This window comes from Tamandua tetradactyla, chromosome 12, assembly GCF_023851605.1.
Source record: "Tamandua tetradactyla isolate mTamTet1 chromosome 12, mTamTet1.pri, whole genome shotgun sequence".
Lineage (NCBI taxonomy): Eukaryota > Metazoa > Chordata > Mammalia > Pilosa > Myrmecophagidae > Tamandua > Tamandua tetradactyla.
The window spans coordinates 15,876,198-15,948,286 of record NC_135338.1 but is presented as its reverse complement, the minus strand read 5'-3'; the positions used below and the strand labels follow the sequence as shown (position 1 = coordinate 15,948,286).

The 72,089-nt window shown below is 42.4% G+C and overlaps 1 protein-coding gene and 1 long non-coding RNA gene across 10 annotated transcripts in view; both read left to right on the top strand.

Moving 5' to 3' along the window:
• The window catches only part of LOC143651234 (ral guanine nucleotide dissociation stimulator-like), a 3,185-nt gene extending 3,155 nt beyond the window's left edge, over positions 1 to 30 (top strand). Inside the window, exon 5 of the mRNA XM_077122250.1 lies at positions 1 to 30. This exon is cut by the window's left edge and continues 975 nt beyond it. The gene's annotated coding sequence lies outside the window, so the exon portion shown is untranslated.
• A 12,262-nt stretch (positions 31 to 12,292) lies between these two features.
• On the top strand, positions 12,293 to 52,653 carry LOC143651828 (uncharacterized). 9 transcript variants are annotated; one of them, XR_013160247.1, is made up of 16 exons: positions 12,293 to 12,446; positions 12,868 to 12,936; positions 13,353 to 13,450; positions 14,036 to 14,245; positions 14,810 to 14,863; positions 15,010 to 15,115; positions 20,768 to 20,891; positions 22,116 to 22,232; positions 28,852 to 29,157; positions 29,927 to 29,985; positions 38,082 to 38,214; positions 43,273 to 43,460; positions 44,595 to 44,714; positions 48,006 to 48,386; positions 50,200 to 51,552; positions 52,299 to 52,653. It is a non-coding gene; the product is annotated as an uncharacterized LOC143651828 (long non-coding RNA). The 9 variants fall into 9 exon arrangements; XR_013160253.1 differs by lacking the exon at positions 12,868 to 12,936 and having other exon boundaries at positions 20,772 to 20,891; XR_013160251.1 differs by lacking the exon at positions 12,868 to 12,936 and having other exon boundaries at positions 52,304 to 52,653.
• Positions 52,654 to 72,089: the final 19,436 nt, after the last annotated feature.

Sequence of the window (72,089 nt, the reverse complement as noted above, 5' to 3'; positions counted from 1 at the left end):
CATCTTTGAGTGGCCTGTTCAAGAGGACAAATCTCAGGGAGAAAAGAGATGCCCACGGAGGGGTGGGAGGAGCTGGCCCCGAGTGGCCACATCTGTCCCCAACACCCTGTTATAGGGTGATGTCTGGAAGCCAGTAGGAGCTGAGCAGGCCAAGGATCAGAGGCAAGGGGCTCAGCTCTAGGGCAGTGACCTGTAAGGGAGACATGCCTTTCTTGCAGGAAATGGGATGGAATGATTGGAAAGGGCCCTCCTTCCATGGAGGCCTATGAGGGGAGCAGCAGAGGGCAGTGGGGCTACTCTACACCCAGACCCAACGGGGGTGGGTCTTTGAGCCCTGGGCTCCCTGCTGAGACAGCTCCAGCAGGGCCCCTGCCACTGCCCTTGTGGGAGCCAGCTCCAGAACCCATGTCCTGATGGCCTGTCCCCCGATATGGCCAGATCACCTGCCATGACAGGGCTCTGGCTGTGATCCTCAAAGCCCTGAATGGATACCACTTGGATCTGGAGACAGCAAAGGAATACAAGTTGGTGCAAATCATCTCACCAGATTGAAGTAAGTCAGGGAGCTGGTCCAGGAGTTTCTCTGTGAGGAGCTGCGTCAGCACTCTCCTAGCCCCCGCCACCTGGGGTGTCTGCCCAAGACAACCTCCAAAAGGGAGATGTTCAGCATTTCGGGGTCCTCAGGGTCTGAAGACATTTCAGACCTGTGTTCTAGTTTGCTAGCTGCCAGAATGCAACACACCAGAGATGGATTGGATTTTAATAAAAGGGGATTTATTTTGTTGGTTCTTCAGAGGAAAGGCAGCTAACTTTCCACTGAGGTTCTTTCTTACGTGGAAGGCACAAGATGGTCTCTGCTGGTCTTCTCTCCAGGGCCCTGGGTTCCAACAACTTTCCCCGGGGTGACTTCTTTCTGCATCTCCAAAGGCCTGGACTGAGCTGCTAGTGCTGAGATGAGGAATGCTGAGCTGCTTAGGCTGTGCTACATTGTGTCCTCTCATTTAAGCACCAGCCAACTAAGTCAAACGTCACTCATTGCAGCAGACACACCTCCTAGCCAACTGCAGATGTAATTGGCAACAGATGAGGTTCACGTACCATTAGCTAATGTCTGCAGCAACAAGATTAGGTATGCTCACCTGGCCAAGTTGACAACTGAATCTAACTAACACACCCTGTGACTTGCATCTCCTCTCCGTGTGTCATCCCTGGGTGTGGCCCAAGCACTGGAGCCCTAGTGCAGACTGTAGGATTGAGATCCAAGACAAAGGCCTCTCTTCTTGCCCCAGGAGCTCTGTGGGCAGGGCACCCTCTAGCCAGGATGGGCTGAGTTGTGCATCGCAAGCAATCATGGGTCTGTGGACACCAAGAGCAAATATTGAAGTCCATATTTTATGCTGCCAAGGCAAACAAAAGCCTCTTGATCCTCTTTGGAGGCTCCAGGGACCCAATTCAATATTCCCAGCAGTGACACGGGGCCAGGGAGCCTGGGGTCTGAGCCCATAGAGCAGTTACTCACGTGCTCTCTGCCTGTTTCTTGTCCCCAATGGGAGAGGGAAATACTTCATGTGAGAGTACAGAGCCTCTCCATACACTGTAAGGGTAACTTTATTATTATTATTATTATTTTTATTTTTATTTTTATTTTTGGTGAGCTACTCATGGCTTCTCACCGATTAGCCCAGGGAATCAGTTCTGACTCCCAGATCATTGTTTCCTATATCCTACTTTATCTTCCATCAGCATTTTGTTGAGATGAGCAGAGTAAGTGGGACTATGTCTTTCAGAAAAGGAAATCTGAGTTCCCACAGAAGTAGGCAGACAACAGAGGCAGGAGCAGGAAGTCTGACAAGCATTATGGTGCAGCACTCTCTAGGCCGGAGCAGTCAGATGGCAAAGAGGATCAGAGAAGAAGTCAATGCTTGCTTGAGGGACCTCAGGCCCCATCAAAGGCCTGTACTTGGCTTGCCATGCCTTAGGCCTCAGTTACCCTTTCCCCAAGAGTGCAGTATTCAGGGACATCTGCACTCGAGAATGCTTCTTATAACACCTACCTCCCCATCAGTGAAGGCATCAAGCACTTGACCATAAGATGTGCTTGTGGGAGGACCCTCTGTTAGCTCTAGGCTGAGGTTCCCAGGGGTGCAGTCAGAGTCACGTGTTAACAAGATTTGTTGGGTTCAGTGCTTCTTGAGTTTTGCCCTTGGGCAGGCATCAGTCCAAGGACTCTTTGGTGGTCCTGCAGCTAATTGGGGGACTCGTGTCTCTGGGAGAGTCTGACTTTGTGTGCTGCCCAAGGGGTGGAGTGGTTTGGGAAACCCCATAAGCACAGCTGACTGTGCCTCTGTCTGTCCCCACCAGGGCTCATCATTCCTGATGACAGTAATGTATTCTACACCATGGACCCTTCAGGAAATTACCACTTAGTTCTAACAAAATGGACCTTCTGCGTGGTGAAGAAAAGAACCCACTCCACCCTTTTTCGCATGAAGAAGATGGGGCTCAAGTGGTCAAGGGGCTGCTTCTAAGTGGCCCTGATGCCTGTCAGCCTTAGGGTCACCCTGCCTGTCTCCAGCTGGTCGGGTGGCTTAGCTGTCCCCAGTAGGAATAGGCCAGTCCAGGCAGCCTCTTCCCTCCCACCAGTGACCCGGGGCCTCCCAGCCCCAGGCAAGTTCCAGCCCTGAGCCTTTCCTCCTGCCTGGCACGACCCTGCCCCTTGACAGGCTCACCTGGGCTCCAGATATTTTATTGCCTCCCCAAAAATAAAAGATGTAATTTTATATGAATTTTGAAGTCCATGATGGTATTTTGCTTTCATACTTTTGTCAAAACCTTCCAGGGTCTGTTAGCCTGCAGTATAGGGGCATCTTCCTACTAGTATAGGGACTGAATTAGTGTAAAGCAGGGACTAGCTCACAATTTTGCATCATAGTCATCAAAGTAGAGTAGTTGACAGGGATTCCTCATGCCTTTGCCCTCCTTTATGCTCATTCTTCTAATGTAATCACAAGGCAATTTCCTCAGCAGGTGTGGAAATTTTGGGCACATACAGGCCAAAATGTCTTATTCTTGGCTATTAGAGGAAGTTGTTCCTGATTTAATGAATTCCCCAGCAGAATATTCCTTTAGAATGGTAGTTTCACTTGCTGGCTAAGTAGGGCTTTTAGAGAGCACGGGCTTGACTGTTTGCCTTCTTGCTAATACTTTAATTGCATTGGTTATTTCTCAATGTTCTCCAGGAATTTCAGGATTTTGGATCCTCATCTTTTATTTATTCATTCATTTTTTAGCTAACATAGCTGTCACATTTGGTTTGGTCTCTCTCTTTCGCATTTTACTTTAGTTCATCATTTTGAAAACTGTCAGCCTACCATCTCTATATTATTATCTTATTTAGTTTTCGTACAAGCTTGTTATTATACTAGAGGTGGAAATCTGCGTACTTCTATTTTCCTGCAACTTAAAGTCTTTTGTTTTTGTGCCATGTGCTCCATTTCCACCTCCATTTCAGGTAGTTCCTTTACATACACACTTAAAGGACAGTTTGCACAGTTAAGCAATCCAGGGTCCTCTCCTTACAGCAAAGAAGCAGGCCACCCCGGATTACTCCTGCTGGATTCTACCCTCTCTAATGCTGTGGACCCAAGAAACAAAGGAGTAGTGAGCATCTGTGATTCTCTGCTGTTCTTAGTTTCAGTTCCCTTAGATTTGAGTTTAGGTCAGGGAGAATATTGGGGCTGGGTCTGATGGGCTAATATTTAAAGCATTAGGGGATCTGGGCAGGAGGTCGAGCTTGAGGAGGGGAGGTGAGAAGGCAGAAAGGGTTTTTAGCAGCACTGCCAGAAACAGAGCAAAGCAGCCAGCACCGTAGAGGGGAGAAAACTAAAGCAGCCAGTGGAAGCACAGGCTTTTCTTTCATTTTACTGTACTACTAGCTATTTATCAAAATATCTCATTGAGCAAATAATATTTTTTATGCATAAAAGAATTTATTAGAGGATATCAGATAGCTCACAGAATCCCTGGGAGGTCTATAGAAGGCCATTCTGAAGTGCTGCATCAGAAAAAATGTCCAACCCTATGGTGGGGACAGTTTCTGAGCCACTGCCATGGCTATCAGCCCCCATAGACATGCAGAGCCAGTGCCAGGGCTCCTTCTCTGCAGCCCCTGCCAGGCAGAATACCTTGACCACCATGCTTACCAGAAGAGCAGACTGTCTTCATGTAGTCACTTCCTCATGGTGCCCACTTCTTAATACAAGGCTCCCACGGATGCACCTGAGTTGCAGAACCCAGGTCATGTTTCAGAACACAAGGGAGCCTAACACTGTGAGTCTTCTTCCTTCTATCTTGATAGGACAGGACTCAAATGTAAGAAACTATACAAAATGTAGGGGCAGGGTTCCAGGGTGATGGGCAGCTTCCAATGGCCAATACCTGCTCTGAGCTACACTGTCTCTTAGGATTTGGGTACATTTAGCTTAATTCCCTGTGTCCCATCCTGTGTGATTCCAGGCCCCTACCCCCAAATTTGGTGCATTGCCCACCTTCTCCTCCTGTGTCTGCTGTGCCAGTTCAGTTGGCCCACACGTGGACCCTCTCTGTCCCTATCCCTTGCCTCACAAGAAATCCTGTTACATGTGGAGATTTCATCCTCTGGAAGTCTTGAGGAGTCACTAAGAAGGGTGGCCCTGTACACCGCCAGCCTTCCATTCTCTCACTTCTATTACCTTCCAAAATCCCAGGCTTCCAACCCATGCACTTCCTGCCTCAAGCAATCCCGTTGAAAGTAATAGCCCAGACTCCCTCAATATTTCATGGAGAGCAGTCCACCTGGCTGGCTGTCCACCCCCATCCCCACACCCAATAATTCTGGCCGATTCCATTTTCTCCATCTTATAAGTTACTGCCATTATTTTCATTCATGCCATCATCTTCCCCTAAGACATTGAATCATTTTTTGAGAGGCTTCATAGTCTTCAAAGTTTCCCATTTGGTCTAAGACTACCTAGACATCAGACTTTCCATTTGTGATCACATAAAGGAAACAGCAGGAAGAGAGAATGGTTGCCATCTGACTATCGTTCTATTTTAATTTAGGGACTCTTAACATTTCTGCTTGAGATAATTCAATTTAACTTGACCAAAACATCCCCACAGGGGCTAAGTAAATTTGGGGTTATTAGAGCACACCCCTTTCTCTTAGAACAGAATGAGAGCTAGGACCAAAATCAGAAAATGTCAAGTGAGAAGCCATTCTTCACAGATATGCTTCCTCAGAGTTGACCGCCTGATTATTTTTCAGAATAGCACCAGAAGAACCGGAGAGAAATAGTAGAGAATTCTGTTACCTGATGGCCAGAAAACTCCAGCAGGCCCAACAAGATTTTAGTTCGACAAACAGATATGACATTAACCACAACTCAGCGGGAGTTCAAAGATCCTAGAGTGGCTAGACAAAGCAGTCAGACATTAAACAGGAGAAGATGGAACACAAAGAATCCCTGCTGGCACCAAGCCCTTCCCCGAGCTGCCATCCTGGTGTCATCCCGGTGTTCCCCTTTGAGACCCACGCTTCGCATGCCCACTGAGTCCTTAGTTTTGGAGTTAGTTTTTGATTGCTGTGTAAGAAATTACCACCACATTTCAAACAACACAAACTGATTACCTCAGCATTTCTGCAGGTCAGAAGTCTGAGCAGAGTGGTCACGTACTCTGCTCAGAGTGTAATGAAACAGGTCAGAGTGTTGGCTGGCTGAGAGCTAACTGGGGTCTGTAGGAGGGAAGCTCCCATACCTTCTCAGGCTGTTGGTAGACATAATTCTTGGTGGTTAGACAACTGACATCTTCCTTGTGTTGCTACTTGTTGACCAAATACTGCTTTCGGCCCCTAGAGGCCACTCTCAGAGATTTGCCATTTGGTCCTCTCTATATGACCTCTCCTATCTCCAAGCTGTGACTTCATGAAGGATCCAGTCCCCTTTCCAGGCTCACCTGATCAGGTCAAGCCTACCCCAGACATTCTCCATACTGATGAACTCCATGTCAACCAAGTAGACACTTACTCATGGTAGTGACATCCTATCCAGTCATAAGTTTCTAATGCAGTAAAGGCTAGGAGACCATACAAGGATCAATCACCAAAGGATGCAAATAATGATGCCATATTAGATTTCTGTTTCCAGCAGTATTTATAAGGAATACATTCTGGTGTGCCAAAAGTGGATGTCAGGAGACTGGGGCAAAGCATTGCTGGGATTATTTAAGGAAAATGGGACAAATGTATTTTGCTGAACAGAAAAGTTGTTAGAAGAACAACAAAAAAGCAGTAATAAGATCATTAGACTAAACTTAATCTGATGAGAGGCACTCTGAGGAGTGTTTCTTAGGAGCTCACTGAAGAAGCCTTCAGGATTGGATTCAGACACAAACTGAAAGGGCAGGTGAAACCTCCATTTACCAACCCCCCTTAGCACTGAGGTGACCCCTCTCTTACCAGTTTGGAAAAGTTTTCATTTCTTTTGCATGAACTCTCACCTCCTCATGTTTATTCAGAAAAAGCTTGCTTCACTGCCAGAAAAATGGGTTTCCTATGACTCTGCAGTTCCTACCTTGGCCGGTCCTGGTGGGTTCTACCCATACCGAGCATTCTAAGCCTCTATTTAAGACCAAGCATTTTTGGACGACAGATACTCTGCTTAACCCTCCCCCTTAGGCCTGCCTTCCCCCAGACTGATTAGGCCACAGCCTCTCCCTCAATCTGTCACCACCGCTTTTGCCAGCCTTCTCCAGGCAGTAGAAAAGCCCAGACTCTATTTTGTTCATGGAGCTGATCTAAGGTTTCCTCCAGTCTCCTTATTAGTCAATGAAGCAATAAACCCTTTCTCTTCTCAAAATACATTGTGGCTAAAAGTGGCTTTGGTGCACATCAGGCTGATGAGCTCACTTTTGGCAACAGTACGGGTCCAGAAAGTGCAACCATGTCTGGCTGAGAGCATTAGGGAGTATTTACCTATGTGAAATGTGCAAAGGGTCAAGAGGTTCCATATATTTGGGATAACTTCACCACCCCTTCTGCCTCAAGGTAAATTCCTTGAGGCAAATCAGTGTCCCCACTCACTCCCTAGGATCCACCACAGCACAGTTCTTACTCTGCACAAAGTAAAATCTCAACAAATAACTGTTTAATGAATAATAATATGTGTACCTGAACTAGCACCTTGAGACATTATTTTGGCTTCAATTGCTTTATGATTTGGACAAAGCATCAAACCTAGGTACTTTCTGAGGAGTGGTGCGTTCATGAACCTGCTCCTTCCATTTTCTCATTGCTGTTATACTGCCAAAGAAAGGATTTGTCATGTATTTCAAAGGTTAAAGGCCTCCCCTTTGAAAGGATGGTTTGTACCTCATCGTGCTTTCCTCCTTTCTCTCTCTGATTTCTCTTATTGTCCTAGCCTCTAAGACTGTCTATGCATGAGAATTCCCGAGTGCAGAGCACCTGGAGGCCTGAATTAGAGATTCTGGGTCAGCAGTGTTCATGGTCCAACTACCAGGACCAGGGACAGGGTGGCAGGCGCGGGGCCTTCCTGCAGTGACTGACTGAGCCCGCATCTGTTAACTGCCATGTCACCAGCCCAGGACCCTCTCAGCCCCCCACCACAGCCCGCTCCCCCTCCCACCCGCCCCCAACCCAGCACCCCCAGAGTCCCCCGCGTGCCCCCTAAACTGGGCGTCATTGTCAAGATGACCACAGCCCGGAGGCTCCACAGAGGTGCCACCATCTCAGCCGTGGGACCCGCTGAGGCCGAGCTCCTGGCGGCTGCCCAGGGGGCCTCCCACTGGGGCCTGATGAAGCAGAGACCAGGCACCAGAGCAGGAGGCGGGCAGCACCAGAGAGGCCGGGGTCCCCGCGCCATGGCAGGAGCTTGGGGGCAGCACTGTGATGAGGCCAGAGTGGGCCAGGGGCAGTTTGGGGGTCAGAGCTGGCCCCCCAGGGCTCAGGGGATGGGAGTGGCTGTGGTCGGCTGGGGGCAATGCTTCGGGAGTTGGTGGGGTCCCTGCTGTGGGCTTTTTGGGTTTAGAAGGTGTTTTCTAATTGGGGTGTTTTTGTGGGCCCCATTGTTTTAAAAAGCAAAGATTACACATTCCTAATTTCTAACAGTCTGTTACAAATTTATCAGAAAAGGATGAACATATCAATGAAAAAAAGAAACTTGGCAGAAGGAAACCTATCAGTCAAGAAGATTTTGCACTAATCAGTAAATCCCAAAGAATGCATGAATGATCCAAGGACAAGTGAAAGCCAAAATGAGGTAACATTATTTTACTTACTGATTGAAGTAAAGAAAAATCAATGATCATTCGACATGTTGTGAATACAGTAAAAAAGATGCTCCCAGGTACATAGGTCTGTGATAGATGCTTTTGGTAGCCCCTTGAGGGAAAGCAGCTGAGGGCATGAATCAAATAGGTTTACTACCTCTTCTAATGAAAAATGTCCTCACAGATACATCCCTAAATGTTCCATGTCACTGTTCATTTCAGTATTGCTTTAGATTAACACAAAAGGATTGGAAATCTGAATACAAACTGTTAGATTTTAAACTGTAGCTGACTGAAATATCAGAGAAACTGAATCCGAGTTTAAAAAGTTTATTGTCCCGGGATGAGGTTCCCGGGTCCGGGTGCTTAGGATGTGGGCCAGGGAAGTCGCACCCTCCTAGGAGTGGTGGGGCTAGATATAGGCTGGCTAGTGGGGGTGCTGATGATGCCTACAGGGCCTCCTGCGGTAGGTTAGGAGTTTCAAGCACTTTAGGGCCAGGGGCATAGCTAGGGACTGTGTGCAGTGGGGTCCTTTGTTTGTCAGGGCAGGTCCTGATTGGCTGAGTTTGCACAGCTGTATGCCCAGATGTTCACGGGTTTTAGTTCGGGTGGAGGCCTTCCAGCCAGAGGCGACTGGGCCAGGCCTTACACAAACTAGGGAGGAAATTTGTATATAAGTTTTCTTAAGATGGAATGTTATGAAAGTATATTTTAAAGAGATGGCTTTCTCAAACTATTTTAATGTGAAAGAACATACACATACTAATAATGTTCAGGTGAATTTTGTGCCATAAACAGCCGGATTCAAATTGTAAATCTTAGATGTTTTAAATGACATATATAGTAAATACTATGTCCACATGTAAATTTATCTTATTTATTAATCAAAATATATTGAAAAATAAGAAACTAAATATTAATAGTAGATGTATTCAATGATGGGATTGTGGGTTACTTTTAGTTTCTGCTTTTTGTTTCATAGATAAAGTATCTGTAGTGCTCATAGAATGCATTTATGAAGTGAAAAAGATCTATCTTTAGAAACATAATTCAACAAAATTGAGGTTAATTTTAACCCCAAAATACCATGCTACCCGGGCTTGAATTTATTTTTCTTTTCATAACAAATATCTGGAACCCATTGTACTTTTTTTATTATTATTGTTTTTGTTTCAAATAAACATTTTTTGCTTTAGTCTCACACATTAGGTAAAATTCTAAAATATTAATTACCATCTATTTTCACCACCCTTAAGTAATGACTTTCCTTTGTTCTTCCTCATGCAAAAACATTTTTTATATTTGTACATTTAGTCACTATCATTCTACACTCTAGGCATTCCTAGATTATGATATCTCAGTCTTTATCATCTATCTTTCTTTCTGATTTCATTTGTGCTCCCAGCCCTCCTCCCTCTATCATTCTCACATTCAGCTTCATTCAGTGTTTTAACATAATTGTATTATAGTTAGGTAGTACTGTGCTGTCCATTTCTGAGTTTTTACATTCTGTCCTGCTGCACAATCTGTATCCCTTCAGCTCTGATTACCAATATCTTACCCCATTTCTGCCTCCTGATGACTTGCGTTACCAATGAAATTCTCCAAGTTTATTCACTAATGTCAGTTCATATCAGTGAGACCATACAGTATTTGTCCTTTTGTCTGGCTAATCCCACTCAGCATAATGTCCTCAATTTATTCTGTCTTACGGCTGCATAATATTCCATTGTATGTATATACCACGGTTTGTTTAGTCACTCGTCTGTTGATGGACATTTTGGCTGTTTCCATCTCATTGCAATTGTAAGTAATGCTGCTATAATCATTGGTGTGCAAATGCCTGTTTGTGTCCTTACCTGCATGTCATCTGAGTAGATACCTGGCACTGGTATTTCTGGGTCATATGGGAATTCTATATTTAGCTTTTTGAGGAACTGCCAAACTGCCTTCCACAGCAGTTATACTATTTGACATTCCCACCAACATTGGATAAATGTGACTCTTTTTCCACATCCTCTCCAGCATTTGTCATTTTCTGTTTTATTGATAATGGCCATTCTGGTGGGTGTGAGATGATATCTCATTGTGATTTTGATTTGCATTTTCCTAATAGCCAGGGAAGTTGAGCGTCTCTTCATGTGCCTTTTGGCCATTTGTATTTCCTCTTCTGAGAAGTGTCTGTTCAAGTCTTTTGCCCATTTTATGATTGGGTTGTCTGTCTTTTTGTTGCTGAGTTGAGCAATCTCTTTATAAATGCTGGATACTAGACCTTTATCTGACATATCATTTCCAAATATTGTTTCCCATTGTGTAGGCTGTCTTTTTAATTTCTTGATGAAATTCTTTAATGTGCAAAAGTGTTTAATTTTGAGGAGTTCCAAATTCTTTCTTTCTTTCTTCAATGTTCTTGCTTTGGGTGTAAGGTTTAGAAAACTGCCTCCTAGTATATGATTTATAAGATATTTCCCTACATTTTCTTCTAACAGCTTTGTGGTCTTAGATCTAATGCTTAGGTGTTTCATGCATTTTGAGTTAATTTTTGTATAGGGTGTGAGATATGGTTCCTCTTTCTTTTGCATATGGATATCCAGTTCTCTAGGCAACATTATTTTCTTTAAATGTTTTTGTTTTAAAATGTAACATATATACAAAGGAAAGAAAAAAAAAGCAATGATTTTTGAAGCACACTTCAACAAGCAGTTACAGAACAGATCCCAAAGGTCAGATAATTATAAATATGAGGTACTAATAAGCAGAAATAATATTTTAGGATAGCTAAACCAACTGTAATGTGACAGGAAAATATCTGGGATTCCTATTGGTGATAAAGTCACAGATACTGTTAATACTATTGAGGTTTATTGTCTATGTTTTATATTTCAATTAGAGGTTAGTGAAAATAAAGGCGCAGTTTCTATTCCATTCAAATTCATGGATACCCTGAATCCTTGGATCTCTTAGGGATGGAAAGAAAAGGTTTGTGGACCCTAGGTTAAAAATACATGGATTAAAATTTGAAAGCAGGCTTCCTTAATATCAGTAAGAACAATTGGCAATCTTGATATTCATTTCCATTATTGCTTAGAGACACAAGGGTAGAGAATACAGTGATCACTTGGTTTAAATTTTGTATTTATAAAGAATGGAATTCCAATTAATGTTTTACTGCATTTAACTCCTACACTGATTTGGTGGGTGTACCGTGTTCACTGTTAAATTCTTCCAGCTTTTCGTTATGTTCGAAAATTTTTATTAAATAATGTTGGAAAAATGAACCGAACTCTGCACTTTAGGGCTGTACATTACATTATGTGTAATTGACATCTCAAAAAAAGGAGTAGTACCAGAGCTGAGTAGGGGTGGGGTTAATAATGGAATGAAAAGAAAACAATAATCCTATTGGTTGACAGATGTGATTGTTTATTTCTTCTAAACATTTTTTAAAAGAAAAATTCCTTTTAATTTCCTGGGCAACTCCGGTTCTCCTGAGTAGATAGGTAAGAACTATCCTAGGTCAAGACGACTTTGGAGTACAGGGCTGCTTTCTCCTTAAAATTCGCTTTTCTCATCTGAGACCTCTCGCTCCTCCCACCCTGAATCCCGAGGAAGAAAATCCCCGCGTGGTCTCCCGAAGCACTGAGGACCGCGGCACCCGCACCTCAACGCGGCCCGGGTGCGCCCCGCCCGGCCCCCAGTGCCCAGTCCGCCTGGACCTCGTTCCGCCCCCGCCTCTCTGCGCCCCGCGAGCATCCCGGCAAGACCCCGGCGCGCCCCGCACCCCGCCCGGCTCCAGCTCTGCTCACACACCTGCGCCCTTCACCCCAGGGTCCCGTTCCCGGCTTTGCGCGGACTCCGCGAGCAACCTGGAGCCGCCCCTCCCGCGCGCCCGCCCCCCGGCCCCATCCCGCCCCTTAAGCCCCGCCAGGACCCCGCGCCCCGCCCCGCTACGCAGGTCACAGGGCAGGTCAGCGGTCACGCAACCCCGGCGCCGAGCAGCCCTGAGCGCGGGCCGCCCCTGGGTCCGCAGTGGGCGAACTGCCGGCGCTGGACGCCTCCGGGAAGCAGGTTCTGTTGGGTGAGCTGTTCCGGGAGCGCCGGGCCATCGTGGTCTTCGTGCGGTGAGTGCCGGCGGCGGGGAGAGCGCTGCGGGGTGGCAGGCGCAGGGTGCCTCCCCCGCCCGGGGTGCGCGTCGGGGCCCTCGGAGGGTTCAGAGCCTGTGAGGGAGGGTCCGCCGGGCCTTTCCCGCCCACTAGGGGTTTGAGGGGTGGAAACTGCTCCTCCCGTTTCCTTTAACAGGAATGGGAACCAGCCCCCAGAGCCCAGGCCCTTTTGTCAGGCAGAGGAGTGGCTCAGCCTGGATTGGGTGCAACTGGATTTTAATGCAAATCGGGCGCCTCGGGCACTCACCTCCCCTGCCCCCCCCCCATTCCCCACCCTGTCTTGACTATTAGCATCAAGCCTGAAGAAATACTTGGTCCCTTCTGATCCTGGAGGATGTTATGTTGCTAACTTACCCTCTTTGCCCTGTTGTAATTTCAGCATTTTCAGTTTAATATCTGCAAGGAATATGTAGAAAATCTGGCCAAAATCGCCAGGATTTTTTTACAAGTAAGTTTTCTGAGAGCGTAGGGTCTTGTGCCCACTTCAAGGGGACCTTCTGAAAGTACCTGTGGTTTATAAGAAGGGCAGTAGGTGTGTGTGGAGTATGCAGACACCCAGAGAGCCAGAGTTTTAGCTCCTCACCCCCTTTCACCTCGCCAGCACCTCCATAAAACAGGAGAGACACCTTAGCAATGGACTTCTGTCCTAGTTTATTCAAGGCTGCCTACTTATAAACTACTAACCGTGGTAGTTATTTTCATCTTACTTAACAGTATGTTTTCAAATGTCGAAAAATAATGATCAAAAACATTAATTCTGGAAATTGCTGATGTACTCTTCCTTTTGCTTCTTTTTTAAATTTTGCTTCTTTTCTTATGCTCCAAATATTTGTTCACAGTAGGAAATTTTATTTTATCTTACAGGTGAAAATGTGCAGTTGTAAATAAATGTGCATACCTCGTCCTCATGATGGCCAGGTATCTGTAGTTTCCTTCAGGCACATGTATAAGTTTATCTCCAGGTGAGATTTTTTGTTTTTGTTTTAGTATTTTTATTGAGATATCTTCATGCACATGCAGTCCATTCAAAAGTAAACAGTCAGTGGCACAAAATACCATCCCATAGTTGTGTAGTCATCACCACGATCATTTTTAGAACATTTCTATCACCCTAGAAAAATACAAAGAAAAAACTTATACATCCCAGACCCCTTAACCCTCCCTGTCATTGACCACTAGTATTTCCATCTACCTAATTAATTTTACCCTTTGTCCCCCAATTATTTAGTGTTTTATCCATATTTTTTTACTCATCTGTCCATACCCTGGGTAAGAGGAGCAACAAACACAAGTTTTTCACAATCACACAGTCACATTGTAAATGTTATATATTTATACAGTCATGTTGAAGAATCAAGGCTATTGAAACACAGCTGGACAGTTTCAGGTACTTCCCTGCAGCCACTCTGATACATGATAAACCAGAAAGGGATATATGTAATGCATAAGAATAACCTTCAGAATAACCTCTCTACTCTGTTTGAAATCTCTCAACCACCAAAACTTTATTTTGTCTCATTTCTCTCTTCCCCCTTTTGGTCAAAAAGCTTTCTCAGTCCAATGGTGCCATTTCCTGGCTCTTCCCTGGGAGTCCTGTTCCACATTGCCAGGGAGATTTACACCCCAGGGAGTCATGTCCCACACAGGGGTAAGGGCAGTGAGTTCATCCAATTGAGCTTTGTGTGAAGGGACTGGGCAGCGTTTCTGAATCTAAGATCTGTGTCCAACAGAAGATATCAACTGGAATGTAAAAGAAGGTAAAATTGTCTGATTAAATAACCTAAGTTTAATAGCTTTTATCCTTTTTTATGTATACCTTTGGGGAAAGTGAAGAGAATTATTATCTATATCATTTTGAAATTCTTGGCAAAAGAATCATCTAAATTAATTGAACATTTTAGCATATAATTCTTTGCTCTGGCTTATGCAACTTTTTTAAAGCTTCTTTTCATTCCTCAACTACATTTTTGATGCATTTTGGCCAGTGGTTATGTTTCTTTTGAAAATTAATCATACTGAATGCAGATGCACACACCACTAACACTTTTTTATTATTTTTTTTTATTTACATGGGCAGGCACTGGGAATTGAACCCAGGTCCTCTGGCATGGCAGGTGAGCATTCTTGCCTGCTGAGCCACCGTGGCCTGCCCTGGCTCATGCAGTTTTACTGGTTTAAAAGCCTATAGGTAGCATTAGAAGGGAATAACAAACTTGGGTTGAGGGAAGTTGTATAAAACATATAATTTCTTTTCTATTTTTTAGTTTTTAAATGTATATAATTTCTAATCATCTGTGTCTGTTCTTTTTTTTTCTTTGAAGGAAGGAAATGTCACCCTTATAGTGATTGGACAGTCACCCTGCCATTATATTAAGGTAAATATTAACATTAAATCTGTTCCAGAGATAAAAATTTTATTTGAGACACTAAGTGTAGGTAAAATTTGCACAAATTGCATTAGATGTTGTTACTTTTCTCTTATTTGTTCCTGTTAAAAATCCCAGCTGTTTTCGTTCTTTAGCCTGTCTGCAAACTGACTGGATATTCTCAAGAAATCTATGTTGATCTTGAGAGAGGAATTTATAAAAGATTGTGAATGAAAAGAGGTGAAGAAATTGACTCCTCAGGTAAGACATGACGTGTTACATAGAAAAGCTGATGGTATGTTTTCATGTTTGCATGTTATACTCATAGGGAAGCAAATTCATAAATCAGACTTCTTTTTGTGATTCCAATAAGTGGTGTAGACAGATGCACCAGACTCTTAAAAGATTCCATTTCCTGGGTGTAATGACACAGAAGGCTGTCGTGAAGTTTAGTACCCCATTGTGGTCAGTGAGAGGGAGGGGTCAGGGGTTTAGGATGTATGGGTTTTTTCTTTTTATTTCTTTTTCTGGAGTGATGCAAAAGTTCTAAAAATGATCATGGGGATGAATACACAACTATATATAAATATATACATTTATATTATACATACATATAAAATACCAACTGTGCCAGAAAGGTGAGAGGAAGGTCTGGGAAGGCTTTACAGAGGAGGTAAAGTCTAAGCTGTCCCCAAAAGGATTTAGCTGAGTGAAGACAAGGGTGGGGAAGCGTGACAGAAAGTAGCATACGAGGCATGAAAAGACGGGACTCGTGGCAGGTGGTGTCTCTGGCTGGAGTCTGGGAGCCAGTTGGGAGGTTGGTGTGAACTGACAGAGAGGTTTTGTCCAACTGATGTCAGGTCTGGTGTGACAGGCCAAGAGCTTTGGGTTTATTTTGAAGGCTGTGAGGGAGTCAGACAGTGTTTGAAGTGGAAAAGTGGTAGAGTTGCATACACTCTGTGGAGGAGGAATTGGAGCAGGTGAAACGCAAGCCAGTGAGTTGGGTTGTGGTTATAGGCTAGAAAGAAATCAGAGGGCCTGCAGTGGAGACGGAGGGAGGAGGTATGTCTGGGGCCTGTTCATGAGATGAAGCTGGCATGGTCTCTTGGCAGATGTTGTTAAAGAAGGCAGTCTAAACTTATGATGAGCCAGCGTAAACAGTGTTTGCATTCTCTCTCTATTTCTCTCTCTCTCTCCTTTTCTTTTCTCATTTCTTTCTGTCTATCTGTCTGTCTGTCTGTCTATCTATCTACCCATAACAGGACAGATTGCCAGCCTTACTTCATTTTTGGTATACTATTTTCATGTGTTATTATGGAGGCTCAATATTTGTAAGTTCTGCATATCGTTTAGCACTTTAGATATAAATTGTGAGTTTTCACACTAATTAAATCTCACTGCCAAAATAAAGTTATAGACTTGTAAAGAAAACAGATGAATTCTAAGCAAAATACATGCTTATAATTATTAGAGAGGGTATGTTAAAATCTTTTAAACTCTGTTGACTTCTATTAAAGTACTGTATTTCCAAACCAAAAATATTAGGTTTTCATAGAATAATTTTTAGCAATACCTCAATGAAAAGTATAAAGGCTTAAATCTCAGGATTAGTAGTATCAGAATAGTCCTACTTGAAATTTAAGACAGTGAAAAGATATTACATAATTATAATTTAAAATACCAAGTTTTATAGCACTTTTTAAAAATGTTCAGTGAAGGTGAAGATTTCAAAATAGGGAATAATCATCAAGACCTTTTTTTTTTTTACATCAACAGAATAATGTTGTATATATTTTTTGGACTTTTTATTTGGCAGTAAATAATTTTGCAATAAATAAATTATTTGGCAATAAATAAGATTTTCAAACTTACAGGACAGCAGCACAATTAATACAAACCTCATATACAGAGAACACCAACAAACCCCCTCCACCAGATACCCAGATCTGCCAGTTTTTTTTGCTTTTTTTTTTATACATGGGCAGATCTGCCAGTTTTAATGTTTTGCCTCCTTTGCCCTGTCCATCTGTCTGTCCATCAATCTATCTATTTTCTGAACATCTGAGAGCAAGTTGTCCACATTCTACTCCTTGTCACATAATACTTCCACGTACATTTCCTATAAACAAGCATATTCATTTATGTAATCACCTTAAGTGTACTTTATCAAGCTCCAAAAACTTAAATCTATAAAGTTAAGATACGTAGGTTACAATCTATATTCCACTATTTTCTTACATCTCACTAATGTACTTTTGAGCCATTTTACCTCCATTCTTAGCTCCCATCTGGTATCATGTATTACATTCAATTGTCATTATCTCTTCAGTTTTTCTTTTCTTCTTTTTTGTAGACTCATGTATTCAATATAAACCTTCCCATCCCAGCCCCTCCCAGTACACAATGCAGTAAGATTAATCACATTCAGTGTTGCAGGATCTTCACCAGTATCCATTACTGTAACTTTCCCTTCACCCCAGATGAAACCCTGCACTCACTTTGCATTAACTCCTTATCACCCTAACTCCCACCCCTGCTAACCTGTGCTCTACTTTCTGTCACTATGAGTTTGCATATTCTCTAATAATTAAGTTTCTTCGTGGTTACCATGATCTTAAATTTAACACACCAAGTTTCTAACAATCTCATTTGCTTAGCTACCAATTTAAGAACTTCAATAACATCATAAACCATGTTCCCAAACCCCTTCATCCACCCAATTTTATGTACCTCTTATCACAGATTACATAGTTACACATTATGAGTCCCGGACATTGATTTATCATATCTTATGCATGTGCCTTTTAGATCCTATAGGAAGTGAAAAGTGGAGTTACTAATACAAAATACAATAGTACTGGTATTTATATTTGCCCATGATATTAATTTACTAGAGATCTTTATTTCTTCATGTGACTTTGATTTCATGTCGTTTCCTTTCAACCTACAGAACTCCCTTTGGCATGACTTGTAGGGCGAGTCTGATGGTGAAGAAGTCCCTCAGCTTTTGTTTTTCTGGGAATGTCTTAATTCCTCCCTCATTTTTGAATGACCCTTTTGCCAGATATAGACTCATGGTCAGCTTTGGTTCTTTTTCATAATTTCCATCTCAATATCGATACTCTCGTTGTGCTCATCTGTCAATTCCTTGATTTCTTGTAGTTCTTTGTCCATGTTTTCCTTTAGCTCTTTGGGCATATTTAGGACCACTTTTTAAAATGTCTTTGTCTGGAATGTCCCAGGTCTGAGCAGCCTCATTGGTGGTTTCTGGTGCTTTAATCTTCTCCTTCGCCTGGGCCATCACTTCCTGTTTCTTTTTGATTTGTGCTATTATGATTAAACTTGAAATTTTTGATATTTTAATGCATCATTGCTGGAATTTCCACTCTGAGGCATGCATTCCTTAAACTTGTATCCCACTATTGTTATGACAGAGCTTTACTTGAATGCCAGGAAATAACAAAAGAAAGGAAGACAGAAAGAAAGGAAAAAGAAAACACCTTTCCCAGTCTTTGCAGATGGCCTGGGCAAGTTCTGTCCTTCAGCGCTTTTCCATACAATGAGTCTGGAGAATAGCTCCAGGCCAAGCCCTCCCTGGTCCTTTCTACAGGGATGTCTTGTTCTGGGCATGCAAGTTTGGTCGTAAGAAATCCCATCTACATGGGTGTGAACGTCTCCTTTTCCCTAGGAAATAGTTTCCTCATGGTACTGGCCACTGTACTGCTCATCCTACAGTCAGCAGCCCCTCGCCCCAGGCAGCCACTTGCCTGCTCTCTGTAGGGGGATCAGTGAACTACCTTCCATGTGCAGAACCAACTCTGGAAGGGCGAGCCCCTCGGGCCATGGCCAGACAGATTGGGCCAGGCACACATGTTCTGAGTGTGTGCACAAGGGCTACTATGCCCCCTCTGGATCTGGGGCCAGGGATCTGCACTGGGGACTTGAGTGGCTCCACGCTAAGGTAGTTGGGGAATAAGGAAGAGGCCAGCCAGGGTGCTGTTAGATCCCACCACTTTTAAGGCTTTTTTCTTGATTCAGGACTGAGTTATCATGATACTGCAATTCTTTTTTTTTTTTTAACTTTTTTTTTATTGTATCATGTAACAGATATACAAGCAAAGAAATGAAAAAGAATAGTTTTCAAAGCACTCTTCAAAAAGTGGTTACAGGGCTTATCCCAGAGTTTGTCATGGGCTACCGTATGATCCTCTCGTATTTTTCCTTCTAGTTGCTCCAGAATATAGGAGGCTAGAGGGTTATATTCCAATCTCTAGCTTCTATGTATCTCTAAGCCTCTTGTATTCTGTATTATAAGCCTCAGATTATACCTTTATGCTGGTCATAAAAGTGGACTGTTGTAGTATCTATCCTTTTGTTTCTGGCTAACTTCACTCAGCATTTTTTCCTCAAGGCTTATGCATCTTATTATGTGCTTCAGGACGTCATTTTGTCTTACTGCTGCATAATATTCCACTGTTTGTATATACCACATTTTGTTGACCCACTCATCTGTTGATGGGCATTTAGTTTGTTTCCATCTTTTGGTGATTGTGCATAATGCTGCTACAAACATTGGTGTGCAAATATCTGTTTGAGTCATTGCTTTCAGCTCTTCTGGGTATATACCAAATAGTGCTATTGCTGGGTCATAGGGCAACTCGATATTTAGTTTCCTAAGGAATTGCAAAACAGTCTTCCAGTATACATTCCCACCAGCAGTGCACATGTTTGCCAGTTTCTCCACATCCTCTCCAACATTTATAGTTTCCTGTTTGTTTAATAGCAGCCATTCTTATAGGTGTGAGGTGGTATCTCATTGTTGTCTTCGTGTGCATTTCCCTTATAGCCGATGAAAATGAGCATCTCTTCATGTGCTTTTGAGCCATCTGTATTTGCTCTTCAGAAAAATGCCTATGCATATCTTTAGCCCGTTTTATAATTGGGTTGTTTGTTCTTTTGTTGTTGAGCTGTATAATTTCTTTGTATATACAGGAAATCAAACCTTTGTCCAATATGTGATTTCCAACTATTTTCTCCCACTGAGTTGGCTGCCTCTTCACCTTTTTGTCAAAGTCTTTTGAGGTGCAGAAGCATTTGATATTGAGGAGTTTCCATTTATCTGTTTTTTGTTGTTGTAGGTTGTGCTTTGGGTGTTAAGTTTAGGAAGCTACCTTCTGTTACTAGGTCTTGAAGATGTTTCTGTATATTTTCTTCTAGAATGTTTATGATGCTAGTTCTTATATTTAGTTGTTTGATTAACTTTGAGTTAATTTTTGTGTAGGGTGTAAGATAGGGATCCTCTTTCATTCTCTTGGCTATTGATATCCAATTTTTCCATGCCCAATTATTCAAAAGACTATTTTGTCCGAGTTCAGACGATTTGGGGGCATTGTCAAAAATCAGTTGACCATAGATTTGGTGGTCTGCTTATGTACTCTCAATTCCACTGGTCAGTGCTTCTATCTTTGTGCCAGTACCATGCTGTTTGACCACTGTGGCTATATAATAGGTTTTAAAGTCAGGGAGTATTAATCTTCCCACTTCATTCTTCTTTTTTAGGATGCTTTTAACTATTCAGAGTCTCTTTCCCTTCCACGTGATTTTGGTAATTAGCTTTTTCCAAATCTTCAAAGTAGTTTGCTGGAATTTTGATTGGTACTGTGTTGAATCTGTAGATCAGTTTATTCCAGAAATGGAACAAAATGAAATAAGAATGACTGAAAGGTAGAACCACTGATGCAACTGTCTGGCCCTAAGGACATCCCAAAATGATGAGGTCAACACCAACCTTGTGATTGAAGAGTAGGTGTCAAGTTATAACCCAGAGCTTATAGAAAGTGTGGCTACCGCCTGGTATTTCAAGAGAATGAAGCCTGATGTTTGAATGGACCTTTACTATGGCTGTTGTTTTAGGAAGAGTGAACTTGGACACAGTAAGAGTGAAATAGAGAGACAGCCATGTGATGGAGTCAGAGATTGATTCAGACTGCCACAAGCAGAGGAATTTCATTGTCACCCATTAGAAGCCAAGAGAGAGGTATGTAATGCATTCTCTCCTTTAAGAGGACACAAGGCCCTGAGAACACATTTATTTTAGATGTCTAGCCTCCAAAAGTGTAAGACACTAAATGTGCTGTTTTAAGCCAGTCCATCTGTTGTACTTTGTGCAGCAGCCCCAGCAAACTAAAACAGATACTAAAGGTTTGATCTTTGAAACAGCAACAATATTGACAAACTTTTACTACAGTAACCATAAAAAAGAGAGCAGACTCAAATTTTAGTAATTTTAGAAATGAAAGAAAGAATATTACCATCAGCTATAGCATCTACAAATTAGATAACCCAGATGAAATGGACAAATTTCTAGGAAGACACAAACCACCTAAACTGACCCTGAAGGAATAGAAATACTGAACAGACCCACATCAGGTAAAGAGATTGAATCAGTAATGTAAAACCTTCCAAAAAAGAAAAGTCCACAAATGCTTGACTTCATTGGTGCTTTACCTAACATTTAAAGAATTAGCATCTGGCCTTCTCAATCACTTCCAAAATGTAGAATATATGAGAGAATGCTTCCTGACTCGTTCTGGGAGATCAGCCATTCCAAGATATCAATACTAGCCCAAAATATTAAGATAAAATACATACCCATATTTCTTAGAAATATTGATCCAAAATGCTCCATAAGTAGCAAATTCAAACAAGCTGCATTTTAAAGATATAATACTCTGTTATAAGCAGAATTTATTCCAGGAATAAAGGGTAACTCAACTTGCAAAAATAAGTCAATATAATGTGCCTTGTAAATAGAATGCAGGGAAAAAACCCATGATAATCATAATTGAGACAGAAAAAACATTTGATAGCATAACACCCATCCATGATAAAATCACTCAAAAAACTGGAGCTATAAAAGAAATCTCTCAACATCATGAAGGACCTTAGTAAAAAACACACAGCTATCATTTAAAACAAATATTTTTATTGACAAATCTTCACATAGATATAGCCCATGCATTGTGTACAAGCAGTGGCTCATGATATCATCACATAGTTGTGAATTCATCACCATGATAATTTTTACAACATTTTCATAACTCCAGAGAAAGAAATAAAAATAAAGGAAGAACTCATAATTCCATACCCCTAACCCCTCCCTCTCCTTGACCACTAGTTTTTCCATCTACCCGATTTATTTTATCCCTATTATTAGTTTCTTTTTATCCATTTTTTCTATACTTATCTGTCCATACCCTAGATAAAAGGAGCATCAGAAACAAGATTTTCACAATCACACAGTGATATTGTAGAAGTTATATCTTCACACAATTATCTTCAGGAATCAAGCCTTCTGGAACACAGCTCAACTTTTCAGGTACTTCCCTCTGGCCACTCTAATACATCATAGACTAAAAAGGGATAGCTATAGAAAGCATAAGAATAACCTCCAGGATAACCTCTTAACTCTGCCATGGAAAGTATATTTTGTTTCATTCCTCTTTTACTGCTTTTGGTCAAGAGGTCGTTCTCAAACCCTCGATGCTGGGGCCCAGCTTTTCCTGGGATTTCTGTTCCACATTGCTGGGGAGATTTACACCCCTGGGAGTCACATCCCATGTAGTGGGGAGGGCAGTGAGTTCACCTGCTAGTTGGCTCAGAGAGAGAGGCCACATCTGAGCAACAATAGAGGTTCTCTGGGTGTGAAACTTAGGCTCAATTTTAAGTAGACTTAGCCTAACCTTTGCAGGAATAAGTTTCTTAGGGGCTGTGCTAGTTTGCTAGCTGCCAGAAAGCAATATGCCAGAGATGGAATGACTTTTTAAAAGGAGAATATAACAAGTTGCTGATTAACAGTTTTTAGGGTATGGAAATATGCCAATTAAAGCAAGTCTATAGAAGTGCCCAATCTAAGGCATCCAAGGACAATACCTTGATTCAGGAAGGATGATGAAGTTCAGGGTTTCTTTCTCAAGTGGAAGGGCACATAGTGAACATGGCATCATCTGCTAGCTTCCTTTCCAGCTCCCTGGGAGGTGTTTTCCTTCTTCATCTGCAAAATTTGCTGGCCAATGGACTCACTGCTTTGTGGTTCTATGACATTCTGTCATCCTTCTCTGCTCACTCTGAATCTCTCTTTTATAGGATTCCAGTAAAGTAATCAAGACCCACCTAGAATGGGTGGAGACACATCTCTACCTAATCCAGTTTAACAGCCTCTCTTGATGGAGTCACATCTCCAGGGAGATGATCTAATTAAGGTTTCAAACATGCAGTACTGAATAGGGATTAGAAGAAATGGCTGCCTTTACAAAATGGGATTAGGATTAAAACATGGCTTTTCTAGTTTACATGCATCCTTTCAAACCAGCACAGGAGCAGACCCGAAGGTCGAGGGCTTAGTCTGTTGATTTGGTTGTCCTTATTGCTTATAAGAGAAAAACGCACAGTGGTCATCTTAACGGTGAAAATCTAAACTCTTTCTTACTAGCAGGAAGATGGCAGAATAAGATAGGGTGAGTTCACCCCTGCTACAAGGAACAGCTAGAGAAGTGACAGAAAAATGACTGGAACATTGATTCCAGGATGTAAGTGACCTGGGACTGTCTTCTGTACCACTTAGGGTGGCCCTGTTTGCAAAAACTGAAGAATTTAGACACAGAGAACCAGAGTCCAACCAGCTAGTAGACAGAGTCTAATGTGCCCCTTTCCACACAGATGCCCAGATCCCTCAGGAGTGCAGAGACAGGGAGACAGGACTAGGAAGTAAGCCAAGCCATGTTTCTTGAACATGCTACACCCACACACGCTGTTCATGCCCTGGGCAGACCCCACACCCAGGCATCTGAACCCTGTCACCCACCCTTTCATCACCCTCCAAGCATGCCTGCCTCAAAGCCCCCACACATCCTCGCCCCACACAAACCCACTCGCCTGCCCCAGAATGACACACCTCTCCCATGCAAGTGCACAGTCTCACCTCACCCCTCCTGGGAACTGTGAAACTGCTCCCAGCCCCTAGCCCCCCTCCCCCTACCTAACCCCTGTGGGTAATCACCTGCACATCAAGGCTGAGAGCTCTCACCTTCATAGCTGGGCAACATCTGCCCCCAAACCTTAGAGTCATGCGACCCCCTCCCAAACCCTGTACATACATACATTAGTGTCTGGCCTCCCCTGACCCCTGCACGTGCATGCGTGCATTTCTGCCAACCCTCCCAACTCTTGGCAACTGTGGTCCTGTGCCTCCAGCCACACCCGGCCTAACTCCATGTGAGTGTAACCCCACCCCACTGGTTGTGAACTCTGAACACATACACATAAGGACTCCATCCCCAGATGCGCACACACTACCACCCTGTCCCTCAGACACATATATATCCATAGCCACATCCCACTGTGCACCCATGCATCTGTGCACCAACCTCTTGACACCTGTACCCCATAAACCCTGTCCTGCACAAGTGCAGATCTTTGCCCCACCCCCTGGCATATGTGCCCTGCTCCCACACCTTGCAGATGCTCATGTGCATATCTGTGCCACACAGCCACTGCCATGCACATGCACTACTCTATTCCCCACCGTCCTGCAGCTGCAACCCCTATGACCTGTGCCCAAACCCTGCACACATGTTCATCCACATCCCAGCCCCCCATGGACCCCTACTCCTGTACAAGGACACACCTTTGCCATGCACTACCTGGGCCCCATGCCAAACCCTCTGTTACCCAGAACCCCCACACTCCATGTACCCACCCACCTTTTATCCACACACCATACCCTGTGTGTCCACAGAGTCCCCATCTGCCACCCTCCACACCCTTTCTCTGTGTCCCCATTGCCGTACCCTGCTGGTGTGTGCCAAGGCCTGCCTGAGCTGGACTTCACCCCGACGGCCCGCATACTCACCTCCGCAGCCCAGTGCCCTGCACTCCAGGCTCACGGGCACCAGCAGAGCATCCCAAACCTGTACCTATGCATGTGCTGCAACCCGTTGCCACACTAATGTGCCCCACATCCTGCCCCACATCCATCCCACAAATACAAAGCTTTAGACTATTGAATGAAATCAAGTTAAAAAGGAATGCTATCAAGATATTTACATGTCTCAAAGGCCACAGAAGATCTCTAACCATATGAAGATGCAGAAAGATAGAGCCCAGCCTAATGACCAAATTAAGACAGCAGAGGAGACACAGACTTTGGAACAACTAATCAAAGATGTTCATATAAATCCTCTATATAAAGTGAACGGGATGGTTAATGACAGAAAGGAGATCAAGAAGACACTAGAAGAGCATAAAGAGGAATTTGAAAGAATAAATAGAAAAATAGCAGATATCATAGAGGTGAAAGATGCTGTAAACCACGTCAGAAATATCGTAGAGACACAACACAGCAGATTTCAAGAGGTAGAAGAAAGAACAAGGAAACTAGAGGATAGGACAAATGACTTTGAATGCACAAATGAGCCCATAGGAAAATAATGGAAAGATGTAAATTGGAGTTCAGGGAAATGATGGACAAAACAAAGTGCATGAATAGAAGTATCATCAGTGTCTCAGAAGGAGAAGAGAAGAGTATACAGCTAGAAAGATTAGTTCAGCATATAATGGGGGAAAACATCTCAACTCTTATAAAAAACATAAATATGCAAATCATAGAAGCCCAATGAACTCTAAATACAATAAATCCAAATAGACCTACTCCAAGACACATATTAATCAGTCTATCAGATGAAGATAAGCAGAAAATCCTGAAAGCAGCAAGAGAAAAACAGTCTACTACATACAAAGGAAAATATGCAAAATTGAGTTGGGACTACTCAACTGGTGCTGGTGGTGGCAAGATGGTAGTGTATGATGTATTTAAGATCCTGCAAGACAAAGACTTCCAGTTAATAATTCTCTACCCAGTCAAACTGTCCTTCAAAAGTGAAACACTTAGAATGGGCATAGCTGAAATAGCCCTAAAGAGTGGGAGAAAGATCAAAGACGATGGTGGAGTTATACAGAGAATGTAGGGTTTAACAAATGAGCATGATTTCTGAATTAATATATTGATATTTCTTTTAGTCTCCAGTATCTTAGAGCAGCTAGCAGTAAAAACCTGAAATTGTGGAATTGTAACACATACCAAACTCTGCAACCTTTCCTACAACTAATTGTTGCAATGTGTTTTGAAATTAATTGTTTTTTGTGTATATGTTATTCTTCAGAAATAAAAAAAAGTTGATTGTGATGATAAATGCATAGCTATATGATGATATTGTGAAGCATTTGTACATTTTGGATGATTACGTCACATGTGAATATGTAATATATATCAATAAAAATAAAAAAGTTATGAAAATGAAAAAGAAACTTTCTTACTGAAATCAGAAAATAGACATGGATGCCTGCTCCTGCCAATTCTGTTGAACACTGTATTGGAAGTTCTGGGACAAGGAATTAGACTAGTAAAGGAAATATATGGCATCCATATTGGAAAGGAGGAACTAAAACTTTATTCCCCAATGACATTATCCTTCTCATAGAAAATCCAAAGAATCCACAAGAAAACAAACTGTTTAAAAATGAAGTCAGCAGAGTTGGGGGCCACAAGATAAACATGAAAAAATCAGTTGTGATTCTGTATGCCAGCAAAGAACAAATTAAATGGAAATAAAAATTCCTTTCACTCTAGCAACTAAGAACATGCACCAATGAAAGACTATCCTAAATAGATAAAATGAAAGTGAAACCTGTTTAAGGGAAAGTAAGTTTGTTTTTTTCTTCTCTGAGGAAGCTCATATGATACTGAGAAGGGCCCAATTTGGCAAAGACAGAAGTTCATGTCTATAAAGAGGACAAATCCACAGGACCTTCAGAAATCCAACAAGTTAGAAGACTCAGTCCCTGCCTTCAACTCTTCCAGCTGTGCTTGTGACCCCAACACAGCCCTGGTCAGCTGAGCCAGGGGGAGAGCTGTTTGTGCACCTGGCCCTCCCTTTCCACACCCCCTGACCCCACCTTCTCCCCTCCTTTCTCCCTCCATTCCCTCCCCCTTGTCTGATGCTGCATCTCCAGGACCTCCCAGACTTCTGCACGACCCACTATAAGAGCAGCACACTGTGTCGAAGAGGCAAAGCATAGTAAAATTTATAAAGGGGACCACAAGTGCACAGATATGGCAGTTCCAGGAAAAGTAACCTCCACAGCCAGAGAGACCCCGGTAAATTCCAGCATTTTCACATGAGCGACAGGTGTGTTCCTCATCTGAAAAGGAGGGTGTCAGTAAAACTGCCTCGTGGTGTCATTCTCCGAACAGGGTGTTGCCTGTATATGGTTCAGCCAAAGCCCACTTAATAAGTAACATGTAAATGTTGGCTTCCATCATATTCAGAAGCCACTTTGTTCTTTTCATTTGGTATTTCATTTAATCCTTACAAATGCCCTAATTATAGGTATAACCATATATGCTGGTTTGAAATGATGTACGTACCCTAGAAAAGCCATGTTTTAATCCTAATCCCATTTTGTAAAGGCAGCGTTTCTTCTAATCCCTATTCAGTATTGTATGTTTGAATCTGTAATTAGAACATCTCCCTGGAGATGTGATTTAATCAAGAGTGGTTATTAAACTGGATTAGCTGAAGGAATGTCTCAACCCATTTGGGTGGGTCTTGATTAGTTTCTAAAGTCCTATAAAAGAGGGAACATTTTGAAGAATGAGAGAGATTTGGAGAGAGCAGAGAATGCTGTGGCACCATGAAGCAGAGAGTCCAGGAGCCGGCGACCTTTGGAGATGAAGAAGGAAAATGCCTCCCGGGCAGTGTCATGAAACCGGAAGCCAGGAGAGAAAGCTAGCAGATGATACTGTGTTTGTCACGTGTCCTTCCAGCTGAGAGAGAAGCCGTGACTGTGTTCGCCGTGTGCCTTCTCACTTGAGAGAGAAACCCTGAACTTCATCGGCCTTCTTGAACCAGGGTATGTTTTCCTGAATGGATGCCTTTGATTGGACATTTCTATAGACTTGTTTTAATTGGGACATTATCTCGACTTTAGAACTGTAAGCTAGCAGTTTATTACATTCCTCTTTTTAAAAGACATTCCAGTTCTGGCATATTGCATTCCAGCAGCTAGCAAACTAGAACACTGTATTTTCAAAAAGGAAAACAGTTTTAAAGGTTATATAACCTTTAAATATAACTTTCAGGGGTGGGGGAGCTAGGATGCAAATGCAGATATGCTTCCCAAATTCAGGTTATTCCTAATAGACTCCATGCCTAAAATTCAATGTTAACAGCACTTAGCAGAGTGACTTGTCCCCAGATCTCCAAGACTATGATGGTGAAGTGAGTGTGGACACAATGACCCTCTGCCAGGTGGATTTATGCTGTGAATTCTGGCATCTGTCCAAAGACCTTGGGCCAGACTAAGGCTCTTGCCCTTCCTGCTCTGTCAAGTCTGTGTCTGTTTTCAGTAGGCACAGCCTGATGTTCTAGTGCAGCACTTGTCTGATAGATAGGTAAGGGGGCCACATGGGCAATTTTTAATTTTCTCCTAGTGACATTAAAAAAAGCAGGTGAAATTAATTTTAAGGATGCATTGTGTTTAACCCAAAATATCCAAAATATTATTTCAACATGTTACACTAGTACATTTCAAGTACTTTGGTCACATGTGGCTACTGGCCACAGACATGGGTAGTAAAGTCCTGAAGTACAAGAGTCAGTCTTAAAGTCCTATATTAGCTCTCAACTGGGGACAGGAAGGGCCAGTTTTGCTCCCCAGGATCTTTTTGGAATGTCTGGAGAAAGTTTTGTTGTCACAACTGAGAAGGGAAGTGCTGTTGGACTCTGTTGGGAAGAGGCCAGAGATATAGCTAAATATTCCATAATGTGCAAGTCAGCCCCCCATCCCACACAATTACCCAGCACAAAATATCAGTACTGCTGATTTTGAGCAACTGTACCCTACATGAAGGTTTCAACTAACCTGATATTTCTCCCCAGGCCTAGGTCCCAGCCTCTCTGGAATTAAGCAGTGTTTATGGGGCAGGAAGGACAGAGCCACACAAACAGGACACCTACCTGAAAGAACAGCCTCGCTGGCCAGAGACTACTCAGCAGAGCTACAGAGCAGGACAGAAGAGTCCAGAAAAGAGCAGGTCTTGAATTCATCCACCAGAAGTAGTTTTTGATCCCCTTGCCCTGAGTGAGCCAGATGGTGATGTTGCCACATCCACAAGCAATCCCAGTCCATGTGATAGTGGACATCGTGGATCAACTTACAGAAGGTGGTGACCTGGGATGAAAGGGGTGAGTGAATGCCCAGAAGAGCCACATGGCTGGAGGGCTTATGAGGGCATTATCTGCAGGGAAGACAGAACCACCCAGAGCTGAGGAAATGCTGCCTCCACCCCTCCTTCAAGGGCCTTCCATTTTCTTCATTCTTCCCTCCCTCTTTCTAGATCCTGAGTTGTTCTCACACCATGTCAATCACCACAGGTTGTATCTAGAGCTTGTCTGTGGCTCCCTCTATTATGAATATAGAGTCACAAAATAATAGTACAGGTAGGGGATTCTATTTCTAATTCTTGAAAGCTTAATAAACTATCAAGCCTCAAAGGAGTGCCTTTTCCAGGATCACTTAGCACAGTGCTAGGAGTACTGGTGCTTAGTCTGTCTCAATAAGTCAACAGAAGTGTCTGATCAAAAAGTCCTCTTGAAAAACAGCAACCAGTTAAAACAACGGGATTAAGAAATTTTCTGTCATTAAAAAATCCCATCTTTCTTTTTTCAGAATTTTCTGTTGATTTTCTACCTTGAGATGTAAATAATATTAAGAAGCTATTAATATTAATCCTCTTTTAATTTTTTGTGAGTTAGTCAGAGGGGACATAGATTGTTCATAGATCAGTAGGAAGAGAATTTAATTCAACCAGTGAAAAATTGTGGGATTAAGCGCAGGTATCCTATAGGAGATGCACAAGTTCAGGTCATGAAAGCTGTTGTGATAAGATTTTGAGGTAGGAAGAGAAGGAGCTCACCAGATCTCTCGTGACTCACTTCCTCTTTTTAACCTCAGCTTATCCATTCCCGTTCTCTACACTCTTCCAAAAGGAGCAGAAATTGGACATAACTCAGGTGAGTTGTTTCTTGATGCATGTTTTATGGTGGATTTTATAGATGTGTATGGGTCCACACATTAAAATGAAACAGTAGAATTCAAAGTACATCAGAATCATTAGGTAATATTCATTAGGGAGGAAAAGCAGAATAGCGGGATAAAGTTGTCATCTAGGAAAACTCAGGTCCTCTGGTGTTGTAGATTTCCAAAGTGGAGCTTCAAGTTTATTTCTGACCACTGTGAAAGCCACTGGAGAAAGTCAGAACAGATAATATTTGTTTAAATATTTGAATTAATGGGAAGAATAAATCAAACCTCATGGAAACAAAACACAGTGACGTTTTTGCTAAACATCCTGATGTTTTTCATGGAGGTGACTTGCAGATCTTTTCAGTAACAACCCTCAAGTTGGAAAGACCATGCTTGGTCCACCAAGTTACATTGGGGCCTCTGTTGTCAATCAATTGACTGTGCAGGTCTAATCTAAACTTGGTATTGTATAAAGCCCCAGTTGTCTGTCTATTGGCTGATACTTCAGTGTCATAATTACTGTTGCTTTATAGTAAGTCTTGAAAAATGGTAGTGTAGAGTCCCCAAGTCCTGCTTCTTCAGTAATTTATGGTTATTTTGGGTCTGTTGCATTATCCTATGAATGTTGTCAATTTCCCCAGAAGATGCTGCTGAGGGGTTTTTCACTATAGAGGTGAATGAAATGTTGGACATCTTTCATTAGATTCATTGTCAAAATATCTATTTCTTTCCATTCTCTAAATTTTTACCTTCTGTATTTAGAAATTTGTTATTAGTGGCATGCGTGTTATTCTTACTTAGGATTTTTTGTAATTGATGAGTTGCTTCTCTGTTACTGCTTTCAAGATTCACTCACTGACTTTAACTTCCAGCAATATTTTATCATGTTTGTGATATAGTGTATTTGTGTTTGAATTATTGTACTTTGAGTTTATTGACATTCTTGAATGTGTATGTGAATATTGCCCATCCAACTTGGGAAGTTTTTAGCCATTTTCCTTACTTCAAGTTATTCTTCCCCTTTTTCTGCTCTCCTTCTGCAGTGCCTGTTACATGTGTGTTGATGTCCCACTGGTCTCCAAAGCTTTGTTCATTGTTTCCCATTCCTTTTTACTTTCCGTCCCTCAGCTTGGATTATCCCAGTTGACTTTGATTCATGTTTACTCATTCTTCCTTTGGGCTACTCCTATTTGCATTTGAGTGTATGCTTTCTATCTTCTGAACATTTGAGAGCAGGCTACACAATTGCACATTAAACACAAAATAGTCCCAGGTACATTTCCCATGAACATGGATATTCTCTTATTGTTTTAGTTTCCTGGCTGCTATATCAAATACGATGCAATGGGTTGGCTTAAACACTGAGAATTTATGACTCATGGATTTGAGGCTAGGAGTCCACAATCAAGGTGATGCTTTCTCCAGAAGACTGGCATTCTGGTTCTCTTACCAACAGTTCTTCTTCCATGGCTTTATGTCACATGGCAATGCATGTGGCAGCCTCTTCTGGCCTCTTTGGGTTCCACTGCTTTTCAAATCCTTCTCATGACTTATTCTCAGTCTGATATTCACTCTACTTATAAAGGATTCCAGGAATCTGGATTAAAACCCAAGCTTAGTACAAGTATTTTTGAAAATATGGTATTTACAATAGTTCCACCCATACCAGAGTGCAAAGCAAGCAAAAAAACATGCCTACATTTCTCTCTCTTTAAAATGTGCTTTCTTTGTTATTTGAATATAGTGAGACGGTCCTTTCATAATTGGCTATGTAGTCCAAGAATTGGTACATTATTTTCTCTGAAGGGTTAGGTAGAAAGTATTTTCAGCTGTGAGAGTCATAAGATCTGTGACTATTCAGCTCCACAGTCAATATGTAAATGTGAAGTTAGCAGATGACTCCGTGATTACCGTGTGCCCGTCCAGATGAGAAAGGCACCCTGTGCCTATGCAGAAGACAGAGAAAGTCTGACTGTGTTCACCATGTCCCATGTCACTTGAGAGAGAAATTCTGAACTTCATAAGACTTCTTGAACCAAGGTATTTTTCCCAGGATGCCATAGATTGGACATTTCTAAAGACTTATTTTAATTGGGACATTTTCTTGGCCTTAGAACTATACACTAGCAACATATTAAATTCCCCTTTAAAAGCCATTCAATTTCTGGTATATTGCATTCCTGCAGCTAGCAAACAAGAACAGATTTTGGTATGGGATAATGGGATGCTGCTGCTGCAGTTTGCAAATACCAAAGATGTTGGAACAGCTACTGAAATGGATAAGGGGAAGAGTCTGGGAGAATTGCGAGAAAATTGGCACCATTCAGCCTTTTCAGAGAATGCCAGGATTGGACATGGAGTTATCCAGGAAGGATACTCCTTATGTCTGATGGGCATGGTCCAAGGCTACTGCCTAGAAAGCCAACGAGAGTGCTGTGGGGCCTGTGTCAAGAGAGCCACTGCCAGCCAGGACTGTGGGGTTCAGACAAGGGACCTAATGGATGAAAAACAACTTCAGAGGCAAAACCATGGGGGCTGAGGTCCGAAGTGAAGCAGCCTCAGGCCAGGAGAGTGGATCCACCCGAGCCCGTGGAGAGGGTGAGTTTGCCCCACAGGCCGAGGATGGGCCTTCCAGCTCATCCCAGTGGAAGAGTCATTTGGCCTCAGGCCTTGCAGAGAGTGATGCACATTCCCTGGGGTTTGGGGAGAGCCTGGTTGCCACTACATGGTGGGGTTGAGCATGTGCCGTGGAGATGTCAGGGGGCCCAGGTGCAGCCGCCATGCTGGGAGAGGGTGGTCCCAAGGAAAAGGTGTTCTCCCCAGTGTCCCACGTGGTTGCATTTGGAGAGAGGCAGAGCTCTGCATAGGCATTTGGAATGGGTTGGACTGCTTCTTTCAGAAGGCCCCAGGAGGAATGACTCTCAGACTGTGAAGTCTAGTGGACTTTGCCCTGAAGGTTTTGGAAACCACTTGGGTCCTGTGTCCCCTGTGTTCCCTCCACCATATGAGAATGCATAGGTGTATCCCATGACTGTTACTCCTTTGTATGTTGGCAGCAAATGACTTGTCTTGGGTTTTTACAGGTCCGAAGCCACAGGGTAATTTTGCCTTCGATAGACCGTGCCATACCTCACTTTGATAGGAGTTTGTTCATTTCTAACTTTGTATTTCATGTCTGTTGCTATTGAAATGGTTTAAGGTCCCCTGATATTGTTATGAAGTGAATGCATTTTGTATATCAGGAAAACATGTACTTTTTAGGGTCCATGCAGTGGAATGTGCTGATTTGAAATGATGTGTGTCCCCTAGAAAAGAGGTGTTCTAATTTTAAATCTCATTTAATACAGGCAGAATAATCCCTATCCAATACTGTAAGTTTGAAATGGTCATCAGGTCCTCTGCCTGGAGATGTGATTCAATGAAGAGTGGTTGTTATGCCGGATTAGGTGATGACATGTCTCCAGCCATTTTGGTGGCTCTTGGTAAATTTTTGGAGTCCTGTAAGAGAGGAAACATTTTGGAGAATGAAAGATGTACAGAGAGCAGAGCGGAATGACATGGCCATGAAAGGAGTGTCCACAAGCCAGCGACCTTTGGGGATGAAGAAGGGACATGCCTCCCAGGGAACTTCCTGAAACAGGAAGCCAGGAGAAGATGATCGGTGATGACGCTGTGCTTGCCACGGGCCCTGCCAGATGTGAGAGGCACCCTGACCATGTTCACCATGTGGCTTTGCAGGTGAGAGGGAGACTTTGACTCTGTTGACCATGGGCCTTCTCCGTTGCTAGAGAGACCCTGAAGTTCATCGGCCCTGTTTGAGCAAGGTATCTTTCCCTGGATGCCTGTGATTGGACATTTCTGTGGACTTGTTTTAATTGGGCCATTTTCTCGGCCTTAGGTCTGTAACCTCGCAGCTTATTCAACCCGCATTTGAAAAGCCATTCCGCCTCTGGTATATTGCATCCCTGCAGCTGGCAAAGCAGAAGAGATTTTGTTACTGGAGAGTGGGATGCTGCTGCTGTAGTTTGCAAATACCAAAGATCCTGGAAAGGCTTTTTAAATGGAACAGGGGAAGGATCTGGGAAAATGGTGCTAAGCTTTTATGAGAAGGCCTAGAATGCTGTGAAGAGACTGTTGTTAGAAATGTGGTCTCTAAAGATCCCTCTGACGAGGCCGTTGACCGAAATGAGGCATGGGTTTTTGCAAACTGGAAGGGAGGCGATCCTTGTTTTCAAAGAGCAGATCATCGGGCCGAATGGACTAGTGGCTTTGTCTGGCATGTAGATTTTCAATGCCATGAACTTGGATAGTTAGCAGAAGAGCTCTCCGAATTGGATGTGGAAAGTGCAGCCTGGTCTCTCCTCACAGCTTGTCGTGAACTGCAACTGGAGAGAGAGAAGCTGAGACTTGAACTCTTGGGTAGAAAGAAACCGGGAGTTGACGTTGTGGCAACCTCTGGGCTTCCTGGCAGGGAGACCCCAATTAATAGTGCTCCATGTGAGGATGGAACCAGCCCGTCTTTCCAGAGAAAGCCAGGATCGGACATGGAGTTATCCAGGAAGGATCTGTGGCAATTCCTTATGTCTGATGGGCATGATGCAAGGCCCCTGCCTAGAAAGCCAGCAAGAGTGCTGGGGGTACCTGTAGAAAGTGAGCCTGTGTCAGCCTGGACTGCGCGGTTCAGAGGAGGGACCTGATGGCAGAAAACTAACTTCAGAGGCAAAACCGTGGAGGTTGAGGTCTGAAGTCGAGACACCTCGGACCAGGAGTGGGGCCCAGGCAAGCCCGTGGAGAGGGTGAGTTTGCCCCACAGGCCGAGGATGGGCTTTCCACTTTGCTGCAGGGCAGAGTCATTCGACCTCAGGCCTTGCCGAGAGTGAGGCCCATTCCCTGGGTTGGGGAGAGCCTGGCTGCCATCACATGGTGGGGTTGAGCATGGGCCACGGAGACGGCAGTTAGCCCGGGTGCAGCCCCCATGCTGGGAGAGGGTGGTGCCAAGAAAAAGGTGTTCTCCCCGGTGTCCCCCACGGTTTCATTTGAATAGTGAATGACATCTTCATAGGCCTTTGTAACAGGTGGGATTGGTTCTTTTAGAAGCTCCAAAGATGAATGATGCTCAGACTTTGGAATCTAATCAAGTTTGCCTTGCAGGTTTTCGAAAATGCTTGGTTCCTGTGTCCACTGTTTTCTCCCACCCTGTGGGATCATAGGTGTATCCCATGACTCTTCCTCCTTGGTATGTAGGCAGCAAATGTCTTGTCTTTGGTTTTTACAGGTCCATAGCCAGAGGCTAATTTACCTTAGAAAAACAGTGCCCATAACTAACTTTGATAGAAGTTTGTTCATTTCTAACTTTGTATTTCATGTCTGTCACTACAAAAATGGTTTAAGTTTCTCTGATTTTGTTATGGAGTGAATGAATTTTGTATATGACAACAACATATCCTTTTTAGGGTCCTAGTGGTGGAGTGTGCTGATTTGTAAGGATAGCTGTCCACTAGAGAGGCTGTGTTCTAATTTAAATCCCATTTCATGAAAGCAGCATCATCCCTTTCCAATAATGTATGTTTCAAACTATTATCAGATGCTGTCCTTGGAAATTTGATTTAATCAAGAGTCATTGTGAAACTGGATTGCATGATGACATCTGTCGAGCCATTTGGGTGGTTCTGATAAGTTTCTGAAGTCCTTTAAAAGAGGAAACATTTTGGAGAATGAAAGATTCACAGAGAGCAGGGCAGCACTACATGGCCACAAGAAGCAGTGTCCACCAGCCAGCAACCTTTGCACATGAAGAAGGAGCATACCTCCCAGGGAGCTTTCTGAAATGGGAAGCCAGGAGAAGAATCTAGCAGATGGTGCCTTACTTGCCATGTCCCCTTCCAGATGAGAGAGGCACCCTGAACGTGTACACCATTTGCCTTTGCACATGAGAGAGAAAGTATAACTGTGTTCACCATGTGCCTTCTCATGTGAGAGAGATACCCTGAACTTCATTGGCCTTCTTGGCCCCCGGTATTTCTTTATGTGTGCCTTAGATTGGATATTTCTGAAGGCTTGTTTTAATTGGACATTTTCTCACCCTTAGAACTGTAAACTAGCAATTTATTGAATTTGCCTTTTTAAAAGCCACTCCAGTTTCAGTATATTGCATTCCTGCAGCTAGCAAACTAGAACAGATTTGGTATCAGAGAATGGGGTGCTGCTGCTGCAGTTTGCAAATACCAAAGAAGTTGGAACACCTATAAAATGGATAAGAAGATGAATCTCAGAGAATCATGAGTGCCTTGGTAGAGAAGGCCTAGAATGCTTTGAAGAGACTGTTGGCAGAAATGTGGAATCCAAAAATGCCTCTGAGGAGGCCATAGACTGAAATGAGGCATGTGTTATTGCAAACTGGAAGGAAAGCAATCCTTGTTTTCAATTAGCAGATAATCGGGCAGAATGAACTAGTGGCTTTTTCTCGAAGGTAGATTTTAAATGCCCTGAACTTAGATATTTAGCAGAAGAGATCTTCAAAATTCACTGTTGAAAGTGCAGCCTGGTTTCTCCTCACAGCTTTGCATGAAATACAACCTGAGAGAAATAAAGCTGAGACCAGAACTCTTGGTAGAAAAACCAAAAGTGGATGTTCTGGAAAATTATGGGCTTCTAGAAGGGAGACCCCAGAGAATAGTGCTCCCTGTGAGGATGGACCCAGTCAGTCTTTCCAGAGAAAGCCAGGATCAGACATGGAGTTATCCAGGAAGGATTTGTGGAAACTCCTTGTTTCTGATGGGTGTGATCCAAGGCCCCTGCCTAGAAAGCCAACGAGAGTGCTGCTGGCACCTGTATAAAGAGAACCACTGTCAGTCTGGACTGTCGGGTTCAGAGAAGGGACACAATGGAAGAAAAATAACCTCTGAGCAAAACCATGGAGGATAAGGTCTGAAGTCAAGAAGGCTCTGGCCAGGCGAGCCAACTGACCCAGGCCCCTGGAGAGGGTGAATTTGGCTCAAAGGCCGAGGATGTGCCTTGCACTTTGTTGCAGTGGGAGAGTCATTCCGCCTCAGGCCTTGTGGAGAGTGAAGCCCATTCCCTGGGGTGTGGGGAGAGCCTGGCTGCCACCACCTGGTGGGATGAACATGTGCCGTGGAGGTGGCAGAGAGCCTGGGTGCCGCCCCCATGCTGGGAGAGGGTGGTGCCACGAAAGTGGTGTTCACCCCAGTGTCCCACATGGTTGCATCTGGAGAGAGGCAGGCCTCTGCATAGGCCTTTGGAATGGGTGGAGCTTCTGCTTCCAGTAGCCCTAAGGAGAGATGACTCTCAGACTTTGAAATCTAATGGACTTTGCGCTGTAGGTTTTTGAAACTGCTTGGGTCCTGTGTCCACTCTGTTCCCTCCACCCTATGGGAATGCATATGTGTATCCCATGTCTGTTCCTCCTTTGTGTGTTGGCAACAAGTGACTTGTCTTCAGGTTTTACAGGTCCAAAGCCAGAGGATAATTTTGCCTTAGAAAGAATGTGCCCATAACAAACATGGATAGACGTTTGTGTGTTTCTAGCTTTGTATTTCATATCTGTTGCTACCAAAATGGGTTAAGGGTCTCTGATATTGTTATGGAATAAATGTATTTTTATATGGTGAAGACATGTCCTTTTTAGGATCCAGAGGATGGATTGTGCTGTTTTGAAAGAATGTATGTCCCCTAGAAAAGCCATATTTAAATGTAAATCCCATTTCATAAAGGCACAATAATCCCGATTCAATACTGTATGTTTGAAACTGTAATCAGATCCTCTTCCTGGAACAGTTGACAATGTCTAGAGGCATTTTTGGTTGTCACACTGTGGGTAGCATTGCATGTGTTACTGCAGTTGCATGTGCAGAGGCCAGGAATGTGCTAAACATTCTATAATGTTTAAGAATTAGGTGCCCCCAGAGAAACGCTGCATGATTGAAAAGACAGGGAGAAAGTAAAATGACTTGCAAGTAAAAAATATTTTATAAAAATGCTAACGTCTTAACGTCTTACAGAATATAACATTTAAGTAACATGAAAGTATAAAAATATTTAAAGTATTAAATTCCTAATATTTCAGGGCAGAGCCCCCCATGTGAAGTCAGACATGCCCTCAGGAAGCACTCAGAGCCTGTGGCAAATGTTGACTGGCCCTCTTCTTAATTTTCAAGGAGATGCCGCTCAGCAAGGTGGAACTCTCATCTCAGGTCCAGGTAAGCTTCACAGCACAGGTTCAGCAGGTGCATGGGCTGTGCCTTTTAAATGTCCAGAGGTCACTCATTTCCTCTATGAAATAGCCGCCCTAAGAAAGTGGGGACCTTGACGTTGTAACAGCCAGGGTGTTGTGATTTCATAGGGGGCATTTTTGTTTTCAAAGATGTCTGTGTAATTTGATGTCTGTTTATTTAAGATAAAGTGACTGTCATTCCATGCCTGAGTGATTTCAGGTATTTGAGAAAGGGAAAAGCAAATGTGATTCTGTGATTGTGATTTATATATGGTTATATTTATACTATATGTTTTACAAAGTTTTATAACACTTTTTAAAAATGTTCAGTGAAGGTGAACATTTCAAAATAGGGAAGAATCATCAAGAGGTCTTTTTTTACATCAATAGAATAATGTTATATATATATTTTTTTAACTTTTTATTTGGCAATAAGTAAATTATTTATTTGGCCATAAATAATAATTTCAAACTTACAGGACAGAAGCAAAATTAATACAAACTCTGTACAGAGAACACCAGAAACCCCCCCAATCAGGTACCCAGATTTGCCAGTTTCAACATTTTGCCTCCTCTACCCTGTCTGCCTGTCTCTCCATCTATCTATGTATTTTCTGAACATCTGAAAGAAGGTTGTCCACATTTTACTCCTTGGTACATAATACTTCCACATACATTTCCTATAAACAAGCATATTCATTTGTGTAATCACCTTAAGTGTGGTTATCAACCTCCAAAAACTTAAATCTATAAAGTTAAGATATAAAGGTGACAATCTGTATTCCACTATATTCTTATGTTTCACTAATATCCTTTTGAGCCTTTTTACCTTCCTTATTTGCTCCCATCTGGTATCATGTATTACATTTAATTGTCATTATCTCTTCATCTTTTCTTCTTTTTTTTTGTAGAATCATATATTCAACATAAACCTTCCCATCCCAGCCCCTCCCAGCCCCTCCCAGCACACGATGCAGTAGGATTAATCACACTCAGTATTGAAATATCCTCACCAGTATCCATTACTATAACTTTCCCTACACCCCAGATGAAACCCTGCACTCACTTTGCATTAACTCCTTATTGCCCTAACTCCCACCCCTGGTAACCTGTGCTCTGCTTTCTGTCACTATGAGTTTGCATATTCCCTAATAATTAAGTTTCTTCATGATTACCATGATCTTAAATTTAACACACCAAGTTTATAACAATTTCATTTGCTTAGCTACCAATTTAAGAACTTCAATACCATCATAAACCATGCTCCCAAACCCCTTCACCCACCCAATTTTATGTACCGCATATCACACATTACATAGTTACACATTATGAGTCCCGGGCATTGATTTATCATATCTTATGCATGTGCCTTTTAGATCTTGTAGGAAGTGAAAAGTGGAGTTACTAATACAAAATACAGTAGTGCTGGTATTTATATTTGCCCATGATATTAATTTACTGGAGATCTTTATTTCTCCATGTGTCTGTGATTTCATGTCTAGTGTCCTTTCCTTTCAACCTGCAGGACTCCCTTTGGCATGACTTGTAGGTTGAGTCTGATGGGGAAGAAGTCCCTCAGCTTTTGTTTTTCTGGGAATGTCTTAATTCCTCCCTCATTTTTGAAAGGCAGTTTTGCCAGATACAGAGTCATGGTCGGCTTTGGTTCCTTTTCATAATTTTCATCTCACTATCAATGCTCTCTTTGTGCTCATCTGTCAATTCCCTGATTTCCTGTAATTCTTTGTCCATGTTTTCCTTTAGCTCTTGGGCATATTTAGGAACAATTTTAAAACATCTTTGTTTGGAATGTCCCAGGTCTGAGCAGCCTCACTGGTGGTTTCTGTGCTTTAATCTTCTCCTTCGCCTGGGCCATCACTTCCTGTTTCTTTGTGAGTTGTACTATTTTGATTAAACTTGAAAATTTTTATATTTTAATGCATCATTGCTGGAATTTCCACTCTGAGGCATGCATTCCTTAAATTTATATCCCACTGCTGTTATGACAGGAGTTCTCCTTGAAAGACAGACACTAACGAAAGAAAGGAAGATGGAAAGAAAGGAGAAAGAAAACACCTTTCTGTGTCTTTGCAGATGGCCTGGGCAAGTTATCTCCTTCCACGCTTCTCCATACAATGAGTCTGGAGAATAGCTCCTGGCCAAGCCCTCCCTGGTCCTTTCTGCAGGGATGTCTTGTCCTGGGCATGCAGGTTTGGCCCTAAGAAATCCCATCTACATGGGTGTGAATGTCCTCTCTTCCCTAGGAAATAGTTTCCTCATGGTCCTGGCCACCGCACTGTTCATCCTACAGTCAGCAGCCTCTCACCCCAGGTAGCCATTTGCCTGTTCTTTGTAGGGGGATCAGTGAACCACCTTCCACGTGCAGGGCCAACTCTGGGAGGGTGAGCCCCTCGGGCCATGACCAGACAGATTCAGCCAGCCACACATGTTCTGAGTGTGTGCACGAGGGCTGCTCTGCCCCATCTAGAACTGGGGCCAGGGATCTGCACTTGGGACATGAGTGGCCCCATGCTAAGCTGGTGGTGAAATAAGGAAGAGGCCAGCCAGGGTGCTGTGAGACCCCACCACTTTTAAGCCTTTTTTCTTGATTCTGGGCTGGCTTGTACGGACACTGCAATTCTTTTCTTTTTTTTTGTTACCTTTTTATTTATTGTATAGTGTAACATATATACAAGCAAAGACATAAAAGAAACAATAGTTTTCAAAGCACTCTTCAACAAGTGTTTTCAGGACAGATCCCAGAGTTTGTCATGGGCTACCATACGATCCTCTCATATTTTTCCTTCTAGCTGCTCCAGAGTATAGGAGGCTAGAGGACTATATTCCCATCTCTAGCATCTGTGTATCTCTAAGTCTCCTATATCCTGTGTTATAAGTGTCTGATTATACCTTTATTCTGGTCATAAAAAGTGGACTCATATGGTATCTATCCTTTTGTGTCTGGCTAACTTCACTCAGCATTTTTTCCTCAAGACTCATGCATCTTGTTGTGTGTTTCAGGACATCATTTTGTCTTACTGCTGCATAACATTCCATCATATGTATATACCACATTTTGCTGATCCACTCATCTGTTGATGGGCATTTGGTCTGTTTCCATCTTTCGGTGATTTTGAATAATGCTGCTGCGAACGTTGGTGTGCAGATGTCTGCATAGTTGCTTTCAGCTCTTCGGGGTATGTACCAAATAGTGCTATTGCTGGGTCATAGGGAAACTCAATATTTATTTTCCTAAGGAACTGCCAAACAGTCTTCCATAGTGGCTGCACCATTATACATTCCACCAGCAGTGCAAAAGTGTCCCAATTTCTCCACATCCTGTCCAACTTTATAGTTTCCTGTTTGTTTAATAGTAGCCATTTTTTTACTTTGAATGTTTTTTTAATTTTTAAATTAAAAAAATATATAACAACAAACAAATGTAAGCATTCTTAACTTTTCATCATTCCATTCTACATATATCATCACTAATTCACAATATCATCACATAGTTGCATATTCATCATCATGATCATTTCCTAGAACATTTGCATCAATTCACAAAAAGAAATAAAAACTCAACCACAAAAAATTCATACATAACATACCCCTACCCCTCACTTTCGTTGATCACTGGCATCCCAATCTAAATTTTTAACATGTGTTTATTTTTATTCCATATGTTTTACTCATCTTTTGATAAGGTAGATAAAAGGAACATCAGACACAAGTTTTTCACAATCACACCATCACATTGTGAAAGCTATATCATGATACAATCATCTTCAAGAAACATGGCTACTAGAACACAGCTCTACATTTTCAGGCAGTACCCTCCAGCCTCTCCATTACATCTTGACTAACAAGGTGATATATATTTAATGCATAAGAATAACCTCCATGATAATCTCTTGACTCTAATAGTAGCCATTCTTATACATGTGAGGTGGTATCTCATTGTAGTCTTAGTCTGCATTTCCCTTATAGCCAGTGAAAATGAGGACTCCTTTATGTGCTTTTGAGCCATCTGTATTTGCTATTCAAAAAAGACCTATGCATTTCTTTAGCCCATTTTAAAACTGGGTTGTTTGTTCTTTTGTTGTTGAGTTGTATGATTTCTTTGTATACACAGGAAATGAAACCTTTGTCCTATGTGTAATTTCCAAATATTTTCTCCCATTGAGTTGACTGCCTCTTCAACTTTTTGACAGAATCTTTTGAGGTGCAGAAGCATTGAGGAGTTCCCATTTATCTGTTTTTTGTTGTTGTTGCTTGTGCTTTGGTTGTAAAGTTTAGGAAGCTACTTCCTATTACTATGTCTTAAGATGTTTTCCTGTATTTTCTACTAGAAGCTTTATGATGCTAGTTCTTATGTTTATGTGTTTGATCCACTTTGAGTTAATTTTTGTGTAGGGTATAAGATAGGGGTCCTCTTTCATTCTCTTGACTATTGATATCGAGTTCTTCCATGCCCAGTTATTGAGAAGACTATTTTGTCTCAGTTCAAAGGATTCGGGGGCGTTGTCAAAATCAGTTGACCATAGATTTGGTGGTCTATTTCTGCACTCTCGATTCTGTTGTTCATTGCTTCCATCTTTGTGCCAGTACCATGCTGTTTTGACCACTGTGGCTTTATAATAGGTTTTAAAGTCAGGGAGTATTAATCCTTTCACTTTGTTCTTATATTTTTAGGGTGCTTTTAGCTATTCAGAGTCTCTTTCCCTTCCAGATGATTTTGGTAGTTAGCGTTTTCCAAATCTTCAAAGTAGTTTGCTGGAATTTTCATTGGCACTTTGTTGAATCTGTAGATCAATTTGTTCCAGAAATGGAACAAAATGAAATAAGAATGACTGAAATATAGAACCATTGATGCAGCTGTCTGGCCCTAAGGACATCCTCAAGTCTTGCGGTGAATATCAGCCTTGCGAATGAAGAGTAAGGGTCAACTCTGCAGAGCTTAGAGAGGATGTGGCCACCACCTGGTATTTCAAGAGGATGAACACTGGTGTTTGAATGGGCCTTTAATAAAATATGATTGTTGTTTTAGGAAGAGTGAACTTGGACACAGTAAGAGTGAAATAGAGAGACAGCCATGTGATGGAGTCAGAGATTGAATTAGACTGCCACAAGCAGAGGAATTTCATTGCCACCCAATAGAAGCCAAGAGAGAGGCTTATAATGCATTCTCTCCTTTAAGAGGAGACAAGGCCCTGATAACACTTCACCTCCAAAATGGTAAGACAGTAAATATGCTGTTTTAAGACAGTGCATCTGTGGTACTTTGTGCAACAGCCCCAGAAAACTAAGACAGATACTAAAGGTTTGTTCTTTGAAACAGCGATGATATTGACAGACTTTTGCTCCAGCAACTGTAAAAAAGAGATGACTCAAATTGCTAAAAGCAGAAATGAGAGTGAGAATATTACCCTCAACTATAACATCTACGAATTCGATAACCCAGATGGAATGGACAAATTTCTAGAAAGACACAAACCACCTAAATTGATCCTGAAGAAATATAAATACTGATCAGACCCACATCAAGTAAGGAGATTGAATCAGTAATGTAAATACTTCCAAAAAAGGAAAGTCCACAATTGCTTGACTCATTGGTGTTTTACCTAACATTTAAAGAATTAGCATCTAGATTTCTCAATCGCTTCCAAAATGTAGAAGGTGAGGGAACACTTCCTGACTCATTCTGGGAGACCAGTTTTTCCAAGATACCAATACTAGGTCAAAGTATTAAGATAAAATACAGACCAGTATTTCTTAGAAATATTGACCCAAAATGCTCAATAAGTAGCAAATTCAATTAAGCTGCTTTTTAAAGACATAATACACTGTCATAAGCACAATTTACTCCAGGAATAAAGGGCAATTCAACTTACAAAAATAAGGCAATATAATGTGCCAGGTAAATAGAATGAAGGGGAAAACCCATGATTATCCTAATTGAGACAGAAAAGCATCTGATAGAACAACACCCATCCATGGTAAAATCACTCAACAAACTGGAACTATAAAAGAAATCTCTCAACATCAAGAAGGACCTTAGAAAAAACACACAGCTGTCATTTAAAAAAAATTTTTGTTGACAAATCTTCACACAGATACAGTCCACACCTGTTGTACAATCAGTGGCTCATGATATCATCACATAGTTGTGAATTCATCACCATGATAATTTTTACAACATTTTCTTAACTCCAGAAAAGAAATAGAAAGAATAAAGGGAGAACTCATAATCCCATACCCCTAACCCCTCCCTCTCATTGACCACCAGTTTTTCCATCTTCCCAATTTATTTTACCTCTATTATTTATTTATTTTTATCCATTTTTCTTTACTCATCTGCCCATACTCTAGATAAAAGGAGCATCAGAAGCAAGGTTTTCATAATCACACAGTGACATTGTAAAAGTTATATCTTAACTATACAATCATCTTCAAGAATCAAGTCTTCTGGAACACAGCTCAACTTTTCAGGTACTTCCCTCTGGCCACTCTAATACATCATAGACTAAAAAGGGATATCTGTAGAAAGCAGAAGAATAACCTCCAGCATAACCTCTTAACTCTGCCATGGAAAGTGTATTTTGTTTCATTTCTCTTTTACTCCTTTTGGTCAAGAAGTCTTTCTCAAACCCTTGATGCTGGGGCCCAGCTTTTCCTGGGATTTCTGTTCCACATTTCCAGGGAGATTTACACCCCTAGGAGTCACATCCCATGTAGTGGGGAGGGCAGTGAGTTCACCTGCTAGTTGGCTCAGAGAGAGAGGTCACATCTGAGCAACAATAGAGGTTCTCTGGGTGTGAAACTTAGGCTCAATTTTAAGTAGACTTAGCCTAACCTTTGCAGGAATAAGTTTCTTAGGGGCTGTGCTAGTTTGCTAGCTGCCAGAAAGCAATATGCCAGAAATGGAGTGGCTTTTTAAAAGGGGAATTTAATAAGTTGTTAGTTACCAGTTTTTATGCTGTGGAAATATGCCAACTACAGAAAGTCTATAGAAGTGCCCAATCTAAGGCATCCAGGGAAAGATACCTTGATTCAAGAAGGCTGATGAAGTTCAGGGTTTCTTTCTGAAGTGGAAAAGCACATAATGAACATGGCCTCATCTGCTTGCTTCCTTTCCAGCTCCCTGGGAGGCATTTCCCTTCTTCATCTCCAAAATTTGCTGGCCAGTGGACTCTCTGCTTTGTGGTTCTGTGACATTCTGTCATCCTTCTCTGCTCTCTCCGAATCTCTCTTTTATAGGAGTCCAGTAAAGTAATCAAGACCCACCTAGAATGAGTGGAGACGCATCTCCATCTAATCCAGTTTAACAACCTCTCCTGATGGAGTCACATCTCCAGGGAGATGATCTAATTAAGGTTTCAAACATCCAGTACTGAATATGGATTAGAAGAAACAGCTACTTTTACAAAATAGGATTAGGATTAAAACATGGCTTTTCTAGAATATATACATCTTTCAAACCAGCACAGGAGCAGACCCCAAGGTCAAGGGCTCAGTATATTGATCTGGTTGTCCTTATTGCTTATAAGAAAAAAAAAACACAGTTGTCATCTTAATGGTGAATATCTGAAGTCTTTATTACTAGCAAGAGGATGGCAGAATAAGATAGGTTGAAGTCACCCCTGCTCCAAAGAACAGCTAGAGAAGTGACAGAAAAATGAGTGGGACATCGATTCCAGGGCGTAAGTGACCAGGGACTGTCTTCTGTACCACTTAGGGTTGCCCTGGTTGCAAACTGAAGAAGTGAAACGCATAGAACCAGAGTTCAACCAGCTAGTGCATAGTCTAATGTGCTGCTTTCCACACAGAGGTCCAGAACCCTCAGGAATGCAGAGACAGGGAGACAGGTACTAGGAAATAAGCCAAGCCATGTTTCTTGAACATGCTACACTCACGCATGCAGTTCCTGCCATGTCCTTCCCCAACACCCAGGCATCTGAACCCCATCACCTTCCCTTTCATCACCCTCCAAGCATGCCTACCTTAAAGCCCCCACACATCCTCGCCCCACACAAACCCACTCACGTACCCCAGAATGACACACCTCTCACAGGCAAGTGCACAGTCTCACCCCACCCCTGCTGGAAACTGTGAACCTGATCCCACCCCTAGCCCCCCTCACCTCCCTACCCCCTGTGCATAATCACCTGCACCTCAAGGCTGCAAGTGCTCACCTTCATAGCTGGGCAACATCTGCCCCCAAAACTTAGAGACATACAACACCCCCAAACCTTGTACAAACATACATCAGTGTCTGGCCTCCCCTGACCCATGCACGTGCATGCGTGCATTTCTGCCAACCCTCCCAACTCTGGGCAACTGTGGTCCTGTGCCTCGAGCCACCCCCAGCCCCATGCCATGTGTGTGCAACCCCACCCCACTATCTGTGAGCTCTTGACACATCTGGAAGGTAGATTTTAAATGCCACACCACTTGGATGTTTAGCAGAAGAGATCTCCAAGTGAAAGGTTGAAAGTGCAGGCTGGTTTCTCCTCAGCCCTTATTGTGAGATGCGACCAGAAAGAGATTCACTGAGACCTGAACTCTTGGGTATGAAACAACACAAAGTAGATATTGCGGAAAATTATGGGCTTCCAGGAATGGAAACCTCAGAGAATAGTGCTCTCTGTGAGGATGGCACCAGTCAGCCTTTTCAGAGAATGCCAGGATCGGACATGGAGTTATCCAGGAAGGATACTTCTATGTCTGATGGGCATGGTCCAAGACTACAGCCTAGAAAGCCAGCGAGAGTGCTCTGGGACCTGTACAAAGAGAGCAACTGCCAGCCTGGACTGTGGGGTTCAGACAAGGGACCTGATGGATGAAAAACAACTTCAGAGGCCAAACCATGGGAGTTGAGGTCCGAAGTGAAGCAGCCTCAGGCCAGGACAGCGGACCCACCCAAGCCTGTAGAGAGGGTGAATTTGGCTCAAAGGCTGAGGATGTGCCTTGCATTTTGATGCAGTGGAAGCATCATTCCACCTCAGGCCTTGCAGAGAGTGGGGCATATTCCTGGGGTTTGGGGAGAACCTGGTTGCCACCACATGGTGGGGTGAGGATATGCCACAGAGATGGCACAGAGCCTAGGTGCCGCTCCCATGCTGGGAGAGGGTGGCACCAAGAAATAGGTGTTCACCCCAATTTCCCACAAGGTTCCCTTTGGAGAGAGGCAAACCTCTGCAGAGGCCTTTGTTACGGGTGGGCCTGCTGCTTTCAGAAGCCCCAAGGACCAATGAATGTCAGACTTTGAAATCCAATGGACTTTGTTCTGCACATTTTCGAATCTGCTTGGGTCCTGTGTCCCCTGTGTCCCCTCCACCCTATCAGACAGCATATGTGTACCCCAGGACTGTTCCTCCTTCATATGTTGGCAATAGTGACTTGCCTTGGGTTTTTAGAGGTCCAAAGCCAGAAGGTAATTTTGCTGTTCAGAGACCGTGCCATAAAGAACTTTGAAAGGACTTTGTTCATTTCTCACTTTGTATTTCATGTCTGTTGCTAGCGAAGTGGTCTAAGGTTCCCTGATACTGTTATGGAATGAATGTCTTTTGCGCGTGGGAGAAACAGGTCCTTTTATGGGTCCAGACGGTAAAATGTGCTGATTTGAAGGGATGCATGTCCCGTAGACAAGCTGTGTTCTATTTTCCATCCCATTTCAAAAAGGCAGAAGAATCCCCATCCAATAGTGTATGTTTCAAACTGGAATCAGATCCTCTCCCTGCAGGTGTGATTTAATCAGGCCTTTTTGTTTCGCTCGATTAGGTAAGGACATGACTCTAGTGCTTTCAGTGGGTCTCGGTATGGTGCTGAAGTCCTGAAAAAGAGGAACCTTTTTGGAGAATGACAGATGCACAGAGAGCAGAGCAGAACGACCTGGCCATGAGAAGCAGAGTCTAGCAGCCAGCGACGTTTGGAGATGAAGAAGGAACATGCCTCCCAGGGTGCTTCCTGAAACCGGAAGCCAGGAGAGAAAGCTAGCAGAAGACGCCGTGCTCATTGTGTCTCCATCCATATGAGAGAGGCACCCTGACCGTGTTCACCATGTGCCTCTGCAGATGAGAGAGAAAGTCTGACTGTGTTCACCATGTGCCTTCTCAGTTGAGAGACAAACCCCGCACTTCGTTGGCCTCCTTGATCCCCAAGGTATCTTTCCCTGGATGCCTTAGATTGGAATTGCTATAGACTTGTTTTAACTGGGTCATTTGCTCAGCCTTAGAAGTGTAAACTAGCAACTTACTGAGTTGGCCTTTTGAAAAACCATTCCGTTTCCGATGTATTGCATTCCTTCATCTGGCAAAGCAGAACCGATTTTGGTACCGGAGAGTGGGGTGCTGCTGCTGCAGTTTGCAAACACCAAAGATGTTGGAACGGCTTTTGAAATGGATGAGGGAAGGATGTGGGCTAATTGTGAGAACCTTGACAGAGAAGGCCTAGAATGCTTTGAAGAAACTGTTGGTAGAGATGTGGCCCCTAGAGATACCTCAGATGAGGCCGTAGACAGAAAAGAGGCATGTGCGATTGCAAAGCGGAAGAAAGGCGATCCTTGTTTTCCAGTAGCATGTAGTCGGGCAGGATGGACTAGTGGCTTTGTCTGGAAGGTAGATTTCAAACGTCATGAACCTGGATGTTTAGCATGAGAGATTTCCCCTTGAAATGTGAAAAGTGCAGCCTGGTTTCTCCTCACGTTATTGTCAGATGTGATCGGAGAGAGATGAGCTGAGGCCTGAACTCTAGGGTAGGAAGAAACCAGAAGTTGATGTTCGGGTAAAGTGTGGGCTTCCAGGAACTGAGACGCCAGGGAATAGTGCTCCCTGTGAGGACGGAACCAGTCAGTCTTTTCAGAGAAAGCCAGAATTGGACATGGAGTTCTCCATGGAGGGTTTGTGGAAATGCGGTCTGTCTGATGGGCATGATCCAAAGCTACTGCCTTGAAAGCCAACGAGAGGGCCGTGGGACCTGTAGAAAGAGAGCTACTGCCAGTCTGGAGTGTGGGGTTCAGAGAAGGAACACCATGGAAGCAAAGTGAGTTCAGAGGCAAAAGCATGGAGGCCGAGGTCTGAAGTCAAGAAGCCTCGGGCCAGGAGAGCGGACATACCCAAGCCCGTGGAGAGAGTGAGTTTGCCCCAAAGGCCAGGGATGGGCCTTCCACCTCATGGCAATGGAAGCGTCATTCCGCCTCGGGCCTTGCAGAGAGGGGGGCACATTCCCTGGGGTTTGGGGAGAGCCTGGCTGCCACCACATGGTGGGGTGAGCATGCGCGGCAGAGATGACACAGAGCCCGGCTGCCGCCCCCATGCTGGGAGGGGGTGGTGCCAAGGAAAAGGTGTTCTCCCCAATTTCCCACAAGGTTCCCTTTGGAGAGAGGCAGACGTCTGCAGAGGCCTTTGTTACGGGTGGGCCTGCTGCTTTCAGAAGCCCCAAGGACCAATGACTGTCAGACTTTGAAATCCAGTGGACTTTGTCCTGCAGATTGTCGAATCTGCTTGGGTCCTGTGTCCCCTATCTTCCCCCCAACCTATCCGACAGCATATGTGTATTCCAGGACTGTTCCTCCTTCGCATGTTGGCAACAAATGACTTGTCTTGGGTTTTTAGAAGTCCAAAGCCAGAGTGTAGTTTTGCCGTTCAGAGACTGTGCCCTAATGAACTTTGAAGGACTTTGTTCATTTCTCGCTTTGTATTACATGTCTGTTGCTAGTGAAGTGGTCTAAGGTTCTCTGATCCTGTTATGGAATGAATGATTTTGCACATGGGAGAAACAGGTCCTTTTTAGGGTCCAAACGGTGAAAGGTGCTGATTTGAAGGGATGCATGTCCCCTAGACAGCCTGTGTTCTAATTTCAATCCCATTTCAAAAAGACAGAAGAATCCCTATCCAATAGAGTATGTTTCAAACTGGAATCAGATCTATTCCCTGCAGGTGTGATTTAATCAGGCCTTTTTGTTTCTCTCGATTAGGTGAGGACATGACTCCAGTCCTTTCAGTGGGTCTCAGTATGGTGCTGGAGTCCTGTAAAAGAGGAAAGTTTTTGGAGAATGACAGATGCTCAGAGAGCAGAGCGAAACAAGCTGGCCACGAGAAGCAGAGTCTAGAAGTGAGTGACGTTTGGAGATGAAGAAGGAACATACCTCCCAGGGAGCCTCCTGAAACTGGAAGCCAGGAGAGAAAGCTACGAGAAGATGCCGTGCTCATGATATCTCCATCCATATGAGAGAGGCACCCTGACCATGATCACCATGTGCCTCTGCAGATGAGAGAGAAAGTCTGACTGTGTTCACATTGTGCCTTTTCAGTTGAGAGACAAACCCTCCACTTCGCTGGCCTCCTTGAAACCCAAAGTATCTTTCCCTGGATGCCTTAGATAGGAATTGCTATAGACTTGTTTTAATTGGGTCATTTGCTCGGCCTTAGAAGTGTAAACTAGCAACATATTAACCCTGCTGTTTGAAAAGCAATTTCATCTCTGGTATATTGCATCCCTGCAGCTGGCAAAGTAGAAGAGATTTTGATACCAGAGAGTGGGGTGCTGCTGCTAAAGTTTACAAATCCCAAAGATCCTGGAACTGCTTTTTAAATGGAACAGGGGAAGGATCTGGGAAAATGGTGCAAAGCTTTTGCGAGAAGGCCTAGAATGCTGTGAAGACACTGTTGTTAGAAATGTGGAATGTAAAGATGCTTCTGACGGGGCCGTCGACTGAAATGAGGCATGGGTTTTTACAAATTGGAAGCGAGGCGATCTTTGTCTTCAAAGAGCAGGTCATCGGGCCGAATGGAGTAGTGGCTTTGTATGGCATGTAGATTTTCAATGCCATGAACTTGAATAGATAGCAGAAGAGATCTCCAAATTCGATGTGGAAAGTGAATACTGGTTTCTCCTCACAGTTTGTCGTGAAGTGCGACCAGAGAGAGAGAAGCTGAGACATGAACTCTCGGGTAGTGAGAAACCGGAAGTTGACGTTGCGGCAACTTCTGGGCGTGCTGGCAGGGAGACCCCAGACAACAGTGCTCCGTGTGAGGATGGGATCAGTCAGTCTTCTCAGAGGAAACCAGGTTCGGACATGGAGTTCTCCAGGAAGGATTTGTGGAAACTCCTTCTGTGTGATGAGCATGCTGCAAGGCTCCTGCCTAGAGGGCCAGCGAGAGTGCTGGGGGTACCTTTAGAAAGCGAGCCAGTGTTGGTCGGGACTGTGTATTTCAGAGGAGGGACCAGTGGCAGGAAACTAACTTCAGAGGCAAAACCATGGAGGCTGAGGTCCGACGTCGAGACACCTCGGGCCAGGAGTGCGGACCCAGCCCAGCCCGTGGAGATGGTGAGTTTGCCCCACAGGCCGAGGATGGGCTTTCCAGTTTGTTGCAGGGCAGAGCCATTCGATGTCAGGCCTTGGCGAGCGGGAAGCCCACTCCCTGGGGTTTGGGGAGAGCCTGGCTGCCACCACATGGTGGGGTTGAGCATGGGCCACGGAGACGGCGCTTGGCCCGGGTGCAGCCCCCATGCTGGGAGAGGGTGGTGCCAAGAAAAAGGTGTTCTCCCCAGGGTTCCCCCAAGTTGCCTTTGGAGAGAGGCAGAGCTGCGCGTAGGCCTCTGGAAGGGGTGGGACTGCTGCTTTCAGAAGCCCCAAGGACGAATGGCTTTCCAACTTTGAAATCTGATGGACTTTGCTCCTGCAGGTTTTTGGAACTGCTTGGGTCCCGTGTCCCCTGGGTTCCCTTCACCCTAGGGGAATGCATATGTATGTCCGATGACTGTTCCTCCTTTGTACGTTGGCCGCAAATGCCTTGTGTTGGGTTGTTGCAGGTCTAAAGCCAGAGGTTAATTTGGCCTTAGAAAGACCGGGCCCACAAGTAACTTCCATAGGAGATTGTCCGTTTCTCACATTGTGTTTCATGTCTTTTGCTACCGAAGCGGTTTAGTGTTCTCTGACATTGTTATGGATGCATGTAATTTGTGCATGGGAAAAAATTTCCTTTTTTGGGTCCAAACGGTGCAATATGCCGATTGGAAAGGGTGCGTGTCCCCTAGAGCAGCTGTGTCCTAATTTGTATCCTCTTTCCTCAGGGCAGAATCATCCGTGTTCAGTTGTGTATGTTTGAAAGTGTCATGAGGTCGTCTCCCTGGAGGGGTGATGTACTCCAGAGTGGTTGTCAAGCTGGATTAGGTGACGACATGTCTCCAGCCATTTGGGTGTGTCTTGGTAGGTTTCTGGACACGCGTCAAGGAGGAAGCATTTTGGAGAAGGAAAGATCCAGAGAGTGCAGAGCAGAAAGACATGGCCACGAGGAGCAGAATCCAGCCGCCAGCGACTTTTGGCCGTGAAGAAGGAACGTGCCTCCCAGGGAGCTTCCTGAAATAAGAAGCCAGGAGAAGATGCTCGGTGATGACGCTGTGCTTGCCACGGGCCCTGACCGATGCGAGAGGCCCCCTGAGCGTGTTCACCATTCGCCTTTGCAGGCGAGAGGGAGACCCTGACTGCGTTGACCGTGGGCCTTGTGCGTTGCGAGAGAAACCCTGAAGTTCATCGGGGCTGTTGAACCAAGGTGTCTTTCCCTGGATGCCTGTGATTGGACATTTGTGTGGACTTGCTTTTCTTGGGCCATTTTCTCAGCCTTAGGCCTGTAACCTCGCAGCTTCTTCAACCCGCCGTTTGAAAAGCCACTCCGCCTCTGGTATTTTGCATCCCTGCAGCTGGCGAAGTAGAAGAGATTTTGGTACCGGAGGGTGGGGTGCTGCTGCTGTAGTTTGCAAATACCCAAGATGTTGGAATGGCTTTTGAAATGGATCAGGGGAAGAATCTGGGAGAATGTGCAAATCTTTTATGAGAAGGCCTAGAATGCTGTGAAGAGACTGTTGTGAGAAATGTGGACTCTCAAGATCCCTGTGACGAGGCCGTCGAGCGAAATGAGGCATGGGTTTTTGCAACTGGAAGGAAGGCGATCCTTGTTTTCAAGGAGCAGTTCTTCGTGTCGAGTGGACTAGTGGCTTTGTCTGGCATGTAGATTTTCAATGCCGTGAACTTGCATAGTTAGCTGAAGAGCACTCTCAATTAGATGTGGAAAGCGCAGCCTGTTCTCTCCTCACAGCTTGTTGTGAACTGCGCCCGGAGGGGGAGAAGCTGTGAGTTGAACTGTTGTCATTTGTCTTTCTGCTGCATACTATTCCATTGTTTTTGTATTCCACATTTTGTAGATGCACGCCTGTATTGATGTACACTTGGTTTGTTTCTATCTGTTTCCATTTGTGTATAATGCTGCTATGAACATCGATGTGCACATGTATGTTTTTGTTGTTTCTACAGCTCTTCTGGGTATATACCAAATATTGTTATTGTTGGGTCATAGGGCAGCTTGATATTTCATTTCCTAAAAATTGCAGAACAGTCTTCCATTGTCGTTGTACCATTATACATTCCCACCAGCAGGGCAGGTGTCCCAGTTTCTCCACATCCCCCCCACATATATAGTTTCCTGTTTGTTTAATATTAACCATTCTTATAGGTGTGAGGTGCTATCTCATTGTCGTCTTGGTCTGCATTTCCCTTATAGCCAATGAAAATCACCATCTCTTCATGTGCTTTGGGCCATCTGTATTTGCCTTTTGAAAAAGTCCTATTCATATCTTGAACCCTTTTTATAATTGGTTTGTTTATTCTTTTGTTATTGAGTTGTATGATTTCTTTGTATATACAGGAAATCAAACCTTTGTCTGTGATTTCTCAATATTTTCTCCCATTGAGTTTCCTGCGGCTTCACCTTTTTAACAATGTCTTTTGAGGTGCAGAAGCATTTGATATTGAGGAGTTCTCATTTATCTATTTTTTGTTGTTGTTGTTTGTGCTTTTTGTGTAAAGGTTAGGAAGCTGCCTCCTATTACTAGGTCTTAAAGATGTTTCCCTACATTTTCTTCTAGAAGCTTTATGATGCTAGTTCTTATATTTAGGTGTTACCTTTGAGTTAATTTTTGTGTAAAGTGTAAGATACGGGTCTTTTTCTTTCTTTTGGCTATTGGTACCCTGTTCTTCCATGCCCAGTTATTGAAAAGACTATTTTGTCCCATTTCAGAGGATTTGTGGACCTTGTCAAAAATCAGCTGACCATAGATTGGTTGTTTGCTTCTGCAGTCACGATTCCATTGGTCAGTGCTTCTATCTTTGTGCCAGTACCATGTTGTTTTGACCACTGTGGCTATATAATAGGTTTTGAAGTCAGGGAATATTAATTCTCCCACTTAATTCTTCTTTTTTAGGATGCTTTTGCGTATTCAGAGTCTCTTTCCCTTCCAGATAATTTAGGTTGTTAGCTTTTTTAAAATATTCAGAGTAGGTTCCTGGAATTTTGATTGGTTCTGTGTTTAATCTGTAGATAAATTTGTTCCAGAAATGGAACAAAATGAAATAAGAATGACTGAAAGATAGAACTGTTGATGCAGCTGTCTGACCCTAAGGACAGCCTCAAGTCATGAGTTCAACACCAGCCTTGTGACTGAAGAGGTGGTCAACTCCCCAGAGCTTAGAGAGGATGTGGCCACCACCTGGTATTTCAAGAGGATGAGTCCTGGGGTTTGAATGGAGCTTTAATAAAATATGATTGTTGTTTTAGGAAGAGTGAGCTTGGACACAGTAAGAGTGAAATGGAGAGACAGCCATGTGATGGAGTCAAAGATTGAATCAGACTGCCAGAAGGAAAGAAATTTCATTGCCACCCATTAGAAGCCAAGAAAGAGGTATGTAATGTATTCTCTCCTTTAAGAGGACACAAGGCCCTGGTAACATATTTATTTTAGACATCTAGCCTCCAAAAGTGTAAGACACTAAATGTGCTGTTTTAAACCAGTCCATCTGTGGTACTTTGTGCAGCAGCCCCAGCAAACTAAGACAGATACTAAAGGTTTGTTCTTTGAAACAGCAACAATATTGTTGAACTTTTACTTCAGTAAATGTAAAAAAAAGAGAGACAATTCAAATTACTAAAAGCAAAAATGAGAGTGAGAATATTACCCTCAACTATAACATCTACAAATTAGATGACCCAGATGAAATGGACAAATTTCTAGGAAGGCACAAACTACCTAAACTGACCCCGAAGAAATAGAAATACTGAAGAGACCCAAACCAAGTAATGAGATTGAATCAGTAATGTAAAACCTTCCAAAAAAGAAAAGTCCACAATTGCTTGGCTTCATTGGTGCTTTACCTAACCTTTAAAGAATTAGCATCTGGCCTTCTCAGTCACTTCCAAAATGTAGAAGATATGAGGGGCACTTCCTGACTGATTCTGGGAGACCAGCCATTCCAAGATACCAACACTAGCCCAAATATTAAGATAAAATACAGGCTAATATTTCTTAGAAATATTGATCTAAAATGCTCAGTAAATAGCGAATTCAATCAAGCTGCATTTTTAAGATATAATACTCTGTTTTATAAGCAGAATTTACTCCAGGAATAAAGGGTAATTCAGCTCACAAAGATAAGCTAATGTGCCATGTAAATAGGATGCAGGGAAAAATCCATGATAATCCTGAGACAGAAAAAGTATTTGATAGAGCAACACCCATCCATAATAAACTCACTCAACAAACTGGAGCTGTAAAAGAAATCTCTCAGAATCAAGAAGGACCTTAGTAAAAAAACACACAGGTATCATTTAAAACAAATATTTTTACTGACAAAACTTCACACAGGTACAGTCCACACATGGTGTAGAAGCAATGGCTCATAATATCATCACATAGTTGTGAATTCATCACCATGATAATTTTTAGAACATTTTCATAACTCCAGAAAAAGAAATAAAAATAAGGGAAGAACTCATAATTCCATACCCCTAAACCCTCCCTCTCCTTGACCACTGGTTTTTCCATCTACCCGATTTATTTTACCCCTATTATTAGTTTCTTTTTATCCATTTTTCTTTACTCATCTGTCCATACCCTAGATAAAAGGAGTATCATAAACAAGGTTTTCACCATCACACAGTGACATTGTAAAAGTTATATCTTCATACAATTATCTTCAGGAATCAAGCCTTCTGGAACCCAGCTCAACTTTTCAGGTACTTCCCTCCAGCCACTCTAATACACTGCCAGGATAACCTCTTAACTCTGCCACGGAAAGTATATTTTGTTTCATTCCTCTTTTACTGCTTTTGGTCAAGAGGTCGTTCTCAAACCCTCGATGCTGGGGCCCAGCTTTTCCTGGGATTTCTGTTCCACATTGCCAGGGAGATTTACACCCCTAGGAGTCATGTCCCATGTAGTGGGGAGGGCAGTGAGTTCACCTGCTAGTTGGCTCAGAGAGAGAGGCCACATCTGAGCAACAATAGAGGTTCTCTGGGTGTGAAACTTAGGCTCAATTTTAAGTAGACTTAGCCTAACCTTTGCAGGAATAAGTTTCTTAGGGGCTGTGCTAGTTTGCTAGCTGCCATAAATAATATGCCAGAAATAGAATGGCTTTTTAAAAGGGGCATTTAAGAAATTGCTAGTTAACAGATTTTAGGCTGTGGAAATATGCCAATTAAAGCAAGTCTATAGAAATATCCAATCTAAGGCATCCAAGGAAAGATACCTTGATTCAAGAAGGCTGATGAAGTTCAGGATTTCTTTCTCAAGTGGAAGGGCACATAGTGAACATGGCATCATCTGCTAGCTTCCTTTCCAGCTTCCTGGGAGGCATTTTCCTTCTTCATCTCCAAAATTTGCTGGCCAATGGACTCTCTGCTTTGTGGTTCTGTGACATTCTGTCATCCTTCTCTGCTCTCTCTGAATCTCACTTTTGTAGGATTCCAGTAGAGTAATCAAGACCAACCTAGAATGGGTGGAGACACATCTCCATCTAATCCAGTTTAAGAACCACTCTTGATAGATTCACATCTCCAGGGAGATGGTCTAATTACGGTTTCAAACATACAGTACTGAATAGGGATTAGAAGAAACAACTGCCTTTACAAAATGGGATTAGGATTAAAAAAAATAGCTTTTCTAGGTTGTATACATCCTTTTAAACCAGCACAGAAGCAAACCCCAATGTCGAGGGCTCAGTCTGTTGATTTGGTTGTCCCTATTGCTGATAAGAAAATAAAAGCACAGTGGTCATCTTAAATGATGAAAAATTAAAAACTTTCTTACTAGCAGGAAGATGGCAGAATAAGAGGTTGAATTCACCCCAGCTACAATGAACAGCTAGAGAAGTGACATAAAAATGACTGGGACATCGATTCCAGGGTGTAAGTGACCTGGGAATGTATTCTATACTGCTTAGGGTGACCCTGTTTGCACAAACTGAAGAATTGAGACACAGAGAACCAGAGACCAGCCAGCTAGTGCAGAGTCTACTGTGCCCCTTTACAAAGAGAGGCCTAGATCCCTCAGGAATGCAGAGACAGGGAGCAGGGAGTAGGAAGTAAGCCAAGCCATGTTTCTTGAACGTGCTTCACCCACGCAGGCTGCTCCTGCCCTGCACTTCCCCCACACCCAGGCATCTGAACCCCATCACCCACCCTGTCATCGACCTCCAAGCATACCTGCCTCAGAGCCCCCACACATCCTCACCCCACACAAATCTGCTCGCCTGCCCCAGAATGACACCCTCTCCCATGCAAGTGCACAGTCTCACCCACCCCTCCTGGGTACTGTGAACCTGCTCCCAGCCCCTAGCCCCCATCCCCCTCCCTACCCCCTGTAGGTAGTCACCTGTACATCAAGTCTGCATGTGCTCACCTTATAGCCGAGCAATATCTGCCCAGAGACCATGCAGTTATGCAACCCCCCAAACCCTGTACATACGTACATGAGTGTCTGGCCTCCTCTGACCCATGCACGTGCATGCGTGCATCTCTGCCACACACTCCCAATTCTGGGCAAGTTCAGTCCTGTGCCTCCAGCCACACCCCATGTGAGTGTAACCCCACCCCACTGGCTGTGAGCTCTGCACACATGCACATAAGGACTCCATTCCCAGATATGCACACACTACCACCCTGGCCCCCAGACACATGCATATGCATAGCCACATCCCGCTATACACCCCCGCATCTGTGCACCAACCTCTTGACACCTGCACACCATAAACCCTGCACAAGTGCAGGTCTTTGCCCCACCCCCTGGCACAAGTGCCCTGCTCCCACACCTGGCAGATCCTTATGAGCATATCTGTGCCACATAGCCCCTGCCCTGCACATGCACAACCCTCTTCCCCATCCTCCTGCAGCTGCACACCCCTGTTAGGGACCCACCTACCTGACATCACCAACACCTGACCCACATCCTGCAACCCCCATGACCTGTGCCCCAACCCTGCACACTTGTGCATCCACATCCCAGCCCCCCATGGACCCTTACCCCATAGAAGGATGCACCTGTACCATGTACTACCTGGGTCCCATGCCAAGCACTGTGTTACCCACAATCCCCACACTTCATTTGCCCACCCACGTGCTGCCCATGCACCAAACCCCGTGTATCCACAAAGCCCCCCATCTGCCACCCTCGACACCCTACCTCTGTGTCCCCCAAGTCACACCCTGCTGGTGTGTGCCAAGGCCTGCCTGAGCTGCACTCCACCCCCACAGCCCCCACACTCACCTCCACAGCCCAGTGCCCTGTACTCCAGGCTCACAGGCACCAGCATCCTCAGGCTGTAACTATGCATGTGCCGCAACCCCTCACCACACTGATGCACCCCACATCCTGCTCCACATTCATCCCACAAATGCAAAGCTTTAGACTACTGAATGAAATCAACTTCCAAAGGAACCCTACCAAGATATTTACATGTCTCAAAGGCCACAGAAGATCACTAACCATATGAAGATGCAGAAAGGTAGAGCCCAGCCTGATGACCAAATTAAGACAGCAGAGGAGACACAGACTTTGGAACAACTAATCAAAGTTGTTCATATAAATCTACTATATAAAGTAAATGGGATGGCTAATGACAGAAAGGAGATCAAGAAGACACTACAAGAGCATAAAGAGAAATTTGGTAGAATGAATAGAAAAATAGCTGATATCATAGAGGCAAAAGATGCTGTAAACCAAGTAAAAAATATAATAGAGACACAACACAGCAGATTTCTAGAGGCAGAAGAAAGAACACGCAAACTAGAGGATAGGAGAACTGACTTCGAACATGCAAATGAGTATGTGGGAAAAAATGGAAAGATGTAAATTGGAGTTCAGGGAAATTATGGACAAAACAAAGTGCATAAATATAAGAATCATCAGTGTCTCAGAAGGAGAAGAGAAGAGTAAACAGCTAGAAAGATTCGTTCAGCATATAATGGGGGAAAACATCTCAACCCTTATAAAAAAACATAAATATGCAAATCAGAGAAGCCCAGTGAACTCCAAATAGAATAAATCCAATTAGGTCTACTCCAAGACTAATCAGTCTGTCAAATGAAGATAAGCAGAAAATCCTGAAAGCATCAAGAGAAAAACAATGTACTGCATATAAAGGAAAACATGCAAAATTGAGTTGGGACTACACAACTGGTGCTGTTGGTGGCGAGATGGTAGTGGATGACATATTTAAGATTCTGCGAGACAAAGACTTCCAGTTAATAATTCTCTACCCAGCCAAATTGTTCTTCGTAAGTGAAACACTTAGAATGGGCATAGCTCAAATACCCCTAAAGTGTGGGAGAAAAGATCAGAGCTGATGGTGGAGTTATACAAAGAATGTAGAGTTTAACAAATGAGTATGATTGCTGAATTAATATATTGATATTTCTTTTAGTTTCCAGTATTAGAGCAGCTAGCAGTAAAAACCTGAAATTGTGGAATTGTAACCTGTAGCAAACTCTGAAATCTGTTCTATAACTAATCATTGCAATGTGCTTTGAAATTAATTGGTTTTTTTTGTATATAGGTTATTTTTCAGAAAAAAAGTTGATTGTGATGATAAATGCATAGCTATATGATATCATGAAACATTTGTTGTGCATTTTGGATGATTACATCAAATGTGAGTATGTAATATATGTCAATAAAAATAAAATAAAAAGTTATGAAAATGGAAAACAAACTTTGTAACTGAAATCAGAGAATACACATGGATGCCTGCTCCTGCCAATTCTATTGAAAATTGTATTGGAAGTTCTGGGACAAGGAATTAGGCTAGTAAAGGAAATATTTGGCATCCATATTGGAAAGGACGAAATAAAACTTTATTCCCCAATGAAATGATCCTTCTCATGAAAATCCAAAGAATCCACAAGAAAACTAACTGTTAAAAATGAAGTCAGAGACTTCCTGGAAGATGGCGGCTTAGTAAGACGCGCGGATCTTAGTTTCTTCTCCAGGACACCTACTAGGGGAGTAGAAACGATACAGAAAGCGCCCAAAGCCACAACAGAGATAAAAAAGACAGCGTACCCCATCCTGGAACGGCTGGCTGGCTGAGAGAAGCAGCTCGGGTGAGATCGCCGAGGCGCGCGGGCCTTACCGGGCGGGGTGGCAAGCGGCCGGAGTTACTCCCTTCCCCCTTCCCGGGCCGGCTGGGAGAATTGGAGAGGTGGTCCCCTGAAACCAAGGCGACTGGCGCCCACACCACGCGCAGCCCCCGGACCAACTGAGAGAATTGGATCGGAAACCCCCAGGCCGCGGAGAACGGTGACCCCGTGACTCCCTGGGAACGTGCACTCTCTCGGGCGGGCCGCTGCCGCTGGCGCCCTCCCGCCACGCTTGTTGCCCAGGGCCGACTAGGAAATTCGGACGGGCTCTTTCCCTGGCTGCGGCGACCAGCAACCCTCCCTGCGTTCGGACCCTGGGCCGGCTCAAGCCGCTTCGGCTAGCGAACCCCCAGGACGGCGAGAGTTTTCCAAAGTTTAAGGTCCCACAGCACCTTTTACTGGTGGGACCCGCAGACAAACGTGTGCCACGAGCGCCACCTACTGGGCAGGATAAGAAAAACAGAACCCAGAGATTTCACAGAAAAATATTACAACCTTGCTGGGTCCAACACCAAGAGAAATCTGAATAAATGCCCAGACGCCAGCAGCAGAAGATAACTGTCCACGCTCAAAAGATTGAGAATATGGCTCAGTCAAAGGAACAAACCAATAGCTCAAATGAGACACAAGAGCTGAGACAACTAATGCTGAATATACGAACAGAAATGGAAAACCTCTTCAAAAATGAAATCGATAAATTGAGGGAGGACATGAAGAGGACATGGGCTGAACATAAAGAAGAAATAGAAAAACTGAAAAAACAAATCGCAGAACTTATGGAAGTGAAGGATAAAGTAGCAAACATAGAAAAAATAATGGATAGCTACAATGATAGATTTAAAGAGACAGAAGATAGAATTAGTGATTTGGAGAATGGAACATCTGAATTCCAAAAAGAAACAGAAACTATAGGGAAAAGAATGGAAAAATTTGAACAGGGTATCAGGGAACTCAAGGACAATATGAACCGCACAAATATACGTGCTGTGGGTGTCCCAGAAGGAGAAGAGAAGGGAAAAGGAGGAGAAAAACTAATGGAAGAAATTATCACTGAAAATTTCCCAACTCTTATGAAAGACCTAAAATTACAGATCCAAGAAGTGCAGCGCACCCCAAAGAGATTAGACCCAAATAGGCGTTCTCCAAGACACTTACTAGTTAGAATGTCAGAGGTCAAAGAGAAAGAGAAGATCTTGAAAGCAGCAAGAGAAAAACAATCCATTACATACAAGGGAAACCCAATAAGACTTTGTGTAGATTTCTCAGCAGAAACCATGGAAGCTAGAAGACAGTGGGATGATATATTTAAAATACTAAAAGAGAAAAACTGCCAACCAAGACTCCTATATCCAGCAAAATTATCCTTCAAAAATGAGGGAGAAATTAAAACATTCTCAGACAAAAAGTCACTGAAAGAATTTGTGACCAAGAGACCAGCTCTGCAAGAAATACTAAAGGGAGCACTAGAGTCAGATACAAAAAGACAGAAGAGAGAGATATGGAAAAGAGTGTAGAAAGAAGGAAAATCAGATATGATATATATAATACAAAAGGCAAAATGTTAGAGGAAAATATTATCCAAACAGTAATAACACTAAATGTCAATGGACTGAATTCCCCAATCAAAAGACATAGATTGGCAGAATGGATTAAAAAACAGGATCCTTCTATATGCTGTCTACAGGAAACACATCTTAGACCCAAAGATAAACATAGGTTGAAAGTGAAAGGTTGGGAAAAGATATTTCATGCAAATAACAACCAGAAAAGAGCAGGAGTGGCTATACTAATATCCAACAAATTAGACTTCAAATGTAAAACAGTTAAAAGAGACAAAGAAGGACACTATATACTAATAAAAGGAACAATTAAACAAGAAGACATAACAATCATAAATATTTACGCACCAAACCAGAATGCCCCAAAATACGTGAGGAATATACTGCAAACACTGAAAAGGGAAATAGACTCATATACCATAATAGTTGGAGACTTCAACTCACCACTCTCATCAAGGGACAGAACATCTAGACAGAGGATCAACAAAGAAATAGAGAATCTGAATATTACTATAAATGAACTAGACTTAATAGACATTTATAGGACATTACATCCCACAACAGCAGGATACACCTTTTTCTCAAGTGCTCATGGATCATTCTCAAAGATAGACCATATACTGGGTCACAAAGCAAGTCTTAACAAATTTAAAAAGATTGAAATCTTACACAACACTTTCTCGGACCATAAAGGAATGATGTTGGAAATCAATAATAGGCAGAGTGCCAGAAAATTCACAAATACGTGGAGGCTCAACAACACACTCCTAAACAACGACTGGGTCAAAGAAGAAATTGCAAGAGAAATTAGCAAATACCTCGAGGCGAATGAAAATGAAAACACAACATATCAAAACTTATGGGACGCAGCAAAGGCAGTGCTAAGAGGGAAATTTATTGCTCTAAATGCCTATATCAGAAAAGAAGAAAAGGCAAAAATTCAGGAATTAACTATCCATTTGGAAGAACTGGAGAAAGAACAGCAAGCTAACCCCAAAGCAAGCAAAAGGAAAGAAATAACAAAGATTAGAGCGCAAATAAATGAAATTGAAAACATGAAAACAATAGAGAAAATCAATAAGGCCAGAAGTTGGTTCTATGAGAAAATCAATAAGATTGATGGGCCCTTAGCAAGATTGACAAAAAGAAGAAGAGAGAGGATGCAAATAAATAAGATCAGAAATGGAAGAGGAGACATAACTACTGACCTCACAGAAATAAAGGAGGTAATAACAGGATACTATGAACAACTTTACGCTAATAAATACAACAATTTAGAGGAAATGGACGGGTTCCTGGAAAGACATGAACAACCAACTTTGACTCAAGAAGACATAGATGACCTCAACAAACCAATCACAAGTAAAGAAATTGAATTAGTCATTCAAAAGCTTCCTAAAAAGAAAAGTCCAGGACCAGATGGCTTCACATGTGAATTCTACCAAACGTTCCAGAAAGAATTAGTACCAATTCTCTTCAAACTCTTCAAAAAAATCGAAGTGGAGGGAAAACTACCTAATTCATTCTATGAAGCCAACATCACCCTCATACCAAAACCAGGCAAAGATATTACAAAAAAAGAAAACTACAGACCAATCTCTCTAATGAATACAGATGCAAAAATCCTCAATAAAATTCTAGCAAATCGTATCCAACAACACATTAAAAGAATTATACATCATGACCAAGTAGGATTCATCCCAGGTATGCAAGGATGGTTCAACATAAGAAAATCAATTAATGTAATACACCATATCAACAAATCAAAGCAGAAAAATCACATGATCATCTCAATTGATGCAGAGAAGGCATTCGACAAGATTCAACATCCTTTCCTGCTGAAAACACTTCAAAAGATAGGAATACAAGGGAACTTCCTTAAAACGATAGAGGGAATATATGAAAAACCCACAGCTAATATCATCCTCAATGGGGAAAAATTGAAAACTTTCCCCCTAAGATCAGGAACAAGACAAGGATGTCCACTATCACCACTATTATTCAACATTGTGTTGGAGGTTCTAGCCAGAGCAATTAGACAAGAAAAAGAAATACAAGGCATCAAAATTGGAAAGGAAGAAGTAAAACTATCACTGTTTGCAGACGATATGATACTATACGTCGAAAACCCGGAAAAATCCACAACAAAACTACTAGAGCTAATAAATGAGTACAGCAAAGTAGCAGGTTACAAGATCAACATTCAAAAATCTTTAGCATTTCTATACACTAGTAATGAACAAGCTGAGGGGGAGATCAAGAAACGAATCCCATTTACAATTGCAACTAAAAGAATAAAATACCTAGGAATAAATTTAACTAAAGAGACAAAAAACCTATATAAAGAAAACTACAAAAAACTGCTAAAAGAAATCACAGAAGACCTAAATAGATGGAAGGGCATACCGTGTTCATGGATTGGAAGACTAAATATAGTTAAGATGTCAATCCTACCTAAATTGATTTACAGATTCAATGCAATACCAATCAAAATCCCAACAACTTATTTTTCAGAAATAGAAAAACCAATAAGCAAATTTATCTGGAAGGGCAGGGTGCCCCGAATTGCTAAAAACATCTTGAGGAAAAAAAACGAAGCTGGAGGTCTCGCGCTGCCTGACTTTAAGGCATATTATGAAGCCACAGTGGTCAAAACAGCATGGTATTGGCATAAAGATAGATATATCGACCAATGGAATCGAATAGAGTGCTCAGATATAGACCCTCTCATCTATGGACATTTGATCTTTGATAAGGCAGTCAAGCCAACTCACCTGGGACAGAGCAGTCTCTTCAATAAATGGTGCCTAGAGAACTGGATATCTATATGCAAAAGAATGAAAGAAGACCCATCTCTCACACCCTATACAAAAGTTAACTCAAAATGGATCAAAGATCTAAACATTAGGTCTAAGACCATAAAACAGTTAGAGGAAAATGTTGGGAGATATCTTATGGATCTTACAACTGGAGGCGGTTTTATGGACCTTAAACCTAAAGCAAGAGCACTGAAGAAGGAAATAAATAAATGGGAACTCCTCAAAATTAAACACTTTTGTGCATCAAAGAACTTCATCAAGAAAGTAGAAAGACAGCCTTCACAATGGGAGACAATATTTGGAAATGATATATCAGATAAAGGTCTAGTATCCAGAATTTATAAAGAGATTGTTCATCTCAACAACAAAAAGACAGCCAACCCAATTACAAAATGGGAAAAAGACTTGAACAGACACCTCTCAGAAGAGGAAATACGGATGGCCAAGAGGCACATGAAGAGATGCTCAATGTCCCTGGCCATTAGAGAAATGCAAATCAAAACCACAATGAGATATCATCTCACACCCACCAGAATGGCCATTATCAACAAAACAGAAAATGACAAGTGCTGGAGAGGATGCGGAGAAAGAGGCACACTTATCCACTGTTGGTGGGAATGTCAAAGGGTGCAACCACTGTGGAAGGCAGTTTGGCGGTTCCTCAAAAAGCTGAATATAGAATTGCCATACGACCCAGCAATACCATTGCTAGGTATCTACTCAAAGGACTTAAGGGCAAAGACACAAACGGACATTTGCACACCAATGTTTATAGCAGCATTATTTACAATTGCAAAGAGATGGAAACAGCCAAAATCTCCATCAACAGAAGAGTGGCTAAACAAACTGTGGTATATACATACGATGGAATATTATGCAGCTTTAAGACAAGATAAACTTATGAACCATGTAATAACATGGATGGACCTAGAGAATATTATGCTGAGTGAATCCAGCCAAAAACTAAAGGACAAATACTGTATGGTCCCACTGATGTGAACGGACATTCGAGAATAAACTTGAAATATGTCATTGGTAACAGAGTTCAGCAGGAGTTAGAAACAGGGTAAGACAATGGGTAATTGAAGCTGAAGGATACAGACTGTGCAACAGGACTAGATACAAAAACTCAAAAATGGACAGCACAATAATACCTAATTGTAAAGTAATCATGTTAAAACACTGAATGAAGCTGCATCTGAGCTATAGGTTTTTGTTTTGTTTTGTTTTGTTTTGTTTTGATTTTACTATTATTACTTTTATTTTTTTCTCTATATTAACATTCTATATCTTTTTCGGTTATGTTGCTAGTTCTTCTAAACCAATGCAAATGTACTAAGAAATGATGATCATGCATCTATGTGATGATGTTAAGAATTAATGATTGCATGTGTAGAATGGTATGATCTCTAAATGTTGGGTTAATTTCTTTTTTTCCGTTAATTAAAAAAAAAAAAAAAGAGAAGGGATAATTGGAGATGAAGGGATACAGACTGTACAACGGGACTGGATATAAAAACTCAGAAATGGACAGCACAATACTACCCAATTGTAATGCAATTATGTTAAAACACTGAATGAAGCTGCATGTGAGGTATAGGTTTTTTGTTTTTGTTTTTTTTTCTTTCTATTATTGTTTTAATTCTTATTCTGTTGTCTTTTTATTTCTTTTTCTAAATCGATGCAAATGTACTAAGAAATGATGAATATGCAACTATGTGATGTTATTAAGAATTACTGATTGTACATGTAGATTGGAATGATTTCTAATTGTTTTGTTAATTCTTTTTTTAATTAATAAAAAAAAAAAAATGAAGTCAGCAAACTTGGAGCCTAAAAGATAAACATGAAAAAATCAGTTGTGATTCTGTACACCAAAAAAGAATACATTAAATGGAAATAAAATTCTTTTCACTCTAGCAACTAAGAGTACCAGCGAAAGACTATCCTACGACAGGAGCAACAGGCAGGTTCCTCATCTGAAAAGGAGGGTGTCAGTAAAACTTCCTGGTGGTGTCATTCTCAGAGCACAGGTGTCACCTGTACATCATTCGAAAAGCAGCGTCCACCAGCCAGCTTTTGGAGATGAAGAAGGAACATGCCTCCCATGGAGCTTCCTGAAACAGGAAGGCAGGAGAAGAAAGTAGTAGATAAGGCCATGCTCGACATGTGCCCTTCCAGATGAGAGAGGCGCCCTGACTGTGTTCATCATGTGCCTTCTCACTTGAGAGAGAAACCCTGCACTTCATCAGCCTCCTTGATCCCCAAGGTATCTTTCCCTGGATGCCTTCAATTGGAATTGCTATAGACTTGGTTTAACTGGGTCATTTGCTCGGCCTTAGAACTGTAAACTAGCAACTTCTTAAATTGGCCTTTTGAAAAACCATTCCATTTCTGGTGTATTGCATTCCTGCAGCTGGCAAAGCAGAACCAATTTTGGTACCGCAGCATGTAACAAACTATTGGATGCCTAATTCAGCGATAAAAACAGTGAACTTCTGATCCACAAAACAAAATGAATGAAACTTAAAATGTATTTAAAGTGTGGGTTTTTTTTTTTGAGGGGGGGTGCAAGGTCCAGGAATCATTAAAACCAGCATTTTGAGCAAAAGTTACAGGCACTAAAGAGTACATTCAGAACAATTTTGAATTGAACAATTCACAAAACACAATTCACAATATTTTTATGAATTTCAAGAACTGAAAAAAGCTGATATATGTTTATAGAAATCAGAAGAGAGTTACATATGGTATGGATAGGTATTAATTAGAAGTTATGGGGATTTTTTTTGATTAATGGAAAGGATTCATATCTTGATAGGGTTGTTTGATACTATGAGGGCCAATGGGTAAAAATGTTTTAAAGGTTCAACAATAATTCAGTTACGATCAACACATTACTATATTTCAATATTATGTCAATTTAAAAATGAGAGAAATATGGTCATTAGAAAGTAATGGAAACAAACACATTTCATTTTCCAAATCACTCTACCGACAACCACTTCAATGTTAACAAGTCCTGGAAGGGTCCCTCTTCCTGGTAGATTCCAGGTGAAATTCTGGGGGGTTCTCTGTGTCTTATTGTGTCTGTTGGTCCAATTTTATTAAACAGTTCCTTGTGCTAGTTTCATTGCAATGGAGGAGCCGTGACTCTCTATGAGCTTGGCTATGGGCTGATCACTGGAAGGCTATGGGATGTGGAGACGATATGGCTCCATGCCTCACATACCACAGCCTCCAATGGGAGATAGTGGCATCTCTAGCTTTCATCAGCTTACTGGATGGTCCCTTATTCCTGTTCAGGGTTGTGCTGACTTTTAGAAGCTGACTTTATATGACAGGGAAAGTGACTTTCAGATGCACTTGCAGCACATACTGATGAGAAATATCAGCTCCTTGACAAGGAGACTGAGTTATCCTTAAAGAACGACAGGCTAGAGAAAGTTTCTTTAAATTTATGAAGATATATAGTATTCTACTGAAAAGTGAAGATGTACTGATGGAAGAAATAGCTTTGCTAATCCAAGAACTAAAGAAAGAGACACAAAGGCTCTGAAAAAGAAGAGGCCATGGAGAAGATGCTAAAAATGCTATTGCCTTTACATCTGAAATGACATGGTTTCCTCCTTGCTTCTATTAATGTGTTGTATTGCGTTAATTGATTATCTTATGCTGAACCACCTTTGCATATATGGAATAAATCTCACTTCATCATGGTATGTAATTCTTTCAATATGTTTTTGAATTCATTTTGGTAGTATTTTTTGAGGACTTTTTCATGTGTATTCATGAAGGATATTTATAATTTTCTTTTCTTGTGATATGTTTATCTGTCTTTGTTAATTAGTGCGATTCTGCTCTCATAGAAAGATTTGGAAAGTGTTCCCACCTTATCAAATTTTTGGAAGAATTTGAATACTGATGGAGTTCATTTTTTTTTCAATGTTGGATAAAATTTACTAGTGAAGCCATCTGGTGTTCTGCTTTATCTGGGAGGTTTATGATTATGGATTAAATCTCATCACTAACAGCTAGTTTGTTGAGATCTGTTTCTTGTACAGTCAGTATAGTAAGTTTGAGTGTTTCTAAGAATTTATTCTTTTCATTTATATCATCTAATTTGTTGACATATAGTTGCTCACATTATCTTCTCATTAAACATTTTATTTCTTTGGGGTAGTTTTTATGTCTTTCCTTTCAATTCTCATTTTAATTATTTGCATTCTGTCTCTCTTTTTAAAGGTCTAGCTATAGATTTGTCAATTTTATTGATCCTTTCAAAAAACAAACATTTTGTTTTTTAATTTTCTCTGTTGCTTTTTCATTTTCTATTTCTTTTAATTCTTCTCTGATCTTTGTTCTTTTTTTCTTCTACTCACTTTGAGCTTTCTTTGCTAACCCTTTTCTAGTGCCTCCAGTTATAGAGTTAGGTGTTTGTGTTGAGATTTTTCTTCTTTTTAAATGTAAATTTAGGGCTTTCAATTTATGTTTGAGCTTGAATTTCACTGCATCCCATAAGTTTGCATATGTTGTACCCTCATTTTCATTCATCTCATGGTATTTTATGATTTCTCTTGTGATTTCTCCTTTGATCCATTCATTGTTTGCCTTATTTAACTTCCATACATTTGTGGATTTCCCAGCTCACTGTCATTTATTGATTTCCATCTTCATTCCATCATGAATGGTGAGGGTGTTCTCTATAATGTTGATCATTTAAATTTATTGATACTTGTTTTGTGAATGAATATGTGGTCTCTCTTGGAGAATGACACATGCACACTTGAGAAGAATGTGTATTCTGGAGTTTGTAGGTGTAGTGTTATGTATATATCCCTTAGGCCTAGTTCATTTATCATATTTTTCAATTTCTCCATTTCCTTATTGATTTTTTGTCTAGATGATTTATCCACTAATAAAAGAGGTGATGTTTCCAATTATTCCTATAGAGATGTGTATATCTCCCATCAGTCTTGTCACTTTTTGCCTTATGCATTTTGGGACACCATAGTTAGGTGAATAAATGTTTATGATTATTTCTTCTTTGTACACTGACCCCTCTATTAATATGCAGTGTCCTTATCTTTCCTTGTTTTGTTACAAAAAATGAAAACTAGCCTACAGTCTATTTTTTCTGATAATGGTGTAGCAACCCTAACTCTCTAGTTGTTATTATTTGCATAGAATAGTTCTTCCCCATCCCTTTACTTCCAACCTTCTATGTCTTTGTGTGTAAGTTGTCTCTTTTTGGATTGTGTTTTTTTTTTAAATCAATTCTGCCAATCAGTGTCTGCTGATTGGGAAGTTTAATTTATTTACATTGTGTTATAATGAAGAAGGAAGGTTTAATCAGCCATTTGTCCTTTGTTTTTTACACATCTTATATCATTTGTATCTCTTTTCCCTTTACAGCAGTCTCCTTTTGTGTATAGTTGATATCTTCTGAAGTGTCTGACTGATCCTCTTCTCATTTTTGTATATTTAAATATTTAAAATATTTTCTTTGTGGTTCTCTGGGGTTTCTATTAAACAACCTAATTCCATAATCTACTACATTTGAAAGATACTAACTTAATGTCAATACCAAACATTGTTTCTGCTTCTGTGTTCCTCCATTTCCCTCTTTATGCTGATTTGGTCATAAATTACCTCATTATATTTTGCAAAAGTACACTTCAAGGAAATACGATGATGCTTTATTCAATTACATTCTAAATTATATAGGACATAAAGTGTAGTTATATACTGAGAATGCAATATTATTGGGTTTTCATTTACCCATGTGATTACCTTTTACAGAGATCTTCACTTCTTGATAATGCTCCAGGTAATCATATCCTGTTCTTTCTTTACAACCTGAACAATTCTATCTAGCATTCTTTGTATTGCAGATCTTTTGGTGATAAACTTTCAATCTTTGTTTATACATGAATGTTCTAAACTTACCCTCATTTTTTAGCAACAAATTTATCTTAATAAATTAAACACCAAATATTACCTCTAAAAAGAGAATCCCACATGAACATACAAGAGAAATTAAAAGTGAATTAGGTCACACCTGTCTAAGGTCATGAGCAATGAAAAAGTATGCCTCGAGTGGGGCCAAGATGGCGGCTTAGTAAGGTACGTGCATCTTAGTTCCTCCTCCTCCAAAGCAACTACTAGGTGAACTGAAACAGTGCAGAACAGCTCCCAGGGCTACGGCAGGGAATGGACACACAGCGTACCCCAGTCTGGACTGGCTAGTCTGACTGCAAAACTCAGCTGCGGTGAGATCCCCGAGTGGCGTGCGATTTCCCAAGCAGCGGCAGCTGCGGCAGCCGGAGCTACTCCCTCCCTCCTTCCCGGGCCGGCTGAGAGTCTCGGAGAGGCAAGTTTCCCAAGCCGAGGAAGCCGGCGCCCCTCTTTTGCGGGCAGCTTCGAGTCTCGGCTTCGAGTCTGCAGCTACGAGTCTCAGATCAGAAGGCTATCCAAGCCGCGGTGGCCCCCCCACGTGGGCAGCTTCCTGGTCCGGTGGGGAATTCCCCAGGCCGCAGCGGCCGGTGACCGATGCCCCTCCCCCGCGGGTGACTTCCTGGGCCGGTGGCGAATTCCCCGGGCCCGCTGCGGCCGGCGACCAGCCACAGGGTCCCCTCAAGCTGCGGCAGCTGACGCCCCCACCACGTGCGGCCCCTGAACCAATGGAGAGAATTGGATCGGAAATCCCCAGGCTGTGGAGATCGGTGACCGGGGGGATCCATTCCAAACACGTGAGACAAACGTGTGCCACGAGCGCCAACTACTGGGCAGGATAAGAAAAACAGAACCCAGAGATTTCACAGAAAAATCTTACAACCTTGTTGGGTTCAACACCCAGGGAAATCTGACTAAATGCCCAGACGCCAGCAGCAGAAGATAACGGTCCACGCTCAGAAGATTGAGAATATGGCCCATTCAAAGGAACAAACCAATAGTTCAAATGAGATACAAGAGCTGAGACAACTAATGCTGAATATACGAACAGAAATGGAAAACCTCTTC